A 72089-nucleotide genomic window follows, 5' to 3' on the forward strand; every position below is an offset into this window, starting at 1 on the left:
TACTTATAAATTAAACATTAATTAAATTTGGCAAATAATTGAAAGGTAAGCTTCGATAATAATAATTGACCTAAGTTTAGATAAAATGAAATGCAAATTAAATACAGAAAACTATGATATGAAATAAGTTCGATTTGTAAGTAAAATTAAGGTAAATATTTTGCTTGTTTAAGGTTTTTTATTGAGTTGTTAAAATTATTTTACAAAAGAATTATTTTACATGATGATTCCAAGTGAGTTGGACATCCTTGGAAACATTTTCTTTACTAGAAAAACTAAAGTGGAGTAAAACAACATTTAGAAATTAATTTCTTAATTACTGTTATTATTATATCGTAGCTATCTGATTAAACTGTTTGAAATCTTTGAAAAAGAGGTGAAACAGATAGATCGTAGTCCCTCTTTGCATTAAATCTAAAGCTGTCAATTCTTAAACTAATTGATATAATCTAAAAGTTCCCTTTCTTCATATCTCGACCTCGATTTTGCTTTTTTCTGTCAAATAACCAGTTTCGGTAGCTCCTTTCGTACTAAAACGTCTTTACAGAAAGGGTCTGGAATCGCCCAAAATGGTTGTTAGTATGTCTGTTCTCTAATGGTTTCGTTAAGGGGTCGTTCCTAAAACTTAAAACGGTAAATCGGGGAGGTTAATAAATTGCTTTTTTTTTCAATATTATTTACTAATTGTGAGGTTTGGTTTTCGCTAGCGTTTCTGACGGTTTGAATTAATAATATATTATTACGCACTCTAGTGGAAACTAAACCTAATGATAATTTTAGTTAGTTTTCATGCAATAAGGATTGAATTTGTATAATTTAATTTATAATTTGGCTTCATAAAATTCAATTTCGAATAAATTCAAAATTGCCATATAAAATATTTGGGTACTAGGGGTCGCTATTTACTTGAACCTTGATTTAATTAATACAGGGACGTTTTTGTGCAGTAAATTTCCCTAGCAAGAGAGCAAATGCTTATTCTCATCCCTCTATCGGGATAAATTTTTATAACAGTGACTGCGCATGTGTCAAGGTATCAAAAGGAGCGGTCATGTTTTAAAATGACGTAAATTACGCCACCTTACAGCTTATTGTATTACTATTTAGAGTTAAAAATACAGAAGATAAAATTAGGTCGTTGCACATCAATGCCCATAGGAGGCGCTAAAAACAATATAATTCCTGGTGGTACCTTTGCACATGCACAAAGATAGCTACGCATTTTTACTCTGATAGAGGGATGGGAATAAACGTTAATACATTTGAAGGGAATAACAATGTCTTACCTACGCGTTTAACCAATAATCTTGGCTCCACCGATACCAAGACCAAGTGGGGCTCCAGCGAGACCAAGACCAAGACCAAGAGGTGCTCCAGCAAGACCAAGACCAAGTGGGGCTCCAGCAATGCCAAGACCAAGTGGGGCTCCGGCAATGCCAAGACCAAGTGGGGCTCCGGCAATGCCAAGACCAAGTTGGGCTCCGGCAATGCCAAGACCAAGGGGGGCTCCGGCGATACCAATTGGAGCACCGATTCCGGCAATTCCCAAACCTCCAATTCCCAATCCTCGAATTCCCAATGGGCCAATTCCGGCGACTCCCAATGGGGCACCGACAATTCCAGCTTGGGCAAGACCCAACATGGCGAGCACAGCTACGGCAAACTAAACAAATACATTTGTTAGCTCGTATCAATCCATTTCTTTAAGTTTCAAAATCCAGCAGAACACTTACGATGGCGTTCATTGTGTGACTGGGCTGTAGTTAAGCTGGTTAGCTAAGTAACTAAGAAGGTAGAATGATTTCCGAGGTACCCAATGCACTCCTTATATACCAAAAAGGTTCGAGATATCCGAAGCTACATAATTGTCAATTTCTTTTTAAATTTTAAGCTGATAGTCGCTTAAAATACTCGACAAACTTGGCTCGGTCTGGATGCGGTCCGCAACCACTTTTTTGTTGTTTTTGTTTGTACTGTTCATACACCCCGTTTTTGATTCATTTTCATTTTATAAACATTTTCAAGTACATAAGGCGTGTCACTTTGGCATATTTAACACCACCCCTGATTGCATTTTGTTTGTTAGTAAGCTTACCCTTTGTATGTTAATGCTAATTTACATTAAATTGAAACTATTGTTATTTTAATTATTATGTACAGATTTGAAACATTGATGATTGAAATTCATCTTTTAAATACCAATTTAGGAAAGAGGTTAGCTTGAACATTAAACTATCCTATTCCCAAATTGTTGTCAAACTGTGCAATTTAATAAAAAATTCCTACCATGTAAAATCGAATTCTAATAATTATTTAAAATAAGTAATAGCTTTGTTACAATTTTTTTAAAGTAAGATGAGATGTATACACAAATCATGAACAGGTGAGTCACATTTTGGCAACCGGTACAAATGCAATAATAAAAATATTATCAAATGAACAATTCGATATACAATCATAATTAATTGAATCTGGTACAGAATATGAAATCTATTAAACAATATCAAGTACGAAAGAACTACATATGTAATATTTAAAGCTACATTAATCTAGATATTATTTTCCTATTAAAAAGATTAACAAAATAGCTGATGTACGTTCAATGAATAGAATTTGGATAAGTCTTCTTACTGTTAGTAAAACTAATTTACCGTTTGCAAAATAAGACAACATCAACGTCGACCAAGACTTTAAGATATTTTGGGTTTGGTTTAAGGTTAAGTTAGGTGATGTTAGGTTGGGTTGGGTTTTGAAAGGTTGGGTAGAGTTAGGTTAGGTTAGGTTGAATAAAATAATATTTAATTGTTGCATATTAAAAGTTCCTCGTAAATTTATTTTAAATCTGCCAACATTTTTAGGATTCGGTCGAATTTAAATTTGGTTGTATGGGAGACAATCATTTCATTGACAGTACTAACAATACAAGTATTGTGTATAATCACTAATGTGGTAAATTTCCAAACGCTAATACAACGATGACTATAATTATTATATTATAATTTCTGGGAATTTTTCATGTTTATGACGTATAATATTGATAATTTACCCCAAAAATATAAATTAAGAAGTGTAAAACATAACATTAAATATATTTTTAATTCTAGTTGCGAAAAATCGTACTTTTAGAAGCGCAAAAATTGATTCTAGACGGCTTTCTGGGTCAGGATTATTAACAATATATATTACTTTTAATTATTACATTACGACAGCCTAATCAGTAATCGGATAATTATATAATATTTTTATTTTCAAAAAATACAAAGTTAACGGGGATATTTCTCCATCGTGGAAAATATCGTTCCCCCAAAGAATTGATAAGCATATCTGATTTATTAAAGAAAAGGCAAAAAAAAGGAATACGGGAAAAGGTGTAGTCCCTGAGGCGGCGATCTTGCTTGGTATGCCAATGATCGACTTCACCTTGTGGAAAATTATTTCGACGGAACCGGTAAAATCCGGTTTTAACTCGCGGTCGGTTCCAGATTTATCTCGAATGAGGGGGAAGGAATAACCGATGAGGGGGCGCAAGTGAAAGCGGTACTGCCGTTTTCATTCCGAAGGCGGTTTGCCATTTTTTTCCTTTATTTTTGATATGAAAATTTGGGTCGGTTAACTCGCCTGCAAAGGGTGGAAGTTACCACGCCCTTTAATCGAAAGATAATTTAGTCGAACGTTTTTTTTTAATCTTGATCGGTTAATTTTTTTATTTTAAATTTAATCGATTTGGTTTCTACGGAAGTTTTTGCCCGTTTTATTGTCAAGGGTAGATTTTTAGATATAATTTTAGGGTTTATTTTAAACTGAATTTTATTTTTAGTAATTTCTTGATAATAATTTAAATATTAAATGATATCAATAATTTTGTAAACATAATGTACTTTAATTATTATATATTAGTGAAATATATATATAAAAAATAAATAATTATTTAAATAATGAAATAATAATCCCAATTTAATTTTTATGTTCTATACAATTTTGTAATTTGTTAATTTTTTGGTGTTAATATTCTTTAATGTTGTTTGGTATTTCTTATTTCTACTGCAAAGGGGCCTATTAATCGCAAGATGACTTGGCCCCTTAAAACAAAAATGTAAAAAATACACCTAGGTTAAAATAAAATAAAATTTAAATTAAATTGAGACCCAGGTGGCTAAGATACTAAATGAGATAATTTAAATATTGACTAATTTAAATTATTTTTATAAACATATGATCAAATTAATGGCGTAATTATTAAATTGCCGAAATAGATTCCATAAAACTATTCCAAATTAAAACATAATAATATTTATTTATTTGGGTTAATTTTTTTTTCTCTTTACCAAGACAAGGAAATTATCAATAAATTGTTTCAGAAAATTGAATCATATTTAACAAAAATCATAAAACTAAAATTGATTAAAAAATTATTTAACTTAAACAAACAAATATAAATGAAGATCGTTAAATTTAAACAAAAATTATAAAATATTAAAACAAACAAGTCAAATGAAAATCGATGAATATTAGAACAAAAAAATCCAATAAAACTAATTAAATATTAAAACAAAGAAATAATTTAAATAAAATTTAAACAAATAAATCAAATGAAAAATTCTTAATTAAACAAACAAATCGAATAAATCATAGAAAATCAAACCAATCATGTCAAATAAAAATTAAAATAAATTTAATAATTATAGTATAAGGCAAAATTTTCATTTTATTGAGCTTCCTTTTGACCCAAATTGTCCATATTGAGTAAATATCTATAGCAACCGACACTTACTTCAATTTTTTTGTAATGATCTGAAAACTAATAAAAACATTTTACGAAATTTCAATATCACCTTTTTAAGCGTTTGTAACTACAGATTAGAGAAATATTTTATTTTAAAATAAGTTTTTATTGGCTTAAATAGATTAAACTCGAAGGTAAAATTCGAATTTGCTTACAATTCTACAATGAAATTGATTTTGGTCAATTTTAAAAATATAATAAAAATTACATAAAATTATAAATTAGATGTAAGGATGACTTTTTACACGAATAATTTCAAACTAAGAAAAAAAATTCATATAAATCGCCGGTTTTAAAATTCCAGTAGGTGTTCCCAACGAGTCGTTCTAGCACGTGCTCCAAACTGTGTTTCACGTGCTCGACTCAGTTACGTAATTTCCAGATTTTTTTTGAACGTGGTTAGGTCGACGTGGCGCACTTACAGAGTGTGAAGCCAATTGGAATTCTGGGTTCGAAGTTCCATGTTACTAAGGCGATATTGAAAGTAAATTTACGGCCAATCAGATCCCAGCTCGTTTGCCCAAAAGTTAAAGAATATATTTAACGGTAAAATTCCGCCTGGGAAATATTGCATCAGCTCTTGGACGAACCATAACGAAGTTATTATTTAAAATTTTATGATTTTAGAGTTAAAAATTTATTTTTTACATTAATAAAAAGGTAGGTATACAACGTTATTTCATTTTACATGTCGTGACGATTTCAGTCATTTTTTTATCAGTTTCTCTGCCGTTTCGTTTTTGGTAGAATATTCAGATTTTATTATATAACTTGTTCGGAACAATTTTATTAATCATCTAGTTATTGATTTAATAAATCTTAAACTTATCGAAACCACTCAAAATCGTACATTGGGAGTTTTGGGGACAATGTTTTAAATCCATTATTTACGAGAATGTTGTTAAATAAATGATTTTGTTAAATTCGTAATTATTAAAAAACTGATATTTTATTCAACAATTATATGAATTTGGCGTTTTAAGTCACACTTTAGCCAGCGTTCATAATAATTATAGATTTTTTTTATAGATTTTCATAACAGTTTCCACACTTCTAACCTCCTAACAACTCTTATTTTTTAAATTGTTTATTTTGTGGCCTAGATATGAATTAATTAAGAGGCGATATTTCTGTTTATCAAATGCTGAGTGAATCCTTACTTCATCTGGTAGAAAACGTTTCTACACGGTCAAAGGATTTTACTTTCAAGTCACTTTATTTTCGAAAATTTCTATAATTAGAACCGTGCAAGCCTGTTTACCTAAGATCCCTACATCAACAGCGACGTCACAGCTAACGGACTTCTCAATCAAACTCCCAAAACAAATCAACACGTTAATTTTCATAATACAGCCAAGCGTTTCCTGTACCTTATGATTTTCTTGGTTGCTTATCTGATATCATTTGTATTATACCGTGGAAGCAGTTATTTCTGTGCTACTTACAAGGAGACATCCCGAAGTGTAAAACACCGATTTTGGTCAAACTCGGGGGATTGGGCAACCGTTTTGCCATGGCAACGAAAAATTAATATTCCCATTGAAAATAACATGGGATTCTGACCATTTCCTAGGACCTCCCTGCGAAAAATTTGAACAAATTTAAAAATTTCGAAAATGCCAAAAATTGACCAAACAAAACATCAAAATTGATCAATTTGAGGTCAAAATCCCATGTTATTTTCAATGGGAAAATTTAATATTTTGTGTTGTCAAAAACATTTCCGTTGCCATGGCAAAACCGTTGCCCATTGAATAAATTCCCTTTAGGATTTTTCAAGTTACATGAAGGTCTACCAATCCCCCGAGTTTGAACGAAATCGGTGGGTTACAATTCGTGATGTCTCCTTTGTTAGTACTTACAATTTTGATTTTAATTTGGAGAATATTCTATAAAAATTATACATTTTGTAACTAGCTTTTAATTTTTTTACTTCCTTATTAGCGTCAGTCAAGATATTTATTCTTATATTTTTTCAAAGCGGTCACATTCTCTAGCGAACTAATTTTTTTGTTTCTGGTCGAAAAGAGGAAAGTAGCCGCCAAATGGTTTTAATTAAAATTTAATTTTAATTTTATGACTCCTGTCAAAGTGACAGTGATAGGCATTTTGTTTGAAAACTGTTCACATCGCACACCGATCAATTTAATAAAACTTTGCTCCTCTTTTCTACCTCTCATATGAGCAGCAAAAAAACGCTTGTCTCATTTCCGTTTCCGCAAATAGACAAACCGTGAATTTTTTACTTAATTAAAATGACATAAATAACTTTTAAAACACCTCATTTGAATAACACCATTGTTCTCTTTTTGTGCTCATTTAAGCAACAAAATAGGCACATTTGAGCATCGAATCTATGGTCATTTGAGCAATTAAATAAGCGTTTCTCCTTTCGCGCTCATTTGAGCATCGGATTTGGTGCATTTTAGCAATGAAGTAAGCTCTTCTCTTGTCGTGCTCAATTGAGCATCGAAATCAGCGCTTTTGAGTAATTAAATAAGCTTCTCTTTTGATGTGCTAATTTGAGCATCGAATTCGGGGCATATGTGCAATTTAATAAGTGCTTATCTTTTTGTGCTTATTTGATCCTCGAATTCGGCACATTTGAGCCATGAAATAAGCGCCTCTCTTTTTATGATTATTTGAGCATCGAATTCTGCGCAATTGAGCGATTAAATAAGTGATTATCTTTTCACGCTCATTTGAGCATCGAATTTGGCACATTTCAGCAACGCAATAGCCGCTTCACTTTTCGTGATCATTTGAGCATCGAATTCGGCGCATTGGAAACATGAAATAAGCGCCTCTCTTTTTATGATCCTTTGAGCATCGAACTCGGCGCATTTGAGGAATGACATTAGATTATCTTTTTATTAGCTCATATGAGCATCGGACTCGGAGCATTTGTGCAAAGAAATAAGTGCTTGTCTTTTCATGCTCATTTGAGCATCAAACTCGGCGCATTTGAGCAATGACATTAGATTATTTTTTATGATCCTTTGAGCATCGAACTCGGCGCATTTGAGCAATGACACAAGATTATCTTTTTATGAGCTCATATGAGCATCGGATTCGGAGCATTTGTGCAAAGAAATAAGTGCTTGTCTTTTCATGCTCATTTGAGCATCAAACTCGGCGCATTTGAGCAATGACATAAGATTCCCTTTTTATGAGCTCATTTGAGTATGTAACACGGCGCATTTGAGCAATGACATAAGATTATCTTTTTATGAGCTCATTTGAGCATCGGATTCGGAGCATTTGTGCAATGAAATAAGTGCTTGTCTTTTCATGTTCCGTTTATTATCGAACTCGGCGCATTTGAGCAATGACATAAGATTATCTTTTTATGAGCTCATTTGAGCATCGGTTTCGGATCATTTGTGCAATTAAATAAGTGCTTGTCTTTTCATGTTCAGTTGATTATCGAACACGGCGCATTTGAGCAATGACATAAGATTCTCTTTTTATGAGATCATTTGAGCATCGGATTCGGCACATTTGAGCAATGGCATAAGATTGTCTTTTTATGAGCTCATTTCAGCATCGAACTCGGCGCATTTGAGCAATGACATAAGATTATCTTTTTATGAGCTCATATGAGCATCGGATTCGGAGCAATTGTGCAAAGAAATAAGTGCTTGTCTTTTCATGCTCATTTGAGCATCAAACTCGGCGCATTTGAGCAATGGCATAAGATTCCCTTTTTATGAGCTCATTTGAGTATGTAACACGGCGCATTTGAGCAATGACATAAGATTCTCTTTTTATGAGCTCATTTGAGCATCGGTTTCGGATCATTTGTGCAATTAAATAAGTGCTTGTCTTTTCATGTTCAGTTGATTATCGAACTCGGTGCATTTGAGCAATGACATTAGATTCTCTTTATGAGCTCATTTGAGCATCGGATTCGGAGCATTTGTGCAATGAAATAAGTGCTTGACTTTTCATGCTCATTTGAGCATCAAACTCGGGGCATTTGAGCAATGACATAAGATTATCTTTTTATGAGCTCATTTGAGCATCGGTTTTGGAAATTCGGATCATTTGTGCAATTAAATAAGTGCTTGTCTTTTCATGTTTAGTTGATTATCGAACTCAGAGCATTTGAGCAATGACATAAGATTCTCTTTTTATGAGCTCATTTTAGCATCGGATTCGGATCATTTGTGGAATTAAATAAGCGCCTCATTTTTGTGCTCATTTGAACGTCGAATTAGGTGCATTTGAGCAATGAAATCAGAACTCTCCTTTCACACTCGTTGAGCGCTGTCATTTCCGTTTCGATCTTTTATTAAATAATTGACTGTTAATCCATCACTGCAAATTAATATATTTTTAAACTAAATTTATATTATATTTTAATTATATAATAATTTACAAAAAATCAAATTTTATAACTATAAATGAATTTGGTGTTTGCTCTTTTTAAAGATTTTAGTGGAGCTACCGCGATCTGGTGGCTTTCATTTCGTTTCGATCTTCTTAAAATAATTGACTTAATCCATCACTGCAAATTTATATATTATTAAACTAAATTTAAATTACTCTTAATTTAATCTCTGTTAATTATTATTTCTATGACTTTACATTAATTCAATTAAAATATTTTACAAAAAAAACAGCAAAAAACGAATTTTGTGGTTGCCCTTTTTAATAATTTTAGTGGAGCTACCGCGATCTGGTGGCAGATTTATGAAACTGGTATCAAGAAGGTTTCCGCTATGGTCGGTCAAACCGGTCCCATGCGAGTAAACTTCTCTGAAGTTTTCAATTTCATTTTATCTTGTCTCGTTTTGCTTGCCATCTTTTGGAATTATTTGAAAACCAAAATATAATGACAATCTGGTGTTAATTAAATTAAATAATAAATTTAAATAATATAATATAAATATATATTTAACAGATACTTTATGCAGTTTAAATACCTTTTTTAAATACCAGTTTACAAATTTAATACAGCTTCTGAAATCTAGGTGTAGCAACATAATGATTTTTTTTTACTTTTGAGATCAAAGTTTATTTACAAAGTAATAATCTGCTAGCTCTTAGTCGGTTGGTTGATCTCGCCGAAGCGGAATAGCGGTCACGGGGCCCGTTGTTATTGTACGGGTACTCACTCTGGGATCTGTGAAATATGCCGATAGTCGCCAGTGGCGGACTGGGTCTATTAATTTGGGCTGCCAGAAGACAAAGGGCCCCAGCTTTAACAACTATAACGCTATCATGTTTGAGGGGCCCAGTTTATGAACGGTCCGTGGGGCCCACCTGCCACCGGGCAGGCTCACTCTATGGCCAGTCCGCCACTGATAGTCGCTATAGCAACAAACAATAATTAATAATCTATAAATACAAGTATGAAACATTATGTTTACTTACAAGATTCCACGGTTATCGCTTCTTTAGTATAAATAATTAAAACATTTTATTTAACTTTAAACGTTGTTTCCAATACCAATTTATTCATGAGAAATTCATAAAAATTTATGGGCAAGTAAATGGGGCTCTTTGTTCTGGCGAAAGAATGTGGTAGCAAACACTTAAATCTTAAAGTGTTTGTACTAATGATTTAAGATTATCATTTGGATAATTGTATTGCGGCAGATTTGTTACAAATTTCGCCTTGCAAATTTGTGGCACCGAATGAAAACTTGGAACCACTCCTTAGGCGTTGAGTTTTTAAGCCATCTCCCAACTGGTTAAAAGAGGTTTTCTCCCGTGTTCTTCGGTTTCCTCTTCCGTAAAAACTTGTAGAGGTTATCGGTAATAGTAAGCGTAGGGAGCTGTTGGCTCGCGTGGCATGAAGGGCTTGCCACCACCCTCCTACGCGTTGTAACCCGGCCACCTGGATTAATGGCAATAAACTTCGCTAGATGACTTTTTGCCTTAGGGTATTAGCCTAGCTGATTATTATGATTAATAAGTTTCCCTATTTTATTGTAATTAGTTTTTTTTTCTATTCAATCATGAATAATATAAATGAAAAATACTATAGGTTTTTTACCAATATCAAGGAACCAATTTTCCTTTATCTAAGTAATAAAATATGTATTTAGAATAGACTGGTATTCAAGACGTGTTTGGCATTTTTTTGTTCAATCAAGTTCGGTGTTGTCTGTGTCAGAACTCAGAAGAACGTGTTTTATTGTTTAATAAGTAGCGAGTGTGATTTCGTATCGCAAAAAGTGGTCACTCTGTTCAAATATTTTAAAAGCTTTTCTCTGACTCTTTGTTGCTAGGTATTAACAAACAGATCACACCAAATCTTCTAAGCTTGGTTTAATCCTAAGCCATCTAAATATGCAAAGTTGATTTATTTCAAAGTAATGTCAATGTGCAACACCATAAAAATCTAATTCGCCTTTAAAAAGAGGATTTATAAACGACTTGTCCTAAAAGTCAATAAAAATATCCTACAATCCCAAAAATTAAGACTGATTTAATGCCTAAGTACCATACGTCTCGAAAAATTAACAGAAATTTATGATCGTTCAGTTGGTCTATTTTTTTTTTTCAAATTCCTAAAAACATGAAATTTTAAAAATTGACTTAACTTATACGGGCATTCGCGAATCGTGATTCCCGAAATATATGCATAAATTTGTGCCATGTGATGCTTAATGCAATGTATTGGAAGTGATATATGGATTTCAAAGTATAACTTGGTTTGTCCGAATTGTTTTAGATTTTACATACACGTTTTATACGCCCAGTGGCGGATTAACTACCACTCGGGCCCCTAAGCTTAGCTTTGTTTAGGGCCCCCTTGACCTTGGGAAACTTGCCGCGGCGGTTTTGATATTATTCGTTTAAGCATTTATGGTTGTACTTTGTACGATACTAAACATTCTTATGAAATATATATAACTAAAAAAAACTGATGATACATTTTTAATTTTATTTTTAAATTATTACTTTTTAAAACACTTTCTAGTTTTTCGGTTTAAAAATATGTTAATGATAGATTTTGAATCAATTATCTGAAGAATATCCGATTCAATATGCATAAGTGCTAAATTTCCAAGTTTTTCATCACACATCGTTGAACGTAAATATGACTTTAACGGCTTTAGAGTCGAAAATGAACGTTCACCTGAACAATAAATTCGAAAGCAAATATATATGTTATAAAACACAGTAAAACACAAGATGAAGAACTGACCATTGACAAAGCACACCTTAACTGAATTCGTCTCAGAAGCAGATAAATTATTTTTCTTGCTATTTGGGTCGAAAAGATAACTCGAGTCAGAAATTAGAATTTGTAATCCAGCCTTGATTGGCACTTTCCTTAAGTTTTATGAACAGCGCACAGTTTATCACAGTCAATCAGTGATTCAATTAATCAAATATTATAATATATCAAAATCAGTGGCGGCTTGAAAAGGCTGGGTCCCCGTGGCGGTAATGTTTTGTGACACCCCCCAGGACCGTGCACAAGTTTTCACGGGTCCTTCGTATTGCACCCCCCCCCCCCAGACTTCGGATACTGGGCTTCGGCTCGGGCTAACGGAGAGGGGCCGGGCAACCTGGCCGCCTCGGCGGATTGGGTAGCCTGCTGTGGGGCGGCCAGCCTCCGTATGAGGGCACGGTGGTCCTGTTTCCCGGCCTTTTGGAGTCCCACCGAGATCTCCGGTGCCAGCTGTGCCGGGTTACTTGGACTGCTGTGTGCCCGTCGTTCCCCTATAGGAGCTCTCCAAAGGGCTTAGCTCTCTACCTCCGTAGGTGGGGCGCCGGCTGGAGTTGCTATAGCATCCGCTCTCTATCCCACAGCTGTGCGCGAAGTGTGGGCTGGTTGTCCCAGTGCTGCGACCATCAGTAGTAGGGTACTACTACCCATGCTGGTTTTGTCACCTGTCCGGGCTTGTGGACGCTGGCGTAGGGCATTCTGATGAGACCACCGGTGTAGTAGGCTTTTTGATTCGTTTGGAGCACCGGTATATAAATTTCTGACCACATGCACACCCCCTCGAGCCCAAAGTCATTCTTAAAGTTTAATAGTTATGATTTGCACCCCCCTTTCGGGCTTCTCCGCCACTGTCAAAATGGACTCTGACTGTCCACGTCCGTTATTATTTCGTGCCTACTCGCAAAGTATTATTTTATTTAATTTTCTCATTTTTGAGGAAAACAGGATACACGCATAAAATAAATGCTTGGATTATACTATATAGATAAAATCAATAAAAAAATAACGTTTTCATGTATCCGGCTTTACTACAAAACGAAGATAATACAGACGATCTTAGCGGCGGTTGTTGAAATGAGATCCGACAATCAGGAGGAAACGCGATTACAAAAATTTGTGTTTTAACAATTTTCCAACAATTTTTTTCCAACTAAAAGCTTAAATATTTTTCTATTTTGCGTTAACTGTGGATTATTTATTCTCGAGGGCCCTTCTAGAAAAATCATACCGGGCCCATTTATCCTCCGGGCCCGAAGGCTTAAGCCTACTCAGCCTATGGTATAATCCGCCACTGTATACGCCATCTAAATGCAATATAATCCAGTTAAAAGTAGTTAAAACGAGGTTTAAAGTAAAATTTTATTAACACGAACTTCATTGAAAAAGTGTGAAAGACTTTAGAAATAATATTTTGTATTAATTTTCTTATACTCGATTATATCATGTACTTACGTCGTTAGTATTGCCCAGGCAAAGATTTCCTCTCCTATGTATTTTCGCGAATACCTTCTTTTAACACTAGGAGCGCTGTCTGAGCCCCCCCCCCCCCCCCCCAGGGTGTAACTACCCCAGGAAAAAGGGAATACTTTCCTTACCTTCCAAGAGAACACTGAAGAGATATGTAGGTGGTATCAATGGAGAAACAGGTGTGACAACAGTCATCAAAGAACGACTCAGACTTGAAGCTAGCAGACTTGATCCTATAAAGATAGATTCGTGTCAGTAATTATTTATGAAATGTCCATCAATCCCCAAGCGATTTATAATAAAAATTTGGACCGGATCTTTGGCTTGAAAGACACTGCACGGAACATCACTGTTGTTGTTGCTAGCACAAGTGATGAACCACAGCCTAAAAAACCAACAGTCGGAGTAATTGCAAATCAGTTGTTGTTTCCTGATAAGTGGGATGTCAATGCCATTTAGCATACCAGCTGCTTATTATTTTTCAAAGCAACTTCCAGGTGTAGAGCTCCACAAGTTAACCATTTTAGTTGTCCAAAAAATAGAAGCTTGTGGTTTCTTTGTCATTAGATTAGTGACAGACAACCACAAAACAAATTGCGCCATGATGCGGTTGCTTGGTAATGGTCCTCGCTCCACCCTTATACCAACAGTTGTAACAAAATGGTTACTTTACCTATTTATGAATGCCCCCTTATTATATTTCTACGACTGGCTCTGGTTTTCCCAAGTTCGCTATTGCTGTCTGGTATTGCCCAACTATCGCAACACCTTCTCGAACTTTCCATACGTGAAAGAACCCTAACGACCCCGTAGCGAACCCTGGTTCTAAAAGGGATAAAAAGACGGGTCACACGTGTCTCCATCTTCTTTTTGGTCCCATGCCATGAAGCTGACTGGACCTCTTCACCAACCTCCGAACTCAAGCCAAGTTTACGGCGTTTAACCCGGTTTAACCGCAATTCCAAGTTCGCGTCCGATATTCTCCGCGAGTATGAACTATGAACCGTGTAGTGCGCTTTGGAAGAGTTTTATTCGGGCTTCAATCAGCAGGATCACATTACCGTCCAGAAACCTCCACGTTGCAACTTACGTAAGAACGATTTAATTCATTGGGTACCAGAGAGCTATGTCGATTATATTTCCCCTAGCGATTAATGATTTCATTTCAATGTTAATGTTTTATGTTACTAATAATTTTGCGTATACGAAAATACAAGTCTACCATTAAATTGATTTTTTGATTACTTAACAATGCTGGCACTTTATCCTAGAAATACTAAAACTTACCCCTAGACAACTTCAACGACCGAATTCACTTACCATTTATTAAATTATTTAAAAAGTGTCACATTTTGGGGGCCCGTTTCCTGTTTTGAATTTCGGATTTTGTATGGACATCGTCCCATTAATTTCAATGGCCTTGTTTTCACTGTAGATTTTTTGTTGCGTTAATTGTCGCTTTTTGCTAGGATTTCGCGTTTATATTTAGGTTTTTTTTCGCGGTAAAATCTTTGCTCATTGTTTTTCACAATTTTCATATGCTAGGAGTTTTTGAGTGTAGGTTTGGCTGCTCAACTCCCTCCCTTAATTTTTTTTGGTACTTGGTTTTGGTGTTTTGGCATGCTCGCATTGTTTTCAACTACTTTGTCCCCTTTTGTTGGTTGATGTCTATTTTAGGGATATTCATACTCGTGGTTGACATTTTTAGTTGCCAAGAGTGTTTTGAAGTTTATTTTCTTACTACCCACCCACCCCTGTTAGACGCCAATATGCCTACTAACGACACTGGCGACCCCACTGCCAACGCGGCGGCGATCGCGGCCCTTCAGGCTCAGTTAGCCCACCTCACTAATACCGTCCAACATAATGTACCTCCCCCCGCCGTTGCGGCCATGCCGGCTGCGTGGGCTCCCCCCGTGACTTTGCCTAGTTTTTCAGGTAGTTTTTCGAACGGCAACGCGAAGGAGTTTCTTACAAAGGCGCGTCAAATTCTCGCGTCTCGCAACTGCCCCGAACCCTTCTTTGTCAAACATTGGGTTCCCGCTATGCTATCGGGCGAGGCCCTTGAGTGGTTTTACGCTCAACCAGAATTTGCTTCCTTCGCCGATTTTTCGACCACTCTTAGCGCGGAATTTCAGGTTCAGAGTACCGACGACCGTTTGTTAGATCAGTTAGATTTTCATTTTCAACAACCGGGAGGGTCAATTGGTAAATATGTAGAAGGTATGATCGTCAGCATTCGCCAATTATCTACCCGAATGTCGGTTGCCACTCAGATTAGAAGTAGTCGTAGGAATTTAAACGACGAACTTCGCGTCGATCTCGCCACGGATCCCTTTGCTTCGGTTCGCGATCTCGTGGCCAAGGCCGATTTAATTGAACAGGCAAAGGTTCCCCGGCGCGGTATAGAACTTACACGGACTCAGCCCGCGAGAATAGTTGACCTATCAGTTTAAGGTAATATAGTTTGCCTTCGTTGTGGGAAACGCGGTCACTATTAGAGCCACTGTCTGACCTTACGCAACCCCCTCCACGTACCGGTGCTTCTAATTCCCAGAATCAGGGTAATTTTCGGTCTCGTGACTTTCAAATTCGCAACGGTCATCATGGCGCCGGCGATAATTCCCAGGGGTGTACCATTTTTCCTTCCGATACGCCCCGTTCTGGCGGTGTAATTTGCCACCGGGTCATATTCGTCCAGCGTGCCAGCTCTATTTAGCGTCTCAGTCTCAGCCGCAGCCCTCCCCACCCCACAGTAACAATTCGGGAAACCAGAACGCGTTAGGCTCCAGTACCACCTCCCGCGCTCAAACCCATCCCGCCAACCCTCCCCGCCGCAATTAAAATTTCCCATTTGCAGCGCAGGGTCCACACGTCGCGTTATTCCAAATTCCGATTTGCCATCTTTGGCCAAAATAAAAATTTATCTTAATGGTTCAACTCCTTGTCTTGCCCTTGCGGATCCTGGGTCTACTTACACGTTAGTCAATGATAAAGTTCGTAGCGTAATTTTAAGTGATGTTCAAAATAAGAGTAAACGCGTTAAGCTGGGGATAAGACTCGCGAACAAAACCCGCGTAACTTCGACTGGCAGCGGTGCTGCCCAAATTAATCTTCCGGGGAAAGCGAACAAAACCCGCGTAACTTCGACTGGCAGCGGTGCTGCCCAAATTAATCTTCCGGGGAAAGCGCACAAAACCCGCGTAACTTCGACTGGCAGCGGTGCTGCCCAAATTAATCTTCCGGAGAAAGCGAACAAAACCCGCGTAACTTCGACTGGCAGCGGTGCTGCCCAAATTAATCTTCCGGAGAAAGCGAACAAAACCCGCGTAACTTCGACTGGCAGCGGTGCTGCCCAAATTAATCTTCCGGAGAAAGCGAACAAAACCCGCGTAACTTCGACTGGCAGCGGTGCTGCCCAAATTAATCTTCCGGGGAAAGCGAACAAAACCCGCGTAACTTCGACTGGCAGCGGTACTGCCCAAATTAATCTTCCGGAGAAAGCGAACAAAACCCGCGTAACTTCGACTGGCAGCGGTGCTGCCCAAATTAATCTTCCGGAGAAAGCGAACAAAACCCGCGTAACTTCGACTGGCAGCGGTGCTGCCCAAATTAATCTTCCGGAGAAAGCGAACAAAACCCGCGTAACTTCGACTGGCAGCGGTGCTGCCCAAATTAATCTTCCGGAGAAAGCGAACAAAACCCGCGTAACTTCGACTGGCAGCGGTGCTGCCCAAATTAATCTTCCGGAGAAAGCGAACAAAACCCGCGTAACTTCGACTGGCAGCGGTGCTGCCCAAATTAATCTTCCGGGGAAAGCGAACAAAACCCGCGTAACTTCGACTGGCAGCGGTACTGCCCAAATTAATCTTCCGGAGAAAGCGAACAAAACCCGCGTAACTTCGACTGGCAGCGGTGCTGCCCAAATTAATCTTCCGGGGAAAGCGAACAAAACCCGCGTAACTTCGACTGGCAGCGGTACTGCCCAAATTAATCTTCCGGAGAAAGCGAACAAAACCCGCGTAACTTCGACTGGCAGCGGTGCTGCCCAAATTAATCTTCCGGGGAAAGCGAACAAAACCCGCGTAACTTCGACTGGCAGCGGTACTGCCCAAATTAATCTTCCGGAGAAAGCGAACAAAACCCGCGTAACTTCGACTGGCAGCGGTGCTGCCCAAATTAATCTTCCGGAGAAAGCGAACAAAACCCGCGTAACTTCGACTGGCAGCGGTGCTGCCCAAATTAATCTTCCGGAGAAAGCGAACAAAACCCGCGTAACTTCGACTGGCAGCGGTGCTGCCCAAATTAATCTTCCGGAGAAAGCGAACAAAACCCGCGTAACTTCGACTGGCAGCGGTGCTGCCCAAATTAATCTTCCGGAGAAAGCGAACAAAACCCGCGTAACTTCGACTGGCAGCGGTGCTGCCCAAATTAATCTTCCGGAGAAAGCGAACAAAACCCGCGTAACTTCGACTGGCAGCGGTGCTGCCCAAATTAATCTTCCGGGGAAAGCGAACAAAACCCGCGTAACTTCGACTGGCAGCGGTACTGCCCAAATTAATCTTCCGGAGAAAGCGAACAAAACCCGCGTAACTTCGACTGGCAGCGGTGCTGCCCAAATTAATCTTCCGGAGAAAGCGAACAAAACCCGCGTAACTTCGACTGGCAGCGGTGCTGCCCAAATTAATCTTCCGGGGAAAGCGAACAAAACCCGCGTAACTTCGACTGGCAGCGGTACTGCCCAAATTAATCTTCCGGAGAAAGCGAACAAAACCCGCGTAACTTCGACTGGCAGCGGTGCTGCCCAAATTAATCTTCCGGGGAAAGCGAACAAAACCCGCGTAACTTCGACTGGCAGCGGTGCTGCCCAAATTAATCTTCCGGAGAAAGCGAACAAAACCCGCGTAACTTCGACTGGCAGCGGTACTGCCCAAATTAATCTTCCGGAGAAAGCGAACAAAACCCGCGTAACTTCGACTGGCAGCGGTGCTACCCAAATTAATCTTCCGGGGAAAGCGAACAAAACCCGCGTAACTTCGACTGGCAGCGGTACTGCCCAAATTAATCTTCCGGAGAAAGCGAACAAAACCCGCGTAACTTCGACTGGCAGCGGTACTGCCCAAATTAATCTTCCGGAGAAAGCGAACAAAACCCGCGTAACTTCGACTGGCAGCGGTACTGCCCAAATTAATCTTCCGGAGAAAGCGAACAAAACCCGCGTAACTTCGACTGGCAGCGGTACTGCCCAAATTAATCTTCCGGAGAAAGCGAACAAAACCCGCGTAACTTCGACTGGCAGCGGTGCTGCCCAAATTAATCTTCCGGAGAAAGCGAACAAAACCCGCGTAACTTCGACTGGCAGCGGTACTGCCCAAATTAATCTTCCGGAGAAAGCGAACAAAACCCGCGTAACTTCGACTGGCAGCGGTGCTGCCCAAATTAATCTTCCGGAGAAAGCGAACAAAACCCGCGTAACTTCGACTGGCAGCGGTGCTGCCCAAATTAATCTTCCGGAGAAAGCGAACAAAACCCGCGTAACTTCGACTGGCAGCGGTGCTGCCCAAATTAATCTTCCGGAGAAAGCGAACAAAACCCGCGTAACTTCGACTGGCAGCGGTACTGCCCAAATTAATCTTCCGGAGAAAGCGAACAAAACCCGCGTAACTTCGACTGGCAGCGGTACTGCCCAAATTAATCTTCCGGAGAAAGCGAACAAAACCCGCGTAACTTCGACTGGCAGCGGTGCTGCCCAAATTAATCTTCCGGAGAAAGCGAACAAAACCCGCGTAACTTCGACTGGCAGCGGTGCTGCCCAAATTAATCTTCCGGAGAAAGCGAACAAAACCCGCGTAACTTCGACTGGCAGCGGTGCTGCCCAAATTAATCTTCCGGAGAAAGCGAACAAAACCCGCGTAACTTCGACTGGCAGCGGTGCTGCCCAAATTAATCTTCCGGAGAAAGCGAACAAAACCCGCGTAACTTCGACTGGCAGCGGTACTGCCCAAATTAATCTTCCGGAGAAAGCGAACAAAACCCGCGTAACTTCGACTGGCAGCGGTGCTGCCCAAATTAATCTTCCGGAGAAAGCGAACAAAACCCGCGTAACTTCGACTGGCAGCGGTACTGCCCAAATTAATCTTCCGGAGAAAGCGAACAAAACCCGCGTAACTTCGACTGGCAGCGGTGCTGCCCAAATTAATCTTCCGGAGAAAGCGAACAAAACCCGCGTAACTTCGACTGGCAGCGGTAGTAGTGTTATAAATGAGAGAACGCTCTATGAGGCACTAATGAGGTATCTGGGCGCCGGGCACCGTACCTCACAGAAATAACATGGGGCACTATTTGACGGTGTCTAGAAAAAAAAGTACCGGTTCAACATCGACGCGTTTGAGACACCTAATGAGGCACCGGGACACCGGCTCCGTGCCTCATAGAAATAACATGAGGCACCATTTGACGGTGACCGGCACCGTGCCTCATAGAAATAACATGGGACACTTTTTGACGGTGTCTAGAAATAACATGGGGCACTATTTGACGGTGTCTAGAAAAAAGGACCGGCTCAACATCGACGCGTTCGCCGACCGTAAATCCTCATAGAATTAACATGAAGTATTATTTAACGGTATCTCAAGACCACCATGCCGCATAGAATTAACATGGGGAATTATATTGACGGTATTTGATGCGTACACCGGTCGTAATTGTACTGCGAGAGAGCTGTGAGTACCGTATCTCATAGAAAATACATGGAGACGAGGATTTGAATATTGACCGTGAATTGTTCAATCGCGTATTGCGTGGATATACCCTTAATTTACAAAGCCTGCTTAATCTGCTGTTTCGAACGTGGTGGTATAATCCTAATTGTTTAAGGCGTGGTACAAAGTGCAACAAAGTTAACTGCAACTTGGAATTCGAATTCTAATACGATGTAAGTATGGATGTAGCTAGTTATATAAACGGTTTCTAAAAATTATGAAACGTTTGAGGGAATCGTTTCTTATATTTTATTATTAATTAATTAAAGGTCGGAAGGAAATTCGTGTATTATTGAAGTCAACTTTATGAGGTCCAACGATGAGTACGTCGTTAAAGAACTAGCGTTTTTGGTTGTGGAAACTGGGGATAATGGGGTTTACTCATTTAAACCACCTTTTCCTTACAACGAGCTAAGCGCGAAAGACAGGAGACTGTGCGGTTGGATCTCTAGACATATTTGTGGGATGCTTTGGGACGAGGGTGAACATGAGCTGGACCAGTTGGATGGGATAGTTACCAACATAAAATCCAAAGCGGCAACCTTTTACACAAAGGGGATGGAAAAAGAATTGTACCTTTCCGAACTTTTTGGAAAAAGACTGGTGAACGTCGAAGATTTAGGGTGCCCTAAGTACCAAGAACTTTCCGATCCCTGTCCAATAGTGTGTAAATATCATTCTAATAATTCAAATTGCGCGTTGTTCAAAGCGCAGAAAATAAAATTATGGAATATGTAATATTGTCATGAAAATAAAATATTTTGATTCAAACCGCTGTAGCGCGAGAGATCAAAGTTGGCTGTGTTCGCCCAGTTTGGTTTTAGTTTTACTTTGTTATTCCAGAAAGTTCGAAAACAGAAAACACGTCAATAATCTAGCCAATTATAGGTGCTAAAATAAGTAGCTTCTGCCTTTCGCCAAGAAGTGTTAATACACAGACTATGGACTTGCAAGTTACTCTTTCTATATGGTCCTTGCCGCTGTGGCCTAAAAAGGTGTCAGAAATAAGGAGTAGTTCGAAATTTTCATTGCGTTCTCCTTTGATAGCCTTGAAACTCAAAAAATTTACAAAAAGACCCGCGGTTATTCGACCAGTTTGCAAATTATTTGAAAATATCAATTACTTTTTCCTTCCCTTTTCGAATATTCGACTATTTGATCAGGAAAAAAGAATATTCGCGAACTTTTCCAAGCGCTATTCGAATCGAAGAATTGAGTATTCCATTTTTTATTCGATCGAATTATTTGGTCTTACCAAATATTTTTCACACCCCTATATTTTTATATTCTGGTCATTTGTTTTGTACATTTTCATTAATTATTATATTTGTATAAATTTTTATTTAAAAAGTTCTATTGTGGAATACAAATACACAAGAATTAAAAATTTAATACTGTAAACTAAAAACTATTTCCTGGCCTTTCGACTGGGGTTGGGTAAGCTAGATATTCCTTTACATTCTGCTTTTGGCACTTCAATTTTACCAGGCAAACTTGCTTTAGACCCTGCTTGGACTTCTGGGGTCACTTTTCTGCAGATTAAAATAAATTGAATTATACAGTGTGTCCACTAAAAAGACTAAAGACATGGTTCAAGGTCATTCAACTTTACATTAGTAAATATCCCCCTGCATGAGGAATGTTCCATAGAAATTGGAAATTTTTCATAATAAAAATTTATCAGCGATCACTTTTCGTTTATTTAATGGAGACCCTGTATGTTTTTTATTAAATATTTGGTTGATTTCGCACAAACCTCTTTCCTGGCGTAAGAGTAGGCAATCCTGACTTCCTGCTGGGAGTAAGGGGAGTCACAGGAATCATAGATCTGCGACTAGGGGTTGAAAAATGGCCACCACTTGTATTTGAAGTGGGCATCGGGGATTTGCGACCAGGTGTAGAAATGGTTCGATCATTCTTCTGCGGGGTAGAGACAACTGGTTTGGGAGTTCGAGGTTTGTCAGCTGCTGTTGATGCTTTAGCTGGCGTTGTTGGAGCATTTTGGCAAGGTTGTGGCTCGCGAATGAGATTCTTTTTTGTCACTGCAGGGGAGTTTGGGCTGACTTTAATTGGTCCTGGTTTTCTTTTAGGAGCCGCAATTGTTGGAAAGTTTTGAATTATGGCCGGGCGAGTGCTATTATGAATTGTTGTTCTTAGAGATTGAAGCGATTGCTTTGATGGAGGGACTAGGCTTGGTTTACAAACTGGAACTGCGTGTGGTTTACTAAATACTTTTGCACCACCAGACTGCAAAAATATTAGAAAAGTCATTAATACTATTTATAAAAACTTAAAGAGCTTACATTTGGAGTTCTTGAATGATCGTTAAAAGATTTGGATTTAGACATCTGTGGCTTGGTGATTTTAGGATCCTTAATTCTAGATGGCGTAGATGGTCCAGACAGATGACGAGTTCTTGCACTGTTGAAAAAAGAAAAACGTGTTAAGCAAATGTTATTTAAAATATTTAAAACAAATTTGGGCTCTACTTGGATTTATCTTCAACAACTCCTACATGTTTATCTTCAACAAGGTACGTATCCTTACGAATAGATGGTACTCTACAAAGCGAATTCTGTTTGGTATCCTCTAATTTTGAAACCTGATCAACTACAATCGGTCTTTCCACATTATCTACAAGTCCATGGGCTTCCACAGTGTAGGTGAATTTACGACCAGAATTCTCCATAACGTTGGTTGTTTCCAATTGTTCTTTAGCCGAGTTATCACTTGACTTTTCTAGTTGGATTTTTAAATTGTGTGTGGTGGGATATGGTGAACTCTGCGAGTCTTGCTCAGACGGACTATAAAACACAGGGCTATCATTATCAGTTGATGTAGACACCAATTTCACAGTTCGTGAGACTTCAGGTTGATGATTGGCTAGGGCCGAATCATTCTCCTTCCCAGAGCTATTCACACCGTCAGATTCCAAACGCCAATGAGGTGAATATTGTGACGATTTATTGGAAGAGAGACTAGAGCTTCTATTAGAAGCACTCGAAGCTATTGAACCCAGAATTGGTGAAAATGCCATTAACTTCGATGTCAGTTGATTGCGTGGCAAGGAAAGGCGGCGTGATATTTTATTTGCCTCCCTGGCAATCTGAGGATTCCACAAGTTGGCAAGATCAATGGATGCCATATTTTCTTCAAGTTCAATTTTAGAACTGAAATAAAACAATCGTTACTAACGTCTCAAAGAGTTTCTCTTGAAATGTAACATAAGTTTCGGAAACCTTTCTTCCAGAATGTCTGGTAATCCAGAAAGTTGAAATTCCAATTTCTCATTTTCTATCTCATCTAAGAATCCAAATTGTGTTCACTCATGCCAAATAAAATACTAGTAATAAATCTAGAAAACTATACTAACCATCCAGTAGCGAGTTCGGATACTCATCAATCTTTAGTTCTCCATCACACTTGGAATTCTCCATCTCTAAACCACTTATAGCACTACAATGCGACACTTCTCCCATATCGCTAAGATGCAGAATATCTGACATGCTGAAACTACCCCGAGTTATCGTTGAAATTAAGATCCACTAGGATAGCGTTAGACACAAATTATGACAAAACAAGTGGGAAAGCCCCTTAACTGTAACCAAGGCTCTTTATTAACAAAATAAACTCACTCGTCTCACTCGCATCTATATTATCTCGCTGTGATATAACCTCACCTATTTATATAAACTTAAATACTACGTGTTTGTTGAGAATTAACTTAAAAAAATCATGAAAAAAAACCTCTTCAAAAATGTGTTTTCTATTTACTAAAATATTAGACAAATCATTTTTGAAATGTGAGGTTAAAAAATTTGATTGGCTAAGATAAGAAAGATAAGAAAATCTCCGTGGAAAACCTATCGCCATCTAGACGGGACATACGGAACTTTTAGTAAACAAGGCAGCCACCAAAATCATAAATTTCACGGGGGGGGGGGGCAGAATAACGTGTAAAAGGTTGGGGTATATGGCTACAATGCACACAGTAGAGGGACTCATTCACTACAATACCGTCAAGTAATACAAAAGGCCAAAACAATCTACGAACGGCCATTAATCGTTGCGTAATCTGAAAAGTTTATAGTAAGATGTCGGCATGGAGACAATGGTGATATCTAGATGCAACAACCTGAGATGAGCAGTTCGTAGTCTGGCTTCAGGTTCCTTTAATAAATACTCAGTTGGAGGGCTTCTATGGAAAGTTGTGGCAGTACCAGCGGTTCCGTACTTAAATGAAGTAATAGTCCTATCTAAAAAAGTGATTGATGCCACATCCCAGAATTGGAGCCCGGAGAGGATCCAGGGTATACTAGTCTTGTGAAATAAACAAAAGAAAAGTGTAAAATAAGGGCTCAATTGCTAATCTAATTTAAAATGCAAAACGACCCCTTAAGCAGTTTCAAAGCAATATGCGTGATGTGTAAATTTCTAGTGAAATAAGGGTCAAATATAAAATAAAAACAAAACGAAAAAATTCAAAATGTTACTTAAATAGTTTAAAAGCAATGTTAGTGATATGTGAAATCTTGGCAAAATATGAGCTTAAAATTTATAAGTAAGGTTTGGTGATATGTAAGCGTAGGGGGTCCGAATGTAAATGAAACTTAAAAAAGGTAAAATACCCTTTTAAGTATTGTAAATAATTATATATAAAGTAAAAATAAAATAAAATGGTTCCTAAATAGTCTAAAGCCATGCTGGTGATATTAAAATAAGGACTCACAATATAAACTATGTAAAATATAAAAGCAAGACTGGTGATGATGTCAGCATAATGGCTCAATGAGCAATTCTTGTGACAGTGTTTTCTCTCAGACTATTTTATATAGAGGAGCCGCCCTGATACCTTTATACTTTACTTTCTGCTGCAACCTAAAGTTTAACCGGTGTCTACTGAGAAACAAATGTTTCCGAAAAACCCGCGATGTTTTTTTAATTTTAAGCCCACAATTCTGAAATACAAAAGTTTTAAGAGAATCAATGAAAAATATCAGAATTTCAGAATTTTTAACAAATATTATAAAATTATATTTTCTTAAGAAATCGGAGGCCCTTGTTCCCAAATTTGGAGGCCCCGAAGTAGGCACAAACGAGGGGTAAGACACTCTGCGAACTCAGTGTAAACTGCCGTAGCTTTGACAGTGCTAAACTCAGTGTAAACTGCCGTAGCTTTGACAGTGCTAAACTCAGTGTACACTGCCGTAGCTTTGACAGTGCTTAACTCAGTGTAAACTGCCGTAGCTTTGACAGTGCTAAACTCAGTAAACACTGCCGTAGCTTTGACAGTGCTAAACTCAGTGTACACTGCCGTAGCTTTGACAGTTCTAAACTCAGTGTACACCGCCGTAGCTTTGACAGGGCTAAACTCAGTGTAAACTGCCGTAGCTTTGACAGTGCTAAACTCAGTGTACACTGCCGTAGCTTTGACAGTGCTAAACTCAGTGTACACTGCCTTAGCTTTGACAGTGCTAAACTCAGTGTACACTGCCGTAGCTTTGACAGTGCTAAACTCAGTGTACACTGCCGTAGCTTTGACAGTGCTAAACTCAGTGTACACTGCCGTAGCTTTGACAGTGCTAAACTCAGTGTACACTGCCGTAGCTTTGACAGTGCTAAACTCAGTGTACACTGCCGTAGCTTTGACAGTGCTAAACTCAGTGTACACTGCCGTAGCTTTGACAGTGCTAAACTCAGTGTACACTGCCGTAGCTTTGACAGTGCTAAACTCAGTGTACACTGCCGTAGCTTTGACAGTGCTAAACTCAGTGTACACTGCCGTAGCTTTGACAGTGCTAAACTCAGTGTAAACTGCCGTAGCTTTGACAGTGCTAAACTCAGTGTACACTGCCGTAGCTTTGACAGTGCTAAACTCAGTGTACACTGCCGTAGCTTTGACAGTGCTAAACTCAGTGTACACTGCCGTAGCTTTGACAGTGCTAAACTCAGTGTACACTGCCGTAGCTTTGACAGTGCTAAACTCAGTGTACACTGCCGTAGCTTTGACAGTGCTAAACTCAGTGTACACTGCCGTAGCTTTGACAGTGCTAAACTCAGTGTACACTGCCGTAGCTTTGACAGTGCTAAACTCAGTGTACACTGCCGTAGCTTTGACAGTGCTAAACTCAGTGTACACTGCCGTAGCTTTGACAGTGCTAAACTCAGTGTAAACTGCCGTAGCTTTGACAGTGCTAAACTCAGTGTACACTGCCGTAGCTTTGACAGTGCTAAACTCAGTGTACACTGCCGTAGCTTTGACAGTGCTAAACTCAGTGTACACTGCCGTATATAGCTTTGACAGTGCTAAATGCATGAACTCGGTGTACAGATTATCTGAGACAGTCTTACCCCTCGGGCACAAATATTTTCAACGTAGGCACGTGCCTACTTGCGCCTATTGCTGGCGACGCTACGTCATGCCGTTGCGGTAAAACGAACACGTGAAGGTTTAATTATACTTCACGAAATTTCGGACACCTAGAATAATGTGGGTTATTTTCGGTGACGATAAATCGATCAAATTAGTCGAAGAAACATAAATTTTATTTGAAAGGGAAAAAGTTAATTTAAATCAATTTTTAGACAAATAGCATTTTTTGAGTTAGCTGGTTTTGGAAATAAAGTAGCGAAACGCGAACGAGTTAGATGGCGCCTTTATAGAGCTCGACAGATAAAATATTATGAATATTATTCGCGGTTATAATTAATTTTCGGCAATGGATAAAAACAAATAAAACGGATATTTCTGATCCAAACGCCGAGCTCTACGCCTGTATCAATTGGCACGAAATTCAAATAAGACAAAAGTGCGTACTCGGGTTGTGGGGACCAAAATTCTCACTTAAAATTAAAAATTCTGAATGCAACCGAAATCGTAGTTCAGAAATGATCAGTACCAACTAAAAATATAATATTCAAACAATTCACTCTTAATTTTAAAAAAGTACGTACATTTTAAGACGAACAATCGCGAAAAATCACTTAAGTGGGCAAATACCCCACTTCCGGGGCCCCGATCCCAAAAATTATGAAAATCCCGTCGAGGCTATAATAGTGCCCAGTGTGGCCCAGTTAGGACGTTTCCTCCTATTTCTAGGAGGAACGTTGGAGAAAAACAGGAGGTAGACTCTCATAGGAGGTTTCGATTGTTGGAAGCAAAAATTAAATAGGAGGTCCTAAAATTTAATAGGAGGTCGCCAAATTTTAACGTCAGATACAGTCAGACTCTTTGACCACCGTACAAAACCTGAAATATAACGGTCAGTTTACATAGATGGCGCCACGTGCTCCATGAGGAATCATAATTTAGTTGTATGTTTCTCAGTGATAGCCAAAAATAAGTTTCTGCGCATGCTCAAATACCAACCAGTCCGGGGTTCCCTCCCTAGCTAGCGTCCGGTTTTTCTAGTAGTTTTTCGTTAAGTATAGCGTAGGAGTTTTTCTCTATCAGTTTAGGAGGAAATAGGAGGATTTTTCTCTCAAGTATGGAGGTTTTTTATTTTATACTTGGCCACACTGATAGTGCCTTTGTACCACTAACGTACCGCGAGCGATCATGTGTACGGCGGAGGCGGCGGCGGCGGCTACACAGTAGGTAATCATAATAATAAGGATTGTGTGTAAAAAAGCGTACCGAAAGTTCTTACCTCCTTAGGTGGTTTGGAAACAGAACAAAGAATTGTCCCACTTATTGTCATACATCTTTACATAAATCACGAAAATATTTTTATCACCCCAGAAAATACCTCTGGTTATAAAAATATACTCTGGTCATTATTACTGGTGAAACCGAAAATATAGGTCCGGCGATAAGTGTCAAACCTTTTTATAACTTCCCGTCATATTTTATAGAAATTTTAAAATGTATCGGTGTCGCACTTATTTATTACTTCTGGCCAGAAAAATACCTATGGTGGCACACTTATTTTTGACATCTGGACATCAAAAATATTTAGGGTCACACTTATTTATTACGCTTCTGGTCATACGTTATAGTTATTTCAGGTGCCAGTTAGAAAAAAGGGTTTCCATGGGTTTTATTAGGGTTTGCTTTGGGTTTAAAAACGGTTTAGGAATAAATTATAAACCCTTAAGGTTTGTTTTGGCAACTTGCATGGTTTGAAAAGGGTTTAAATGTTTAAAGGAAACCCCTATAGGGCAATGGAAAACCCTTAGGATTCCAATTTAAGAACCTATAGAAAAAAAATAATAATTTATCACTTTTTAAAAACCTTTTCAAACCCTGCACGTTTTAAACTATCTCACGCCATCTAAAAAATTGATATCAAGCCGTATAATAATTTCATAAAACGTAAAGGAAGACGGACTTTCCCCAAAATGGTTTCTCTAAACATCGTTGCAATCATACATTTTTGGTGGTTCTGTGGTAAAACGCCCGCCTGTCGTGCTAGAGGGCTTGGGTTCAAAACGCGCCCGTTGCAATTGCCAAAATTTGTTATAATGTCGTAAATTAAATTAATTATTTTTAATATAATCTATAAATACAGAAAGTGCTCATTTTTAAGCCTTGTGGGTTTGAAAATTTCCGTTGGTCATACGTTATTCTTATTTCAGGCAGACTTTCAATGGAATGCTAATATAGCTTAAGCGCGTAAAGAATTTAGGTATGACTCGAAATGGGTAATTAACTCACTTAAAAATTAACTTTTTTCAACGCGACCGCAACCTAAGCTGGAATGGGCCTTGAAGTAACAAAACTTGTGGTTTTTGATAAAATCTTACTTACCTTCTTCCTGTCGAACAACGTGCGTAAAAAGGGTGTAAAACGTGCGTAAAACGTTGAGTGTCACACTTATTGTTACTTCTGGGCATACTTTGAAAGCTCGGCGTGAACGGCCTTAAAAAATGCGAGAGGGAAACTGGCGTTTAGAACTCTAAAGACACGCGGATTTACAATGTCGGAAGTTGCGGGGGTCGCTATACGCTGTCCGAAAAACCTCACTTAGAATTAAAATTAAGCAACGTAATTGCAAATCTACGTTATATGGAAACCACAGCTATTCAAAAATATAACTCTCATGAAATCGGATTAAAATTAAGGAACGTTATGTAGACTTTTAGGCGAAAATTGGGGTCCCGTAAATTACCCTGGAAACTAAACTTAAATTTAATATTTACTGATATACATGTAAATAAAGTTGTTGATCCGCTGAATCCTAACCTAACCAAAAATATTTTTTTTTAAGTTATTGGACTTAATTTTAAATAAAATATCAACCACACAAAGCGAAACCATCAATTCTATTTTTTTAAATATAGTTGTTAATTTCTTATGTTAAATGGTTTATCTTTATTCCAATTTATACCAGTCAACGGAAAATTGTTTAGGGTAGTGATTAAGAGAGCTATCGCCATCAATCTAGAAAGTATGGAGTTAAAAATCTATTTGAAGTTGTAAGTGGCCATCTACTGTGACAAATTTAATTGTAAAGTCAGATAGACCAGGGTCCAAAGCCGTGACTGGGCTTTTGTGTTTGACACTGGTTAAAATATATCCAGTCTCTTCTTTTAGAGAGCTGTTTCCTCAGTTTTTTCATCAAGATCTACTAAACCTATTTAAATTGTAAACGTTACATTTTATGATTTCCATAATTAATTAGTGTTTTTATTATCGCTAAATTACCACAGGGTAATTCCACAGTAAAAGCTCTCAAAGCGGGTCTGTACTGTTTGACCAAAATCAGACAATCGTATTTTAAAGTTCGTCTTAAAACGGGCAAAGTACTGACGCCTAAAAAACCCATATTGAAAATATAATAAAAAACTGTTTTGAAAAATTTAAATCTCACAGTCAACATCTGATCCATCAGACCTATAATTTCTGCCCGCTACTTCCCAAGATCTTAAAAAAAAATACGTTCTTATTTGTGGAATTAATTAATTAATTAATTGGGGTGGCGGAGTGGTTAGCACTTTCGCCTCGCAGCAAGAGGAGCCGGGTTCGATCCCAACTTGTGGCACTGGGTGAAAACTCGGAACAACTCCTTCTGCGTTGAATTTGCAAGTTCTCTCCCCACTGGTTTAAGGGGTTTTCCCCCGAGTTCTTCGGTTTCCCCTTCCATAGAAAACTTGTCGAGGTTAACGGTAATAGTTAGTGTAGGGAGCTGTTGGCTCGATCTCGTGGCATGCAGGGCCTGCCACCACCCTCCTACGCATTGTAACCCGGCTACCTGAATTAATGGCTTCAAAAGTCGCTTGATGACTTAGGCCTAAGGTGGTGCCTTGGGTATTAGCCTAGCTGATTATTATTATTATTATTCCAAAAAAATATGGATTAAATATAAACGAACTTTTTGCCTTGCAAGGAATCTTGATATGTATATTCCGAAAGTGTGACAAACTGTCCACGGGCGATTTCCTGCATTTTTTTATTATTTATAATAAACTTTTATAAAAATTGCCCGCTTAAAAAACAACTATTTTTAAACGGGAAAAACAAAAATCGCGTTAGTTGAAATCGATTCTGACCTTTATGCATATACGCTCAAAGTCGTTTATATCGAAAGTGGGCGCGTCGTTGTTAAAAGAAGTCACAATCGTTGTTGTCCAATGTTCCAAAAATTCTTCACGGGTATAAAAAGAGCGATGTGCTGAAAGGGATTGACAATATGACTGCCAGTTTCGACATGATTATGATCATTTAAGTAGAGCACTTAATAGTGGGGGGTTAAAAAACCTAAATGAAAGGGGTTTTGAAATGTTTAAAACCATAGCAGAAATCTCTAAAAAGTATTACGATTCAAAGTGTTGTGAGCTTATTACAAACAGAAAAATAAAAACGGAAGAAGAAATAAAGAAGAATAAGCAAGTGTTAGAAATATGGGAAATTGTTTGCACTGGCCTATCTAATAATATCAAGAAGAAAGGTTCGGACACTGTCATAGCAAAGCGTTCACAAACTATTTATTAACTGAAAAATATCAACGTGATAGTTTAAAAAGCATGAAATCTGTTCCTAGCTTACGAAAACAATCAAAACTAGTCTTTAAGTCGTAAAAAATCAAACTTGTCTTTTAGCAGTAAATAAATGATTTTATTATATATTTGTAGATGTATTTCCTCCTACTGCGTGAGGGACAATTCCTTTTAACAATCTTAATTTTCCGACGTTTTGCCCATATTGGCTGACAGTGGGTTTGGTATTAGAACCGCAAAGGCTTCTGTGTTTTCCAAACTCCTGTTCTATAGGGTCTTGATTTAATTTTCTTGTTGAAATATATTTTGCTCACTTTGAAAGCATATATCGAATGATTGTTATCGTTGAACAAGCTGTTGAAGAAAATTACTTTTAATTATAAGGCAAACTTATGAGTCAAAGGTTTATGTACTTGTAATTTTGGGTCCCTCGGATGTTTCAGTGCTTAAGAGCATACTCTTTCGCTCAGTGGCGGACTGGGTCTAAATTTTGGGCTGCCAGAAGATAAAGGGCCCCAGCTTTAACAACTATAACACTATCATGTTTGAGGGGCCCACTTCATGAACGGTCCGTGGGGCCCACCTGCCATCGGGCAGGTTCACTCTATGGCCTGTCCGCCACGGCTTTCGCTGTGCATTGGAAAAACCCTCTAAAGATGAAACTTCCTCTTCCCATTCTTTGAAATATCCCAGAAAGTCATTTTCAAGCCACTAATGAAACACAAAACACTTTTAATAAATCATAATAATGTCAATATTCGAATTCCAATTAGGGTATATTACTTGTACAGTTTCATTTTGTGAGCCTGAAGTTGAAATTGAGAAGTATTATCAGAAGTGTAAAATAACTCTCTTAAGAGAGAAGTATCCATAATGGTGTTCGTTTGAAACATATGTACCTTTGCAGGCTCCCGCTGATTTTCCAAAAGAGTGCGAGGCGAAATGCTATAATAATAGACTGATTTTCTAAAGCTATTACGTAGATAAATCGCGATTTATAAACATGGCAGCTTGTAAGCTGCGGATTTTCTACTTCTTAGTAGAGCTTTCTAGTGGATTATTAACTTCTGACATTGACCGTTAAGCTGAAAAGGTCAACGTTATCGTTAGGCGGTAAATATTGAACCGTGTTACAATGTTTACTTTGGAAAACTGCCTCAAGCCTGCGAGGTCCTAAAAGTGTACTTATCTCGTGATGCGTATTATATAGACTTTTGGTATAAGTTTTATTTTATGGTTTTCCCACCCAATCCCTCGTTCCCCGCCCATGGTAACGCTTCAAAGCTCCCTTACAGGGGCGGCGCCAGCTAGGAGATTTTTCTTAAATTCAACAGCTTTCTTTCGGTCCGCGCAAAGCGAACTGAAGTGCAACTGCTTCCCTTCGGTCCGCGCAAAACGAACTGAAATTCAACAGCTTTCTTTCGGTCCGCGCAAAGTGAACTGAAGTGCAACTGCATCTCTTCGGTCCGCGCAAAACGAACTGAAATTCAACAGCTTTCTTTCGGTCCGCGCAAAGCGAACTGAAGTGCAACTGCTTCCCTTTGGTCCGCGCAAAACGAACTGAAATTCAACAGCTTTCTTTCGGTCCGCGCAAAGCGAACTGAAGTGCAACTGCTTCCCTTCGGTCCGCGCAAAACGAACTGAAATTCAACAGCTTTCTTTCGGTCCGCGCAAAGTGAACTGAAGTGCAACTGCTTCCCTTCGGTCCGCGCAAAACGAACTGAAATTCAACAGCTTTCTTTCGGTCCGCGCAAAACGAACTGAAGGGCAACTGCTTCCCTTCGGTCCACGCACAGATAATTTTAGTAGATTTTCGACTTAAAATGTACATAACTTTTTTAAATTAAGACCGACTTGTTTGAAAATATATTTTTAGTTAATATAAATCCTTTCTGAAATACTTATTCCGTTGCATTAAGATTTCTTTGTCAATTCGCGGGACTCATTATTCAACTTACGCACTATTGTGATATTTGAATTTCGTACCAAATGATACAGGCGCCATCTAACTCCACAAACCGTTCGCGTTTCGCTACCTTATTTCCAAAATCCAGTAACTCGAAAAATTCGGTTAATTTTTCTAAAAAGTAATTGAAATAACCTTGTCCGTGTTTCGCTACCTTGTTTTTTACGTAGTCAATTTTTAGGAGCCACGCATTTATTCATTGTTTATAAAATTTGAAATTAGTAAGTTTTGAAAAGCTTAGGTCTTAAGTGACAGACATTTTTTTGTCCAATAGTTTTTTAAGGTCTTGGGGTGCCCGAATTTCCTACCTTCCTTTTGTCTACTTTTTCTAACTTAAGTCATTTAAAAGTTTAGTTTCAACAGTTTTCTACAATATTTGGTTCGTGAAATTATGTCATAGAGTAGATCCTCTACCGCTCTTAAGGAAAAACAGATATATGAAGTTTTTTTATGTTCAGGATTAATAGGTTTTCCTGAAGTTTCTTATGAACTTTATTTAAAGCTTTTTGTATTTTGAAATAAGCTTAATTCTGACCAACTCCTTCCCTCAAATAACATTTTTTTAAATTAACCCTCTAGTTATTGTTTTCATAAATCCTAAACTTGATGAACCAATTTCAAAGCATTCATTTTGACCATTTCAATAAATCATATTTTATGAGAATGGAGCAAAATAATTTAATGAGGTTAGTCTTTTAATTGTGTAATACTTTAAATTCGGTTTCGAATGCATTTCCATATATTATCCTTATACTTTAAATTTTATTATCATTGCCATCTGTATTATGATAATGCCATTGTTATTAAAGATGGCAATGAATCTATCCAATTCTTCGAAAAACCTACTTAACTGGAGATCGTGGTGCAATCTATTAATGGCACAGGAAGCTAAAATTCCAAATAGCGAAACGATAACGTCAGCAGAGAACTATTGTAGAGCTTTAAAATTAGACAACATATACTCTACTTTGACCTAAATTATATATATCCCATATAAAATATATTGTTAAAAATTAATATAATTTAAGTTAGTGTCAAATTTAAAAACTAGCCAATCGACGCTAGGGATACTTTTGTGTCCCGCCTTTTTGGTACAAATGTAGCTTAAGTATCTTGTTTTGGTTTCGACGCTAGCGACATCGTTTGCTTGAAATATTTCATGAGAATTATAACGCGCCGGGAGTAGTGGCTCAATCCTGTAATCCCAGGCGTCCGGGAGGCAGAGTTTGTATATGGCCGTTTGAGGACGACCACCGATCCCAAACGGGTGGTGGAATACTTCCACCACGGGTGTCCCCACCCCTGTCCCCAAGTATCCCCCCGTTGGCGTGGCCTTTACACATGTCCCAACCCTGATTAATCGCATAGCGGTTATGGAACGCCAAAAGTGTCACAAGCAACACTTTTGGACACGTCAAACGTTTTTGACTAGTGCTTTTCCTTCACCATTCATTGGCTTTTAATTCACCGAATCCCATCGAAGTTGCAACGTTTCCACCAAAAAAACCATGATGATTTAAGCTCATTATAAATTCAACCATTAGAAATTGGCTGCTTGATTTGGTATTAGTCACGTTTTTACTTGACTCGACACAATTTATACATGTCAAAATCAATTTTAGACATGTCAAAACTTCATTTCGACTAGTGCTTTTCGTTTCGACTAGACAATTTCTTCACGCATCGTGATTGGACTAGAGGTTTTTAAGGGTAATTGGAGATAAATATTATTAACATAATTATTGAAAAACGCCATTCTATTAGTTTATCAAAATTTATACAAAGCCTTTATTGGCCTTTACGTGTCACGTGAAATAATTTAGTTACCTCCTTAAAAAATATCATGCCTTTATCCCCTCCTCCGACAAATTGATCAGGTCAAAAACTTGCTGACTAGTTAAAAACTGTAGTCGAGTACGCCAAAGGTGTCTCAATTCCCGTTTGGAAATCTAACGCGAGCTGAAAGTGTCACAATACAACAGTTTTCGACTAGTCGAAACTTTTATACACGTCCAAAATACGAGTCACGTCAAGAATTCGGCACTAGTTCAGACTTGGAGAAGGGAAGTATTCTGGAGTGGAAAATGCCATAGCGGTAATAAGAACGTCCTTTCCCGCCTATTGCTGTTAGAATTACCCAGACTACCCCGGTTAAACCGGTTTTTGGTCGGACGTCAGCTTTATCTGCCATCATTCTGGCTTGATGACGTCCGACCAAAAAGAGCATGATGGCAATTTTACAAAGCCGCAGGTGCCGCCCGACTTTTCCACTCAAGAATACTTTTCTCCTCCAAGGTTCGGAAATGTGTCGCTTATAAACGTTTTTGACTAGTCTCGAAATCTCGCGACTAAATCTGCGCTTCCCTTCGACCAATCACAATAGTTGAAATTGAAACTACCCAATCGCGAGTGATGTAAATTTCTGTCGCTTAGCTCGCCAAAAGTGTCTCAATACAACAATTTTCGACTAGTCGAAACTTTTACACACGTCCAAAATACGAGTCACGTCAAGAATTCGGCACTAGTTCGGAAATGTGTCGCTTAAAAACGTTTTTGACTAGTCTCGAAATGTCACGACTACATCTGCGATGACTTTCAACCAATCACAATGGTGGAAATTCCAACTACCCAATCGTGAGTGATGTAAATTTTTCGCGAGTGATGTAAATTTTTTTCGCTTAGCTCGCCAAAAGTTGAAAAGTATCACAATACAACGGAACGAGACATGTCAAAAACGTTTTCACTATAGGTTCGATCTCAACGATTAAATCTGCGATGGATGTATTGTTTCTTTATTATTTCCGTTTATTCTCCGATAAATCTGCGACTATCTCTTCTGCTGCCACGTCAGTATATCGTTTTTGGTAGCAGACGATTCCTTTAATTTATAGAAAGAATAACATAAATAATAGTGACAGGATTGGCAACGTCATAGACAAAATGGATTTAAGACGTAGGCTTCGAATGATATTGCAAAATAAACTTGGCAGTACGAGAAGGCTGCGTCGGAATTGAGATTCATTAATATTTTTATGAGATGGTTTCGAAACTGAAAATAGAAAGGGTGCGTCAAATCTCAATGCGTTGTTATTAATAACTAACGATATTTTAGCAAAGAATCCTTTCAACGTGTTAGATTTTAGAAAGCGAGCTTTATAAAAAACATGTTTAAAAAAAAGTCAACATGCTCTCTAAGGAGGAATGTCAGGCGAAAAAAACTTCCAGTATTTATAGTGGCTGGAGCAGAGATGGAAATAATTATGTATTCTTGCTAAAATGATCATATTTCGGGGAAGTTTAAGTTGTTTGCTAGTATTTCTAGTTCATTTCAACACGAGCGGATAAATCTGCGATGCAACTCCTCTATGTTTGGCACGCAGAGTACAGTTGGGAACGAGACGCGTCGGAAAACTTGTAATGTGTTAGTGGACGAAAAGTGTATTTAGAGTGTTGTTTCAAAGAAGGCAAGGAAGTAACGGAAAACATTTAGCAAATCTAATATAAATATTAACTATAGTTTTATACGCAAAGTGGAATAATAAATAAATATGGATTTAACCTACTAACAAAAGACTACAAGAAATTCAACTCCACCGAAAATTTATTCTTAGTGCTCTTTCCCGTGTGCAGAGTGACTTTTTCCTTATTGCCTTTAGGGGTTTTTGTATGATTGGAATTTCACCATTTTTGGTTATAAAACAGCGCTGTCACCCCAAACTTCCTCAAACGATTAAAATATAAATCAGTGTTCGCAAATTAAAGGTAAAGATTTTTGGAAGTTGGGGGTAGAAAAAGGGGAACATTTTGTGACAGCTATCTTCATCACTTCGCGACTTCTACCGTGTTTCACGTCTATGTTGGTTCATGAAAATGAATAATCTGCCTTTTAATTAAACGAGTTTAAATTTGAAGCTAAATATGTAGTTAAGAAAAGCATTTTGTGAAGCCTTTATTTCCCTAAATATAACGGTCAGTTTACTTACGACGTTAGATTAAGCCACGTACTCAATGAAAGATCCTGATTCACGTCTTGCATAGTTATTTGTTTCTCGGCTGCAGGCAAAAATCGGTTTCTGCGCAGGCACTCATTCAACCAATCAAATTTTCTCCTCCTAGATAGCGTCAAGTTTTGAAGTACACTGTTAGAAAAAACCGACCTGAGGTAAACCAATTTTGCAAGCTTTTGACCAACTATGCAATACTCATAAAACGCCATTCCAAGTTTGCACGCTAGTGAACAAATCTGCATACATCATACAAATACTGGCTAAATTTGTGCACATCCGATCTAAGTTGCACGAAACGTACCAAGGTTGTACTTTTTCGACCAAAATTGCAAACATAATCATGACATGTTTGAACGGTAAAGTTGTAGGAAAATAAATAACTGGCCAAAGTAGCACATATATGACAAAATATACAAACTTATTTCCAAATTTCGATCAAAGGTCGATAAGAATGAGCTATCAAAGTTGGGCGTTAGTGAGCAAAACTGAACAAATATAAATGAGCTATCAAAACTGGCGCTAGTGAGCAAAACTAAACAAATATAACAGAGCTACTAAAGTTGAGCGCTACTGTCCAAATCTGAACAATTATAAATAAGCTACCGAAACGGTGCTCTAGTGAGCAAAACTAAACAAATATAATTGAGCTAAAAAAGTTGGCCGCTACTGTACAAACCTGAACAAATATAAATGAGCTACCAAATCTGTGCTCTAGTGAGCAAAACTAAACAAATATAAATGCGCTACCAAATCTGTGTTCTACTGAGTAAAACTAAACAAATATAATTGAGCTACCAAAGTTGGCCTCTACTGTTCAAAACTAAACAAATAAAAATGAGCTACCAAAGTTGGGTACTAGTGAGCAAAGCTGAACAAATATATATGAGCTACCAAAGTTGGCCGCTACTATCCAAAGCTGAACAAATATAAGTGAGCTACCAAATCTGTTCGCTAGTGAGCAAAACTAAACAAATATAAATGAGCTACCAAAGTTGGGTACTAGTGAGAAAGCTGAACAAATATAAATGAGCTACCAGAACTGTGCGCTAGAGAGCAAAGCTGAACAAATAGAAATGAGCTACCAATGTTGCGCGCGACTGACCAAATCTGAACAATCAGACTCCTACGTTTCATTTTTGCTGTCATAAATTTTGTATTAACCGAATTTATTTTCAAAAGATGTCACGGACAATTCGGTACACAAAATCCCGCTGATGTGTTACGAAAACATCCCCCATGTAGCAAAAAGTGCCCAACATAGTATATAATCACAGTCCGATATAAAACATTCACCCTGTATCCAAATTAGCACCAGTATTTCCAGAAAGTCTCCAGTTGACATAGTAAATAATCACAGTAAAAAACATTCACATTGTCCAAAAATTTGCGCTCGAAAGTTCTCATCATAGAGAAATGCGGGAAATTTGAAATTCAATGATATTTGGATTGCACCCCATTGAAAAGTACAAATGACCAACTTCTTGTACTTCGATTTCAAAATTGTTAGCACTTGCAGCTAGGGTTTAATATTCCCGATCGATTCATTTTATAAAGTAAACGATTCAGGAATAGTAGCGCGAAGTTGGTTTAAATATGAATAGCAAAGAAACGTGGGGTTCCACTAAATTGGGCAAATGATCAACTTCTTTGCGGCCCATTTAAAAATAAATAACAATGGCGACGACGGTATTCTATCTCTAATCGATTGACGTATCGTTTGATTGTGTATCGCAATCCCTATATGCATAAGGACTGCGTGTAAAATAGGTAATAAGTTTAATTATATAAAATATAAAAATAATTTGAAACATAATACCTTGTTTTTACCTCTCCGAGGGAACTTTGTACCCTAGGAGGGGTTATACAACCACCGTGTCTGTCTGTCTGTCTGTGGGTCTGTCTGTGGGTCTGTCTGTCAGGTCTGCGAACACGTTCGCATTTTCGGGGCAAAGGGTAATCACTGCGTACGCAGTTTCTTAGAACCAGGGAAAAGGTTTTTCCAAAAGGGCCCGTTTTTTGTTGTCATTGGGTGTAGTATAAACATTTTTCAATTTGCGTTAGTACCGGGCGGGATTCGAACCCGAGCACTCCTGCACGTCAGGTGAGCATTCTACCATATATATATTTTGGCTTGCCAACTTGTTAATTTGACACTGCTTACGTTGTATTTCATATTTTAATTTCCCGCCAAAATATTTGGGTACTATAATTTGGACCGAAAATTATAATAAATAATCTGTTGCTAGTGTAGAAAAGCTGTTCGGAGGTAATGCCACGTTGAGTAGTTCGTTCCGTGTACGTGTGCCGTCCGTGTTACGAAAAATTCTTAAACCTCTTTCAAATTTGATGTTTTCGTATTGTTATACAGGGTGTCTCAATTTGCTCGATCAGGCCATTTTTCTCAAAATGTATTTATGCTAGGGTTCTGAAATTTTCAGGGTTTATTTGTTAGGCATGGAAGGCTTTGGGTACTAAATTTCAGAAAAATCGAACGATTTTGTGCCGTTTTGGAAAATTTATTTTTTCACCGGTAGGTGTCACGCAAAATGTTTCAATAGAAAAATTGTAGGGCATAGTTGAAAATGTAAAAATAATTTTGGTTCGGTTGAAAAAGACCTATTTTTCACTGAGTTTGGAGGTCGGGGGAAAAACAAGTTGTACTAGCAGGCAATAGCCTTTAACGAATTGTAGGTAACATGCATTTCAGTTATAAGATTTCGAAAAATAAACAAATAATAACTAGCCCAAGTGACAAATGTTTTTTAATGACTTCTACAAAATGTTTTCAAAAATGCCACCTTCTGATGCAATGCACAAATATGCACGATGTTGCATATTGCGAAATGCTCCCCGAACCATTTCTGGATTCAACCGGCGACATGCTTCGATGATTCTTTGTCGTAAATCTTCAACGCTCGTCACAGGTGTTTGGTATACGTAGTCCTTTACGAATCCCCAAAGAAAAAAGTCGAGTGGTGTTAGATCAGGGGATCTTGCAGGCCAACGAACAGGACCAGTTCTTCCGATTCATCTTCCAGGAAACTCGTCGTTTAGATATGCAACCACGTCACGATATTGGTGAGGTGGCGCCCCATCTTGCTGGAACCAGATGCGTCTGTACTCGGCCAGAGGAATGTCGTCCAACACGTTGGATATTTCCTTTTGAAGGAACTCCAAGTAGTTTTGACCGTTCAGACGATTTGGCTGGAAGAACGGGCCAATAATTCTGTCACCTAACAGACCAGCCCACACATTTAAGCGAAACTGCACTTGGTGGCGGTGAGGAAATCCCCAGTGTGGATTTTCGTAGTCCCACATATGTTGGTTTTGACGGTTGAAAGGCCCATCTCTTCCGAATGAACATTCGTCGGACATCAGTAATTGATCGTGAAAATCCAGGTGTGCGTCAGCCATGAGGCAAAACCAATTGCAGAAGTCGAGTCGGCGCTGTCTATCACCATCATGCAGTCCTTGGTGAAGTGTCGCTCGATAAGGATGAAAATGGTGTCTTTTGAGTGTTCTCCAAACGTAGTTTCGATCCAACCCTAAGTCAAAGCTGGCAGTCCTGACGCTCGCTCGAGGATAGGCGACGAAGTAGGCAAGTATGGTGTTTTCCATGTCGATGTCCTGGAGACCACGACCACGAAACCTGGGATTGATATTACCCCAGTTGTCGAAGTCGGGGAAGTCTAAGAACCGTCGTATGACTTGGTCTGCAATTGGGAAATCTTCGTCTAAATAACTGACTTACTAGAGTAGCATTACGACGACCTTCTCCGTAAAATAATTCTAGCATATGAGCGCGCTGATCTCGAGTGCAAAGAGGCATACTGGACACCAATCGGCCAAGCTGAGATAATGTTTTAACTTTGAATTGTAAACGCTTTAAATACTACTCGGACAATTGATATTTCACGTTAAAAAACAACAAAAGAAAAATAAGAGTAATTTTTGGTCTACAAATCTTTGTTTGATGATCTTACTCGAAATGGAAGACGCGTCTTTGTCTACTTTGTCTAATAAGGTGTTGAACGTAATAATTTTCTTAAACAATAACTTTTTGCAGATCTGATTATTAACTACATAGCTGAAAGCATAAGTTCCCTAAAATAAATGTGTGTTGTGATTATGAACGATTGTTTACGTTTAAGGCTATTGCCTGATAGTACAATTTGTTTTTCCCCCGACCTCCAAACTCAGTGAAAAATAGGTCTTTTTCAACCGAACCAAAATTATTTTTACACTTTCGACTATGCCCTACAACTTTTCTATTGAAACATTTTGCGTGACACCTACCGGTGCAAAAATAAATTTTCCAAAACGACACAAAATCGTTAGATTTTTCTTAAATTTAGTAACCAAAGCCTTCCATACCTAACAAATAAACCCTGAAAATTTCAGAACCCTAGCATAAATACATTTTGAGAAAAATGGCCTGATCGAGCAAATTGAGACATCCTGTATAGTTGAAACCATTGGCCCTCGTAAATGTAAATATGTAACTTCTTAGTTTCTTAATAAGTAATAGAAGTATTTTGGAACACAATTAACGTTTTTGTTGTTTATATTTCTAAGCCTTTGCCAATCCTTGGAAAATAGACAAGTGGAATAGCAACTCTAGGTTTGACCAAATTAAGTCATAAAAGCTAGGTAAGAGAGAGGTTAAGCAGAGCGCTCTAGAAGTTTCAACGACCACGTCGGAGGTAACCAGACGTCCAAGAAGAAAGATTCTTTAAAATCGTTTAAGCTCGCTTTCATTTCGAGGGCCAACGACAAAGAACACATTTCCGATAGAATTTTAACATATGTTTCTAAAGCAGGGTACACGTTTAAACAGGACTAAAACATAGACGAGAAGTGACTAGAGTAAATGTAGATCGAGTAGCCAACGAAAGCTGCCATGCTTTTTAAAATTAATATTACACGATTTTGCGCCCTTTTTCCCAGTTTTGGCTCCATAGTTTACAACAACTTTGCTGCCCTAAAATATATTCCAGGTCGAGCCTTAGCCCACCTAGCCCTACCCGTGCACACGCTTAGGACTAACATGTGGCTTTTAGTATTGTCTAAACACAAATTGTTGTTCTTCGTCGTTTCGTGTATTTGATATATCCGCAAATGTACACACGTAACGATTTCTACTTAAACTATTCAAGGCTTAGTCGCATTTCAATTTAAAACCGTATTTACGCTTTTTAAAAATCATTCCGCTAGAAAAATAACAAATTGCCATAACTCCCTATCGATTTGTTGTGCTGAATAAATATGATATACCATATTTTCATTGCAATATTACAAGGATTACACAACGTGCCAGGTATGCTCGTCAAAAATATGGCGTCGTTTTCAAGTTTTAAATTATTGGGCCCGGCTAAATTTAAACGTGGAATAAAACCGTCGAATATGATCACGTGACTCCCGACGTTGTCGTTGACACTTCTAGAGCGATCTGCTGCCTTAACCTCTCTATTAAGGCGGATGCACACATAGTCTTCGCAAGCAAAATTTAACTCGCAAATCGCGTCGCTTAAGCCACGGTCACACTAGAGCCTAAAACCCAGTTTAGGTCGGTTTGTATGCCAGTTTTGACCGCCTACGATAATTCTTGGTTCACACGTGCGAAATCGCTTCACCCCGGTTCGCTTATAGCCAAGGCTTAACGCCATTTCAAATTATGACAATAATTTTGAAAATACTAAAATGTATCCCAAAACAATTAGTTAATCATGTTTACTATACATATAGTAATATTATTTGACATTATTTAGAATTTTATCCCCATTATTTTTGAAAATACGAGCAATTTTACTTGTCGTTTTGAAAGCGATTCTAAGCGAACCGACTTGGACGAATTGCTTCCCGAACCAACACGAAGCGATTTCTCACGTTGGTTTTAAAAACCAGTTAACTAAACGAAGCGAATTTAGGGGTAAGTGTGAACCTAGCTTAAGTGTGATTTAAATGGAAAGGAAGCCATGCCGCATGGGCGCGTCGCGAGAAAATTTGCGGGCGAAATCGCTCGCAAACCTTATGCGTGTTTCCGTCTTTAGTCTTTACATTGTCCGAAGTTAATAGGCCTAAAGAACCACGAGACGAGAAATGGGTCGTAATCTTTACTGTTTGGCACCTTTGCCCTAATTCATTACGTCGTCACACGACGATGTAGTAGTAGTAGTAAAATTCTTTAATAATTTAGCTTTAAAACACAGGTTAATATCGTATGTTTATATATTTTAAAGAAAGAAATTTCCGCACTACGTTATCTATATTTCCCCGTATTTATGACGGATCCACAAATTTACCACCAGGTTTAAAAAAGCTAGGGTTATTGGCGTAAATTCGAGCGTAAATTACGTTAAAACCGATACTCCCTAAAATGAATAGGTGGCATAGCTCCGGCATAGGTCGATTTCCTACCGTAATCATTGCTACTAAAGCAAGTAAACCAAGGAGCGGAATCACTATTTATAAGGCATTGTTGTTTTGTATCAGGCAAAACTCTTTTTGCAGCTCTCTGGCATAGCTCCATAAAATCGACCGACGCGACATCGGCCACGAGAAACGTGGTGGTTGGGATTCGCCGGACTTAGCGCGCGATTCCGAGGGGGGATCGAAGTCTTCGGCGAGTAATGTCTCCTGATGGCGACACGCACTCGCTTCGCTTGAGCACCGGGGGCGCACGGCGCCCCCAACCCCATACTAAAAAATGCTTTGGGTCATCTATAACGCAACCTAGAGGACAGCACCAAGCCTTACACACCAGGTAAAGTCGGGCGTGGAATGTATTCTATCCCTACGAATCTCGACAAAAAGAGCTATGCCGGATCAAAACAACAATGCCTTATAAATAGTGATTCAGCTCCTTGGTTTACTTGCTATAGTAGCCACGTTTACGGTAGGAAATCGACCTATGCCGGAACTATGACAACTATGCCACCCATGCAATTTAGGGAGTAGCGTTAAAACCTTTTCGTGACGCGTTTTAGCAGACGATTTTTTAATTCGTTTCAGTCAAATTTCAATTTGAAACAATCGTTACTTAGATAATTTCAGGTATGGCGGAGGATGACGAATCGATAAAAGCACATACAGAGAAGATGAATGCCGAAATTGACAAAGCCCACCCTAATGAAGCAATTGTCGAAGAGAAGATGAGAAGAACCGCTTTATATCGACAAAAAATGTCGTTTTCCGGGAAAAGAGTAGAGGAAATTGTAATTAAGTTTCCCATTCTAGTGAAAACAAACAAAGTAATTATTTATCTTGTTAATAATATCTTATGACGGTTATTTTATTGTATGTTTTAGCTCGTCAAAGAATTTAATATACTTCCAAACATCGGCAGAAAAGGTGTTGGTTCATCATATGGAACCAATAGCATCGCGCGTTATTGAGCTTTTCAAAAGAAAAAAAACACGCAAAACATATTTTAGACCTTCTGAGGCAAAAGGAGGAAGTTTCATCAAAAGAAACCTTGAACGGTATTATAAAATAAATTAGAATCTCTCCCTTAAATTATGACAAATATTTTCTTGGTCTTAAGTTTTCCAGTTGAATGCTAGCTTACTTTTATTGCCTTTTTGGGGAGTCTCTAGACCTTTACTTCACAACATCAGTATGAACAACGTCTTGCTGTTAACATAGCGCTATTTGTTAACCTAGTTTTTATTTTAAGAAACAAAAAAGGACAACGCCGATGATGGTCTTTTCAAACACTGATGTTTTAAGCGCCAAGGTGACTGTTGAAATTGAAGATGTATCGTTCGATGTCAAAACTGTTCCTGATGTGGTAACTTCATTTATTTCCGGATAATACACTTTCCAAATTGAATATCATACAAATCTACAGAAAACAATGGAATATATTCAAAACGTTATCTTTAATATTAGCGCGGAAAAAATGTCTGTTATTGTAACCAATGTCGTAAATAAATTGAGCTAAATAAAAAGCATCTAGTCATTAGCTAATGTGGTTATTTATAATAAGGGACTTATGGTTACGTTGGTCGGAATCCTTTTCTAATATGGTTGGAATCCTTTTCTACAATGATGGGTTTCGTGCAACTATGGTCGAAATCCATTCCGAATATGGAGAGTTTCCGTTTAAGTATGGTCGGGATCCATTACTAATATGGTTGGTCTCCGTTCAACTATAGTCGGAATCCTTTCCTACACTGGTGGGTTTCCGTGCAACCATGGTCGGGATCCATTCCTAATATGGTTGGTTTCCGATGAACTATGGTCGGAATCCTTTCCTACACTGGTGGGTTTCCGTGCAACCATGGTCGGGATCCATTCCTAATATGGTTGGTTTCCGATCAACTATGGTCGGAATCCTTTCCTACAATGGTGGGTTTCCGTGCAACCATGGTTGGGACCCATTCCTAATATGGTTGGTTTCCGTTCAACTATGGTCGGAATCCTTTCCTACAATGGTGGGTTTCCGTGCAACCATGGTCGGGATCCATTCCTAATATGGTTGGTTTCCGTTCAACTATAGTCGGAATCCTTTCCTACAATGGTGGGTTTCCGTGCAACCATGGTTGGGATCCATTCCTAATATGGTTGGTTTCCGATCAACTATGGTCGGAATCCTTTCCTACAATGGTGGGTTTCCGTGCAACCATGGTTGGGACCCATTCCTAATATGGTTGGTTTCCGTTCAACTATGGTCGGAATCCTTTCCTACAATGGTGGGTTTCCGTGCAACCATGGTCGGGATCCATTCCTAATATGGTTGGTTTCCGATCAACTATGGTCGGAATCCTTTCCTACAATGGTGGGTTTCCGTGCAACCATGGTTGGGACCCATTCCTAATATGGTTGGTTTCCGATCAACTATGGTCGGAATCCTTTCCTACACTGGTGGGTTTCCGTGCAACCATGGTCGGGATCCATTCCTAATATGGTTGGTTTCCGTTCAACTATAGTCGGAATCCTTTCCTACAATGGTGGGTTTCCGTGCAACCATGGTCGGGATCCATTCCTAATATGGTTGGTTTCCGATCAACTATGGTCGGAATCCTTTCCTACAATGGTGGGTTTCCGTGCAACCATGGTTGGGACCCATTCCTAATATGGTTGGTTTCCGTTCAACTATGGTCGGAATCCTTTCCTACAATGGTGGGTTTCCGTGCAACCATGGTTGGGACCCATTCCTAATATGGTTGGTTTCCGTTCAACTATGGTCGGAATCCTTTCCTACAATGGTGGGTTTCCGTGCAACCATGGTTGGGACCCATTCCTAATATGGTTGGTTTCCGTTCAACTATAGTCGGAATCCTTTCCTACAATGGTGGGTTTCCGTGCAACCATGGTTGGGACCCATTCCTAATATGGTTGGTTTCCGATCAACTATGGTCGGAATCCTTTCCTACAATGGTGGGTTTCCGTGCAACCATGGTCGGGATCCATTCCTAATATGGTTGGTTTCCGTTCAACTATAGTCGGAATCCTTTCCTACAATGGTGGGTTTCCGTGCAACCATGGTCGGGATCCATTCCTAATATGGTTGGTTTCCGATCAACTATGGTCGGAATCCTTTCCTACAATGGTGGGTTTCCGTGCAACCATGGTCGGGATCCATTCCTAATATGGTTGGTTTCCGTTCAACTATAGTCGGAATCCTTTCCTACAATGGTGGGTTTCCGTGCAACCATGGTCGGGATCCATTCCTAATATGGTTGGTTTCCGATCAACTAGGGTCGGAATCCTTTCCTACAATGGTGGGTTTCCGTGCAACCATGATTGGGACCCATTCCTAATATGGTTGGTTTCCGTTCAACTATGGTCGGAATCCTTTCCTACAATGGTGGGTTTCCGTGCAACCATGGTCGGGATCCATTCCTAATATGGTTGGTTTCCGTTCAACTATAGTCGGAATCCTTTCCTACAATGGTGGGTTTCCGTGCAACCATGGTCGGGATCCATTCCTAATATGGTTGGTTTCCGATCAACTATGGTCGGAATCCTTTCCTACACTGGTGGGTTTCCGTGCAACCATGGTCGGGATCCATTCCTAATATGGTTGGTTTCCGATCAACTATGGTCGGAATCCTTTCCTACAATGGTGGGTTTCCGTGCAACCATGGTCGGGATCCATTCCTAATATGGTTGGTTTCCGTTCAACTATAGTCGGAATCCTTTCCTACAATGGTGGGTTTCCGTGCAACCATGGTCGGGATCCATTCCTAATATGGTTGGTTTCCGATCAACTATGGTCGGAATCCTTTCCTACAATGGTGGGTTTCCGTGCAACCATGGTCGGGATCCATTCCTAATATGGTTGGTTTCCGTTCAACTATAGTCGGAATCCTTTCCTACAATGGTGGGTTTCCGTGCAACCATGGTCGGGATCCATTCCTAATATGGTTGGTTTCCGATCAACTATGGTCGGAATCCTTTTTTACAATGGTGGGTTTCCGTGCAACCATGGTCGGGATCCATTCCTAATATGGTTGGTTTCCGTTCAACTATAGTCGGAATCCTTTCCTACAATGGTGGGTTTCCGTGCAACCATGGTCGGGATCCATTCCTAATATGGTTGGTTTCCGATCAACTATGGTCGGAATCCTTTCCTACACTGGTGGGTTTCCGTGCAACCATGGTCGGGATCCATTCCTAATATGGTTGGTTTCCGTTCAACTATAGTCGGAATCCTTTCCTACAATGGTGGGTTTCCGTGCAACCATGGTCGGGATCCATTCCTAATATGGTTGGTTTCCGATCAACTAGGGTCGGAATCCTTTCCTACAATGGTGGGTTTCCGTGCAACCATGATTGGGACCCATTCCTAATATGGTTGGTTTCCGTTCAACTATGGTCGGAATCCTTTCCTACAATGGTGGGTTTCCGTGCAACCATGGTCGGGATCCATTCCTAATATGGTTGGTTTCCGTTCAACTATAGTCGGAATCCTTTCCTACAATGGTGGGTTTCCGTGCAACCATGGTCGGGATCCATTCCTAATATGGTTGGTTTCCGATCAACTATGGTCGGAATCCTTTCCTACACTGGTGGGTTTCCGTGCAACCATGGTCGGGATCCATTCCTAATATGGTTGGTTTCCGATCAACTATGGTCGGAATCCTTTCCTACAATGGTGGGTTTCCGTGCAACCATGGTCGGGATCCATTCCTAATATGGTTGGTTTCCGTTCAACTATAGTCGGAATCCTTTCCTACAATGGTGGGTTTCCGTGCAACCATGGTCGGGATCCATTCCTAATATGGTTGGTTTCCGATCAACTATGGTCGGAATCCTTTCCTACAATGGTGGGTTTCCGTGCAACCATGGTCGGGATCCATTCCTAATATGGTTGGTTTCCGTTCAACTATAGTCGGAATCCTTTCCTACAATGGTGGGTTTCCGTGCAACCATGGTCGGGATCCATTCCTAATATGGTTGGTTTCCGATCAACTATGGTCGGAATCCTTTTTTACAATGGTGGGTTTCCGTGCAACCATGGTCGGGATCCATTCCTAATATGGTTGGTTTCCGTTCAACTATAGTCGGAATCCTTTCCTACAATGGTGGGTTTCCGTGCAACCATGGTCGGGATCCATTCCTAATATGGTTGGTTTCCGATCAACTATGGTCGGAATCCTTTCCTACACTGGTGGGTTTCCGTGCAACCATGGTCGGGATCCATTCCTAATATGGTTGGTTTCCGTTCAACTATAGTCGGAATCCTTTCCTACAATGGTGGGATTCCGTGCAACCATGGTCGGGATCCATTCCTAATATGGTTGGTTTCCGATCAACTATGGTCGGAATCCTTTCCTACAATGGTGGGTTTCCGTGCAACCATGGTTGGGACCCATTCCTAATATGGTTGGTTTCCGTTCAACTATGGTCGGAATCCTTTCCTACAATGGTGGGTTTCCGTGCAACCATGGTCGGGATCCATTCCTAATATGGTTGGTTTCCGTTCAACTATAGTCGGAATCCTTTCCTACAATGGTGGGTTTCCGTGCAACCATGGTCGGGATCCATTCCTAATATGGTTGGTTTCCGATCAACTATGGTCGGAATCCTTTCCTACAATGGTGGGTTTCCGTGCAACCATGGTTGGGACCCATTCCTAATATGGTTGGTTTCCGTTCAACTATGGTCGGAATCCTTTCCTACAATGGTGGGTTTCCGTGCAACCATGGTCAGGATCCATTCCTAATATGGTTGGTTTCCGATCAACTATGGTCGGAATCCTTTCCTACAATGGTGGGTTTCCGTGCAACCATGGTCGGGATCCATTCCTAATATGGTTGGTTTCCGATCAACTATGGTCGGAATCCTTTCCTACAATGGTGGGTTTCCGTGCAACCATGGTTGGGACCCATTCCTAATATGGTTGGTTTCCGTTCAACTATGGTCGGAATCCTTTCCTACAATGGTGGGTTTCCGTGCAACCATGGTTGGGACCCATTCCTAATATGGTTGGTTTCCGATCAACTATGGTCGGAATCCTTTCCTACAATGGTGGGTTTCTGTGCAACCATGGTCGGGATCCATTCCTAATATGGTTGGTTTCCGATCAACTATGGTCGGAATCCTTTCCTACAATGGTGGGTTTCCGTGCAACCATGGTTGGGACCCATTCCTAATATGGTTGGTTTCCGTTCAACTATGGTCGGAATCCTTTCCTACAATGGTGGGTTTCCGTGCAACTATGTCCTAAATCCTTTCCTAATCTGGTTGTTTTCCGTTCAACTATAGTCGGAATCCTTTCCTACACTGGTGGGTTTCCGTGCAACCATGGTTGGGACCCATTACTTATATGGTTGGTTTCCATTCAACTGAGGTCGGAATCCTTCCCTACAGTGGTGGGTTTCCGTGCAACTATGGTCGGACTCCTTTCCTACCATGGCGGGTTTCCGAGCCACAATGGTCGGGATCCATTCCTAATATGGTTGGTTTCCGAGCCACAATGGTCGGAATCCTTTCCAAATACGGTGGTTTTTCCGAGCAACAATGGTCAGAATCCATTCTTACAATGGTTGGTTTCCGTGCAACTATGGTTACACCAATTTCAGCACTTTGAACACTGAAATCTTTGTGCAAATTTGCCCAAGGTTAAAAGTGCGTAGAATAGGTCGAACATCCATGCTATCTCAGAGTCAGCACTGTGAAGCCTACAATTGTCGGCTTATATTTACCCCATGTACGAGAGACCAATATAAAATATAAAACAAAAACTTTATTTACCAGTTAGGCATAGTTGAACAGAGGGAAAATGATAAAAGAAATAAACGAAAACCTCTTTAGGAGAGGAAGAAAAATCGCGAGTCCTTCGTCGTTGGCTCCAGGAAAAAAAAATGTCACATGCGGCATTCTGAAGTATTCTGACCTTATTGACATTTCTCTATTATTAATGTTGATGCGTATAAAGTATAAATGATAAAGGAGATAGTAACAATTTTTACCTCTCCGAGGGAACAAAGTCCCCTAGGAGGGGTTATACAATCACCGTGTCTGTGGGTGGGTGTGTGTGTCCTGCGAACGCGTTCGCATTTTCCGTGCAAAGGTTAATCAATGTACGCAATGTCTCGAAATCTCTGCGTTCGCAGTTTTTCGTAGTGTTGGCAAAACCACCGCGTGACGGTGAGCGTTAACAGATGGATTTAGTTTGGGTGGTGTTTTTTCGTTAACGTTCACCCTCGTGACGGTTGTGTTCAATCGTCGAAATCCCGCGAGCAAGGATTTTCCCTCTATAAACTGTACTATAACGTGTCGGAGTTCAGCGCCTCGCTCGGTTTATATATTGGCTTCAATGTAAACACTATTCTAAAAAAATAATCCGCTAGAGGCGCTCACGTCATACACATCTTTTGCTCATAAGTTAACACAGAAACGTCAACGAATAAGATGGCCGCTGTAGCGCGAGAGATCAAAGTTGGCCGTGTTCGCCCAGTTTCGTTTTAGTATTACTTTGTTATTCTAGAAAATTCGAAAACAGAAAATACGTCAATAATCTAGCCAATTATAGGTGCTGAAATAAATAACACTTCTTGGCGAAAGGCAGAAGCTAATACACAGACTATGGACTTGCAAGGTACTCTTTATATATGGTACTTGCCACTGTGGCCTAAAGAGGTGTCCGAAATAAGGAGTAGTTCGAAATTTTCATTGCGTTCTCCTTTGATGGCCTTGAAACTCAACAAAGTAGAAAAATAGCCGCGGTTTTTTGACCAGTTTGCAAACTATTTTAAATATCAAATACTTTTTCCTTCCCTTTTCGAATATTCGCCTATTCCATTTGGTGTTCGATTATTTGGTCTTACCAAATATTTTGCACACCCCTATATTTTTATATTCTGGTCATTTGTTATTAATGATTATATTTGTATATACAATATATCAAAATAAATTTTTATTAAAAAAAGTTCTATTGTGGAATACAAATACACAAGGAATTAAAAATGGAATACTGTAAATTAAAAACTATTTCCTGGCCTTTCGACTGGGGTTGGGTAGCCTACATTCTTCTTTTGGCACTTCAATTTTACCAAGCAACCTTGCTTTAGACCCTGCTTGGACTTCTGGGGTCAATTTTCTGCAGATTAAAATAAATTTAATTATACAGGGTGTCCACTAAAAGACTAAAGACATGGTTCAATGTCATTCAACTTTACACTAGCAAATGTGCCCCTGCATGAGCAATGTTCCATAGAAATTGGAAATGTTTCATAATAAAAATTTATCAGTGATCATTTTTGGTTTTTTAATGGCGACCCTGTATGTTTCTTATTAAATATTTGGTTGATTTTGCACAAACCTCTTTCCTGGCGTAAGAGTAGGCAATCCTGACTTCCTGCTGGGAGTAAGGGGAGTCACTGGAATCATAGATCTGCGACTAGGGGTAGAAAAAAGCGGGCATCAGGGATTTGCGACCAGGTGTAGAAATGGTTCGATCATTCTTCTGCGGGGTAGAGACAACTGGTTTGGGAGTTCGAGGTTTGTCAGCTGCTGTTGATGCTTTAGCTGGCGTTGTTGGAGCATTTTGGCAAGGTTGTGGATCGCGATTGGGATTCTTTTTCGTCACTGCAGGGGAGTTTTGGCTAACTTTAATTGGTCCTGGTTTTCTTTTAGGAGCCGCAATTGTTGGAAAGTTTTGTATAATGGCCGGGCGAGTGCTACAAACTGGAACTGCGTGTGGTTTACTACATACTTTTGCACCACCAGACTGCACAAATATTAGAAATTAAGTCATTAAGACTATTTATAAAAACTTAAAGAGCTTACATTTGGAGTTCTTGAATGATCGTTAAAAGATTTGGATTTAATCATCTGTGGCTTGGTGATTTTAGGATCCTTAATTCTAGATGGCGTAGATGGTCCAGACAGATGACGAGTTCTTGCACTGTTGAAAAAAGAAAAACATGTTAAGCAAATGTTATTTAAAATATTTAAAACAATTTGGGCTCTACTTGGATTTATCTTCAACAACTCCTACATGTTTATCTTCAACAAGGTACGTATCCTTACGAATAGATGGTACTCTACAAAGCGAATTCTGTTTGGTATCCTCTAATTTTGAAACCTGATCAACTACAATCGGTCTTTCCACATTATCTACAAGTCCATGGGCTTCCACAGTGTAGGTGAATTTACGACCAGAATTCTCCATAACGTTGGTTGTTTCCAATTGTTCTTTAGCCGAGTTATCACTTGACTTTTCTAGTTGGATTTTTAAATTGTGTGTGGTGGGATATGGTGAACTCTGCGAGTCTTGCTCAGACGGACTATAAAACACAGGGCTATCATTATCAGTTGATGTAGACACCAATTTCACAGTTCGTGAGACTTCAGGTTTATGATTGGCTAGGGCCGAATCATTCTCCTTCCCAGAGCTAATCACACTGTCAGATTCCAAACGCCAATGAGGTGAATATTGTGACGATTTATTGGAAGAGAGACTAGAGCTTCTATTAGAAGCACTCGAAGCTATTGAACCCAGAATTGGTGAAAATGCCATTAACTTCGATGTTAGTTGATTGCGTGGCAAGGAAAGGCGGCGTGATATTTTATTTGCCTCCCTGGCAATCTCAGGATTCCACAAGTTGCCAAGATCAATGGATGCCATATTTTCTTCAAGTTCAATTTTAGAACTGAAATAAAACAATCGTTACTAACGTCTCAAAGCGTTTCTCTTGAAATGTAACATAAGTTTCGGAAACCTTTCTTCCAGAATGTCTGGTAATCCAGAAAGTTGAAATTCAAATTTCTCATTTTCTATCTCATCTAAGAATCCAAATTGTGTTCACTCATGCCAAATAAAATACTAGTAATAAATCTAGAAAACTATACTAACCATCCAGTAGCGAGTTCGGATACTGATCAATCTTTAGTTCTCCATCACACTTGGAATTCTCCATCTCTAAACCACTTATAGCACTGCAATGCGACACTTCTCCCATATCGCTAAGATGCAGAATATCTGACATGCTGAAACTACCCCGAGTTATCGTTGAAATTAAGATCCACTAGGATAGCGTTAGACACAAATTATGACAAAACAAGTGGGAAAGCCCCTTAACTGTAACCAAGGCTCTTTATTAACAAAATAATCTCACTCGTCTCACTAGCATCTATATTATCTCGCTGTGATATAACCTCACCTATTTATATAAACTTAAATACTACGTGTTTGTTGAGAATTAACTTAAAAAAATCATGAAAAAAAACCTCTTCAAAAATGTTTTTTCCATTTACTAAAATATTAGACAAATCATTTTTGAAATGTGAGGTTAAAAAATTTGATTGGCTAAGATAAGAAAGATAAGAAAATCTCCGTGGAAAACCTATCGCCATCTAGACGGGACATACGGAACTTGTAGTAAACAAGGCAGCCACCAAAATCATAAATTTCACGGGGGGGGGGGGGCAGAATAACGTGTAAAAGGTTGGGGTATATGGCTGGAAGCCTACACCATGCCCACAGGAGAGCAGTGGCGGTGTCAAATCAAAGTTATTTGAACTAATAATATGGCGAGCAACAACTTTCTAATTGGAACCAAATCCGTAAACCCAACGGTTGCCTGGGTAAAATTGAAGTGCCAAAAGAAGAATGCAAAGGAATATCTAGGCTGCCCAGTCCCAGTCGAAAGGCCAGGAAATAGTTTTTAGTTTACAGTATTCAATTTTTAATTCTTTGTTTTGTTTGTATTCCGCAATAGAACTTTTTTTAATAAAAATTTATTTTAATATACTGTGTATACAAATATAATAATTAATGAAAATTCCCAAAACAAATGACCAGAATATAAAAATATGCTCAAAATATTTGTAAAATTGTTAAAAGAGGGTGTTAGGCTCTGACACTGGTCTACTTCTTATTCTTTGGACTGTCAAAAATAATATTGTATTGTAAAAAAAATTAATTAATAGAATTACGCAGGGTAGGTCTCCGGTCGAATAGCGCGACAGTTCGAAGATAAATATGCTATGGGAGCTTGGTATAGAATTTCGAGTTCTGTAGTAGTTTGCCCGTGAACTGATGAACGAGTTGGGTAAAATGACCGAGATTGCGATCGAGGTCTCCATTTGGGGAAGGCTAATTATAGTTTCTTTGATGGTGGGGCCACATAAGCACGTGTTTCTGGGAAGCGGGAAAATCAGTCACGCGATGTAAGGGGAGGATCTACCTCAAGCTCATCCCGAATTTGGAAAACAATTACGTGGCCCTTCAACGTTTTGAACCGAAAACGATTTATTTGTTTAGTTAGTTAAATATAGTGATTTTTACCTCTCCGAGGGGACAAAGTCCCCTAGGAGGGGTTATACAACGACCGTGTCTGTCTGTGGGTCTGTGGGTGGGTCTGTGGGTGGGTCTGTCTGTCTGTCAGGCCTGCGAACGCGTTCGCATTTTCGGTGCAAAGTGTAATCACTGCGTACGCAGTTTCTCAAAGGGTTGGCAAAACCACCGTGTGACGGTGAGCGTTAACGGATGCATTTGCGGTTTGGTTTGGATGGTGTTTTTTCGCTCACCGTCGTGACGGTTTGGTGTATTACGTTTTTGTAATGTTTATGCGTAGGTTGTGAGTGTTGAATTTGTTGTGTTTCTGTTCTGATGGTTGTGCATGTTGAGTTTGCTGTGTTTATATGGGCGTTTTCTCTCCAACTTCTTCTTAATGACACGGTATTCGTCTTAGCATCAATTTGCGATCGCATCGGTCGGGATTTGAACCCGAGACCTCCTGATTGACAGGCGGACGTTCTACCACAGAACCACCGACACTTGTTACGCCTTATTGAAAATTAGACCTTCAGCTTTATCGGAAGCGTATTTAATAGAGTACGAAATTTTGGTTTAATTGAAATAGAATTGAAATTGAAATTATTGCATCGAAGAAATTCTAATTTAGCGTTTCTCTATTGATTATAAACAAATGCGCCACCCAGGTTTCGAACCCAGACCATTTGGCTTGGCAGTCGAGCGCTCTACCACAGAACCACCGATAGCTACTTAGATTCACTGAAATTAAGACAGGCATCGTAAGCATAATAGGTAATAAAGACTTTTTTTATTAATGAATTTATGAAGGCCTAATCTGGTATTTTTTAAAGGTTAAATCTTGTTTTAGCGCAGTCAGCCGAGATTAGAGGGTTAAAGGGTAGACCCTGTGGGTGGTCCACTTTCTTAACGACCTATATATAGTTCTGTTAATTCAAAGGAGATAATTTAACGTTAATTGCTTTAAGAGCTGGCGGTTAGTCAAGTGGCTCTCTGTGCTTTAATTGTTGATGGTAAGGTTTTTGCTTCTTGTAAATACATTTGGTGTGGATATTTGGATATCTACGATTTCTAACGCAGTCAATGATTTCTTGGGTGTGCGAGTCATTATATGATATTGGAAATTGGACGGCATTGGTCTTTTTCATGTGGTATGCGTCACAACGTCAACAGGAAGTGAACGAGTCGTCCACTACCAGATATCTACGGTATCTTAATCAAGGGTGAGTGTTGAAATAAAATGAGCGTTAAAGATGCGGCAAGTATTTCGTATGCGAGTAATTCCAAAAAGCCTCTGTAGATATTTCTTTCATTAAAATTTGCTTCGTATTATATTTAACTGATAAACTTGTTCTGTAAAAGGGTTTAATTCAATTGTGCATTGTTATAGTACGTCTAACTTACTGTTGTAACTACTTAACTTATGATATTCTGAATAAATTAAAATTGGTCGTTTCGTCTCAATTATTTTAATTATAATAAAAATTTTATACCGGGCGGGATAGAAATGGGTTAATATTTTTAACAAATAACTCTAAATTGCGGAGATATATCTTTAAGGGTTATCTCGAGAACTTAATACCACTAGGGACAATTCTTCCGAGGAGAGGTATATTTTGGCTTGCCAACTTGTTTCTTACGAGCTTGAATGAAAAGAATATCAATTGAGAGGCGACGACCCCTAGCTACGTCATTGGAGTTTACTTAAAGGTCAATACTGTCTAACGCCAACGCGGAATAAACAATGCTTACAAGGTACTGTGACAGACGAGGACTGCCACGAAAAGAAGTATGATCAGAAGTGTAAAATACCTCTCTTAAGAGAGAAGTATCCATAATGGTGTTCTTTTGAAACATAGGAAAAAGAGTGCGAGGTGAAATGCTATAATAATAGACTGATTTTCTAAAGCTATTACAAGAAAAATCTCGATTTATAAACATGGCAGCTTGTAAGTTGTAAGCTGCGAATTTTCTATTCCTAAGTAGAGCTTTCTAGTGGCTTATTAACTTCTGACATTGACCGTTAAGCTGAAAAGGTCAACGTTATCGTTAGGCGGTAAATATTGAACCGTGTTACAATGTGTACTTTGGAAAACTGCCTCAAGCCTGCGAGGTCCTAAAAGTTTACTTATCTCGTGATGCTTATTTTATAGACTTTTGGTATTAGTTTTATTTTATAGTCTTCCCACCCAATCCCTCGATCCCCGCCCCTGGTAACACTTCAAAGCTCCCTTACAGGGGCTGCGCCAGCTAGGAGATTTTCTCAATTTGGGGTCCCCTGAAGTCAATTTATAGGCCTCTAAATTAAAACAAGATGTCCTGGACATTTAAGTACACACAATCCCCCCGAGGTATTAACTATATTTTAAAATATAAGTCTCGAAAACGACTTAAATTTTCGCATTGCTGGACTTTTTACATTGTGTTTTGGTACTTATCACCGTATGGATTTCAATACATTTGAAGAAGCGAGCGAAATAGTGGAAGAGTATAATGTAACGTGGCTAGAAATAAGAAAGCATTTGGAAGAAATGGAAAAACATTTAGAAGAGTGGAAATTAAAGTTGGAAGAAACTAGTCAAAGATAAATTGTTCTGAGAAATAAAGTTAAAGATATAATTGGATTGAAAATATTGTAAGATAGTTGGAAGAGTGCAGAGAACTAGAAAGATAAAGTGAAACACGCGTACTAGTTTAAACAGTCTCTCAGTTCGAAAAAAAATCTAGAATAATTGTCATCGTGAATCAGTATTATTAGAACTTTTTGTAATGTTGTATACCATTGACCGGCTTAAGTCCTGTCAAAATTGTGTGATTTAATATATGTAAGTATCAATATGGAAATATTTATAGAAATTAAAGGTGACTATTGTAGAAAATAGAATACATCTTATTTTAAATATTTCTTAATTTCTTTATTGACTTAAAATATTTACAATATTTGACAATTGTTTAACGTTTTCATTTGTCTATGAGTTAGTGCACAGTTCGTCGGCGGATAAAATATACTGACTATAACCATTTGGAGATTAAGAAAACTTACATATAATAAAAGTATATAGTTGAAGTTTGAAACTAGTTGCTCTATATAATGGGACGTTGGTTTCTTTCGTTGCAGCCTCTTTACTAAAATGAACATACTAAAATTGATTTTTTTACGGGTTATCTATTGGGATTTTCATTTCGCATTTTAATTTGTAATCGGAAGATATCACTTTTGGAATAGAAAATTATTTATCGTAGAGATCAAATCGGTACTTAGACGCAATACCTTAGATTTCATTTGAGTTTCATATCAGTATTTGTTGTTTGCTATCGAATAATTATGAAGAAAAGATTAAAGAAAATAATTTGGGGAAGTTTTCTTTATATCGGGAAATTGCCAATTTTATTTAGTTACAAATACTGTTTTGAAGTACAAACAATTATAGTAACCATATCTATTATAAGTTCAAAGTAGACGAAGCGTAATCATAGTTAAAAGAGCTTTTTATTGTATATCTCTGTCTAATGGCTAGGTTTATATACAGCATTTATCCCGGGCAAGAAAGGTCAAAAGATAAAGCGCTATCTATTACTACAGAGGCGCCATCTATTATTACAACTTTTTTTTTAATTGTTAGTGTTATATATCAAATATCACTGGTTTCTTTACTGCACGGCCAGAACGAGTTGTAGTAGTCTTGGGTTCCTGTGTCGGTGGTTCTGGAAACGGTGGACGAGTTGATGGAAAAGGAGAGGAAGATATTAAATATTGTTGAAATTGTCCTTGATATGATATTGGGTTCGAAGTTTGAGACATTCTTGATGGGAGTTGTGGTTGTTGAATTGTAAGGCAGCGCCAATGCCAGTAGAGCAGGAGTCAAGAGTAATACGGCATGGCCTAGAAGGATCGAAAGCCGCTAAGATAGGAGCTGTTGTAATTAATTTCTGTATTTTGTCATATACAAGTTGAATAGTTGGGGTCCATGCATAGACAGCGTCTTTTTTAATAATGCACGTAATGGGCTTGCTAATTCTGAATATAAGGGCAAAAAGCGTGTAATGTAGGTCACCATACCCAAGTAACGTTGTAATGCCTGTTTGTCTGTTGGTGGAGGAAACTCAGTAATCGCCTTGATTCTTTCTGGGTCTATTTGAATTTTTTCAGGACTAATGATGTGACCAAGATACTTGATGCGGTCTACAGCCAGTTGTAATTTTTTCTTGCTAAAAGTTAAATTGGTCACCCGTGCCTTTCCTAAGACTCGAGTCAATAATGCATCATGATCCGCAGTATCACGTGCCATGAGAAGGAAATCGTCTGGAAATACTGGTATTAGGAAATTGTGCTGGTGGAAAAATTTTGTACATTAACTGTTGGAAAACCTCTGAAGCTGGTTGTATACCATAAGGCATGCGTAGATAACGATAAGTTCCAAAAGGCGTAATAAACGTGCATAAATACGAACTTTGTTCAGTCAATTCTACCTCCCAGAAGGCATTCTTGGCATCAAGGACAGTAAACACAGTATGGCCATGGAGTTTTGCAAAGATTTCTTGTGGAGTTGGCATATGGACATGCTGTTTAGCAATTGCCGGATTCAATGTTCGAGGATCAAGGCAAATTCGTACTGAACCATCGGGTTTCCGTTGAACGACCATGGGATGGACCCAGTCCGTAGGTTCCTCCACTGGAACTATAATGCCTTCTTTAAGCATTCGTTGGAGTTCAGCAAAGACTGGCTGCTGTAATGCTTGAGGTAATTTATGAGCAGCTGACACTGTTGGTATAGCGTTAGGTTGAAGCTGAATGTTATATTTAAATGGTAATTTACCAACTCTATCGAAAACATCTGAAAACCTGTTGAGTATGATTGTTGATGTACTGGACGTTGCCAAGGTTTGAAGATGAGAAGGAGTAACTGTTGAGGGCTGATGACGAGTAATACGTCCGAGGATAACCGTCGCCTGTGCTCCCAGAATCGGTGTGGTTTGTTGTTGCGTGATATAAAAAGTGAGAGTTGTCTTTTTAGCAAATGAGGCACAAGGCAGGTGTACCATACCAGAGATCTCAACCTGATGACCAGTGTAGGCTGCAATTACGCGATCAGGTATACTGAGTGAAGGCTTGATTGGAAGTTGATTGTAGAGACAGTGTGGAAGAATGTTTACTTGGGAACCAGTATCTAATTTAAATTTAACGATATTGTTAGTAACATATATTGGCTCATACCACGCATCCAAGGTATCCACGCCTTGTGCCTTTAACTCGCATGTTGTTTTGTTGAGTATCGTAATGGAGTGTAACATTAGAGGAGCTTCTTCCAGAGAAATATCAGGATATGACTGCTGCAAATAGAACTCATCTTGATTTTGTGGAGCCTTAGATTGTTGGAAAGGCATGTAGTAGGGTTGGTTGTCATATGGCTGAAACTCATGGGCACAATCATGTGAAGGCACAGTAAAGGTGTCTTCACAAAAAAGATCTGGTTAAAGATCAGTGAGCTCGTGTGTGTAGACTGCTAATGAGCCTGATTCATATAATTTGCACACCTCGGATGGAAAATTCCTACGTCGTACCCGGATTCATCTTCGCCCATACATCGGAACCAATGTCAAACCTCAGAATATGCCTCAACCAGTGTCTCCACCGGATCTACGAGCTACAAATATCTCCGGTACAGTTACATCATATAGTAATTCCAGATGGAACAAACCTGTTTCTAGACTCAATCCTGTTATTCCTCGAACTCCTGCTACAACTGTTGACTCGGGAAGTGTTCGACGAAGCTCATTCCTTAACTCCACCAGACAACCACCTTCTACTCAGCAGTCAGCACCGTTACAGTTACCAATACAGTCTGAACTGAATTTAGTGTCAAATTGCCTTCCAAATCTGGCACCTAGTCAAACTCCGGTACAAGCTCTTACAATTCAACAACCACAACTCCCATCAAGAATGTCTCAAACTTCGAACCCAATATCATATCAAGGACAATTTCAACAATATTTAATATCTTCCTCTCCTTTTCCATCAACTCGTCCACCGTTTCCAGAACCACCGACACAGGAACCCAAGACTACTACAACTCGTTCTGGCCGTGCAGTAAAGAAACCAGTGATATTTGATATATAACACTAACAATTAAAAAAAAAGTTGTAATAATAGATGGCGCCTCTGTAGTAATAGATAGCGCTTTATCTTTTGACCTTTCTTGCCCGGGATAAATGCTGTATATAAACCTAGCCATTAGACAGAGAGATACAATAAAAAGCTCTTTTAACTATGATTACGCTTCGTCTACTTTGAACTTATAATAGATATGGTTACTATAATTGTTTGTACTTCAAAACAGTATTTGTAACTAAATAAAATTGGCAATTTCCCGATATAAAGAAAACTTCCCCAAATTATTTTCTTTAATCTTTTCTTCATAATTATTCGATAGCAAACAACAAATACTGATATGAAACTCAAATGAAATCTAAGGTATTGCGTCTAAGTACCGATTTGATCTCTACGATAAATAATTTTCTATTCCAAAAGTGATATCTTCCGATTACAAATTAAAATGCGAAATGAAAATCCCAATAGATAACCCGTAAAAAAATCAATTTTAGTATGTTCATTTTAGTAAAGAGGCTGCAACGAAAGAAACCAACGTCCCATTATATAGAGCAACTAGTTTCAAACTTCAACTATATACTTTTATTATATGTAAGTTTTCTTAATCTCCAAATGGTTATAGTCAGTATATTTTATCCGCCGACGAACTGTGCACTAACTCATAGACAAATGAAAACGTTAAACAATTGTCAAATATTGTAAATATTTTAAGTCAATAAAGAAATTAAGAAATATTTAAAATAAGATGTATTCTATTTTCTACAATAGTCACCTTTAATTTCTATAAATATTTCCATATTGATACTTACATATATTAAATCACACAATTTTGACAGGACTTAAGCCGGTCAATGGTATACAACATTACAAAAAGTTCTAATAATACTGATTCACGATGACAATTATTCTAGATTTTTTTTCGAACTGAGAGACTGTTTAAACTAGTTCGCGTGTTTCACTTTATCTTTCTAGTTCTCTGCACTCTTCCAACTATCTTACAATATTTTCAATCCAATTATATCTTTAACTTTATTTCTCAGAACAATTTATCTTTGACTAGTTTCTTCCAACTTTAATTTCCACTCTTCTAAATGCTTTTCCATTTCTTCCAAATGCTTTCTTATTTCTAGCCACGTTACATTATACTCTTCCACTATTTCGCTCGCTTCTTCAAATGTATTGAAATCCATACGGTGATAAGTACCAAAACACAATGTAAAAAGTCCAGCAATGCGAAAATTTAAGTCGTTTTCGAGACTTATATTTTAAAATATAGTTAATACCTCGGGGGGATTGTGTGTACTTAAATGTCCAGGACATCTTGTTTTAATTTAGAGGCCTGTAAATCGACTTCAGGGGACCCCAAATTGAGAAAATCTCCTAGCTGGCGCAGCCCCTGTAAGGGAGCTTTGAAGTGTTACCAGGGGCGGGGATCGAGGGATTGGGTGGGAAGACTATAAAATAAAACTAATACCAAAAGTCTATAAAATAAGCATCACGAGATAAGTAAACTTTTAGGACCTCGCAGGCTTGAGGCAGTTTTCCAAAGTACACATTGTAACACGGTTCAATATTTACCGCCTAACGATAACGTTGACCTTTTCAGCTTAACGGTCAATGTCAGAAGTTAATAATCCACTAGAAAGCTCTACTTAGGAATAGAAAATTCGCAGCTTACAACTTACAAGCTGCCATGTTTATAAATCGAGATTTTTCTTGTAATAGCTTTAGAAAATCAGTCTATTATTATAGCATTTCACCTCGCACTCTTTTTCCTATGTTTCAAAAGAACACCATTATGGATACTTCTCTCTTAAGAGAGGTATTTTACACTTCTGATCATACTTCTTTTCGTGGCAGTCCTCGTCTGTCACAGTACCTTGTAAGCATTGTTTATTCCGCGTTGGCGTTAGACAGTATTGACCTTTAAGTAAACTCCAATGACGTAGCTAGGGGTCGTCGCCTCTCAATTGATATTCTTTTCATTCAAGCTCGTAAGAAACAAGTTGGCAAGCCAAAATATACCTCTCCTCGGAAGAATTGTCCCTAGTGGTATTAAGTTCTCGAGATAACCCTTAAAGATATATCTCCGCAATTTAGAGTTATTTGTTAAAAATATTAACCCATTTCTATCCCGCCCGGTATAAAATTTTTATTATAATTAAAATAATTGAGACGAAACGACCAATTTTAATTTATTCAGAATATCATAAGTTAAGTAGTTACAACAGTAAGTTAGACGTACTATAACAATGCACAATTGAATTAAACCCTTTTACAGAACAAGTTTATCAGTTAAATATAATACGAAGCAAATTTTAATGAAAGAAATATCTACAGAGGCTTTTTGGAATTACTCGCATACGAAATACTTGCCGCATCTTTAACGCTCATTTTATTTCAACACTCGCCCTTGATTAAGATACCGTAGATATCTGGTAGTGGACGACTCGTTCACTTCCTGTTGACGTTGTGACGCATACCACATGAAAAAGACCAATGCCGTCCAATTTCCAATATCATATAATGACTCGCACACCCAAGAAATCATTGACTGCGTTAGAAATCGTAGATATCCAAATATCCACACCAAATGTATTTACAAGAAGCAAAAACCTTACCATCAACAATTAAAGCACAGAGAGCCACTTGACTAACCGCCAGCTCTTAAAGCAATTAACGTTAAATTATCTCCTTTGAATTAACAGAACTATATATAGGTCGTTAAGAAAGTGGACCACCCACAGGGTCTACCCTTTAACCCTCTAATCTCGGCTGACTGCGCTAAAACAAGATTTAACCTTTAAAAAATACCAGATTAGGCCTTCATAAATTCATTAATAAAAAAAGTCTTTATTACCTATTATGCTTACGATGCCTGTCTTAATTTCAGTGAATCCAAGTAGCTATCGGTGGTTCTGTGGTAGAGCGCTCGACTGCCAAGCCGAATGGTCTGGGTTCGAAACCTGGGTGGCGCATTTGTTTTTAATCAATAGAGAAACGCTAAATTAGAATTTCTTCGATGCAATAATTTCAATTTCAATTCTATTTCAATTAAACCAAAATTTCGTACTCTATTAAATACGCTTCCGATAAAGCTGAAGGTCTAATTTTCAATAAGGCGTAACAAGTGTCGGTGGGTCTGTGGTAGAACGTCAGCCTGTCAATCAGGAGGGCTCGGGTTCAAATCCCGACCGATGCGATCGCAAATTGATGCTAAGACGAATACCGTGTACAACTGGTGGAAACCCTGCCATTGGACGTTGAGAGGTAGCATTACACTCAGCACTCGGTCCGTCCCAAAGTCATTAAGAAGAAGTTGGAGAGAAAACGCCCATATAAACACAACAAACTCAACATGCACAACCATCAGAACAGAAACACAACAAATTCAACACTCACAACCTACGCATAAACATTACAAAAACGTAATACACCAAACCGTCACGACGGTGAGCGAAAAAACACCATCCAAACCAAACCGCAAATGCATCCGTTAACGCTCACCGTCACACGGTGGTTTTGCCAACCCTTTGAGAAACTGCGTACGCAGTGATTACACTTTGCACCGAAAATGCGAACGCGTTCGCAGGCCTGACAGACAGACAGACCCACCCACAGACCCACAGACAGACACGGTCGTTGTATAACCCCTCCTAGGGGACTTTGTCCCCTCGGAGAGGTAAAAATCACTATATTTAACTAACTAAACAAATAAATCGTTTTCGGTTCAAAACGTTGAAGGGCCACGTAATTGTTTTCCAAATTCGGGATGAGCTTGAGGTAGATCCTCCCCTTACATCGCGTGACTGATTTTCCCGCTTCCCAGAAACACGTGCTTATGTGGCCCCACCATCAAAGAAACTATAATTAGCCTTCCCCAAATGGAGACCTCGATCGCAATCTCGGTCATTTTACCCAACTCGTTCATCAGTTCACGGGCAAACTACTACAGAACTCGAAATTCTATACCAAGCTCCCATAGCATATTTATCTTCGAACTGTCGCGCTATTCGACCGGAGACCTACCCTGCGTAATTCTATTAATTAATTTTTTTTACAATACAATATTATTTTTGACAGTCCAAAGAATAAGAAGTAGACCAGTGTCAGAGCCTAACACCCTCTTTTAACAATTTTACAAATATTTTGAGCATATTTTTATATTCTGGTCATTTGTTTTGGGAATTTTCATTAATTATTATATTTGTATACACAGTATATTAAAATAAATTTTTATTAAAAAAAGTTCTATTGCGGAATACAAACAAAACAAAGAATTAAAAATTGAATACTGTAAACTAAAAACTATTTCCTGGCCTTTCGACTGGGACTGGGCAGCCTAGATATTCCTTTGCATTCTTCTTTTGGCACTTCAATTTTACCCAGGCAACCGTTGGGTTTACGGATTTGGTTCCAATTAGAAAGTTGTTGCTCGCCATATTATTAGTTCAAATAACTTTGATTTGACACCGCCACTGCTCTCCTGTGGGCATGGTGTGAAGGCTTCCAGCCATATACCCCAACCTTTTACACGTTATTCTGCCCCCCCCCCCCCGTGAAATTTATGATTTTGGTGGCTGCCTTGTTTACTAAAAGTTCCGTATGTCCCGTCTAGATGGCGATAGGTTTTCCACGGAGATTTTCTTATCTTTCTTATCTTAGCCAATCAAATTTTTTAACCTCACATTTCAAAAATGATTTGTCTAATATTTTAGTAAATGGAAAAAACATTTTTGAAGAGGTTTTTTTTCATGATTTTTTTAAGTTAATTCTCAACAAACACGTAGTATTTAAGTTTATATAAATAGGTGAGGTTATATCACAGCGAGATAATATAGATGCTAGTGAGACGAGTGAGTTTATTTTGTTAATAAAGAGCCTTGGTTACAGTTAAGGGGCTTTCCCACTTGTTTTGTCATAATTTGTGTCTAACGCTATCCTAGTGGATCTTAATTTCAACGATAACTCGGGGTAGTTTCAGCATGTCAGATATTCTGCATCTTAGCGATATGGGAGAAGTGTCGCATTGCAGTGCTGTAAGTGGTTTAGAGATGGAGAATTCCAAGTGTGATGGAGAACTAAAGATTGATGAGTATCCGAACTCGCTACTGGATGGTTAGTATAGTTTTCTAGATTTATTACTAGTATTTTATTTGGCATGAGTGAACACAATTTGGATTCTTAGATGAGATAGAAAATGAGAAATTTGAATTTCAACTTTCTGGATTACCAGACATTCTGGAAGAAAGGTTTCCGAAACTTATGTTACATTTCAAGAGAAACGCTTTGAGACGTTAGTAACGATTGTTTTATTTCAGTTCTAAAATTGAACTTGAAGAAAATATGGCATCCATTGATCTTGGCAACTTGTGGAATCCTGAGATTGCCAGGGAGGCAAATAAAATATCACGCCGCCTTTCCTTGCCACGCAATCAACTAACATCGAAGTTAATGGCATTTTCACCAATTCTGGGTTCAATAGCTTCGAGTGCTTCTAATAGAAGCTCTAGTCTCTCTTCCAATAAATCGTCACAATATTCACCTCATTGGCGTTTGGAATCTGACAGTGTGAATAGCTCTGGGAAGGAGAATGATTCGGCCCTAGCCAATCATCAACCTGAAGTCTCACGAACTGTGAAATTGGTGTCTACATCAACTGATAATGATAGCCCTGTGTTTTATAGTCCGTCTGAGCAAGACTCGCAGAGTTCACCATATCCCACCACACACAATTTAAAAATCCAACTAGAAAAGTCAAGTGATAACTCGGCTAAAGAACAATTGGAAACAACCAACGTTATGGAGAATTCTGGTCGTAAATTCACCTACACTGTGGAAGCCCATGGACTTGTAGATAATGTGGAAAGACCGATTGTAGTTGATCAGGTTTCAAAATTAGAGGATACCAAACAGAATTCGCTTTGTAGAGTACCATCTATTCGTAAGGATACGTACCTTGTTGAAGATAAATCCAAGTAGAGCCCAAATTTGTTTTAAATATTTTAAATAACATTTGCTTAACATGTTTTCTTTTTTCAACAGTGCAAGAACTCGTCATCTGTCTGGACCATCTACGCCATCTAGAATTAAGGATCCTAAAATCACCAAGCTACAGATGATTAAATCCAAATCTTTTAACAATCATTCAAGAACTCCAAATGTAAGCTCTTTAAGTTTTTAAAAATAGTCTTAATGACTTAATTTCTAATATTTGTGCAGTCTGGTGGTGCAAAAGTATGTAGTAAACCACACGCAGTTCCAGTTTGTAGCACTCGCCCGGCCATTATTTAAAACTTTCCAACAATTGCGGCTCCTAAAAGAAAACCAGGACCAATTAAAGTTAGCCAAAACTCCCCTGCAGTGACGAAAAAGAATCCCATTCGCGATCCACAACCTTGCCAAAATGCTCCAACAACGCCAGCTAAAGCATCAACAGCAGCTGACAAACCTCGAACTCCCAAACCAGTTGTCTCTACCCCGCAGAAGAATGATCGAACCATTTCTACACCTGGTCGCAAATCCCTGATGCCCGCTTCAAATACAAGTGGTGGCCATTTTTCAACCCCTAGTCGCAGATCTATGATTCCAGTGACTCCCCTTACTCCCAGCAGGAAGTCAGGATTGCCTACTCTTACGCCAGGAAAGAGGTTTGTGCAAAATCAACCAAATATTTAATAACAAACATACAGGGTCGCCATTAAAAAACCAAAAATGATCACTGATAAATTTTTATTATGAAAAATTTCCAATTTCTATGGAACATTGCTCATGCAGGGGCACATTTGCTAGTGTAAAGTTGAATGACATTGAACCATGTCTTTAGTCTTTTAGTGGACACCCTGTATAATTAAATTTATTTTAATCTGCAGAAAATTGACCCCAGAAGTCCAAGCAGGGTCTAAAGCAAGGTTGCTTGGTAAAATTGAAGTGCCAAAAGAAGAATGTAGGCTACCCAACCCCAGTCGAAAGGCCAGGAAATAGTTTTTAATTTACAGTATTCCATTTTTAATTCCTTGTGTATTTGTATTCCACAATAGAACTTTTTTTAATAAAAATTTATTTTGATATATTGTATATACAAATATAATAATTAATAACAAATGACCAGAATATAAAAATATAGGGGTGTGCAAAATATTTGGTAAGACCAAATAATAGAACACCAAATGGAATAGGCGAATATTCGAAAAGGGAAGGAAAAAGTATTTGATATTTAAAATAGTTTGCAAACTGGTCAAAAAACCGCGGCTATTTTTCTAATTTGTTGAGTTTCAAGGCCATCAAAGGAGAACGCAATGGAAATTTCGAACTACTCCTTATTTCGGACACCTCTTTAGGCCACAGTGGCAAGTACCATATATAAAGAGTACCTTGCAAGTCCATAGTCTGTGTATTAGCTTCTGCCTTTCGCCAAGAAGTGTTATTTATTTCAGCACCTATAATTGGCTAGATTATTGACGTATTTTCTGTTTTCGAATTTTCTAGAATAACAAAGTAATACTAAAACGAAACTGGGCGAACACGGCCAACTTTGATCTCTCGCGCTACAGCGGCCATCTTATTCGTTGACGTTTCTGTGTTAACTTATGAGCAAAAGATGTGTATGACGTGAGCGCCTCTAGCGGATTATTTTTTTAGAATAGTTTTTACATTGAAGCCAATATATAAACCGAGCGAGGCGCTGAACTCCGACACGTTATAGTACAGTTTATAGAGGGAAAATCCTTGCTCGCGGGATTTCGACGATTGAACACAACCGTCACGAGGGTGAACGTTAACGAAAAAACACCACCCAAACTAAATCCATCTGTTAACGCTCACCGTCACGCGGTGGTTTTGCCAACACTACGAAAAACTGCGAACGCAGAGATTTCGAGTAATAGCTTTCGAGTAATAGCGTACGCAATGATTAACCTTTGCACGGAAAATGCGAACGCGTTCGCAGGACACACACACCCACCCACAGACACGGTGATTGTATAACCCCTCCTAGGGGACTTTGTTCCCTCGGAGAGGTAAAAATTGTTACAATCTCCTTTATCATTTATACTTTATACGCATCAACATTAATAATAGAGAAATGTCAATAAGGTCAGAATACTTCAGAATGCCGCATGTGACATTTTTTTTTCCTGGAGCCAACGACGAAGGACTCGCGATTTTTCTTCCTCTCCTAAAGAGGTTTTCGTTTATTTCTTTTATCATTTTTCCTCTGTTCAACTATGCCTAACTGGTTAATAAAGTTTTTGTTTTATATTTTATATTGGTCTCTCGTACATGGGGTAAATATAAGCCGACAATTCTAGGCTTCACAGTGCTGACTCTGAGATAGCATGGATGTTCGACCTATTCTACGCACTTTTAACCTTGGGCAAATTTGCACAAAGATTTCAGTGTGCAAAGTGCTGAAATTGGTGTAACCATAGTTGCACGGAAACCAACCATTGTAAGAATGGATTCTGACCATTGTTGCTCGGAAAAACCACCGTATTTGGAAAGGATTCCGACCATTGTGGCTCGGAAACCAACCATATTAGGAATGGATCCCGAACATAGTTGAACGGAAACCAACCATATTTGGAATGGATTCCGACCATAGTTGCACGGAAACCCGCCATGGTAGGAAAGGAGTCCGACCATGGTTGCACGGAAACCCACCAGTGTAGGAAAGGATTCCGACTATAGTTGAACGGAAAACAACCAGATTAGGAAAGGATTTAGGACATAGTTGCACGGAAACCCACGATTGTAGGAAAGGATTCCGACCATAGTTGAACGGAAACCAACCATATTAGGAATGGGTCCCAACCATGGTTGCACGGAAATCCACCATTGTAGGAAAGGATTCCGACCATAGTTGATCGGAAACCAACCATATTAGGAATGGATCCCGACCATGGTTGCACGGAAACCCACCAGTGTAGGAAAGGATTCCGACTATAGTTGAACGGAGACCAACCATATTAGTAATGGATCCCGACCATACTTAAACGGAAACTCTCCATATTCGGAATGGATTTCGACCATAGTTGCACGGAAACCCATCATTGTAGGAAAGGATTCCAACCATATTAGAAAAGGATTCCAACCAACGTAACCATAAGTCTCTTATTATAAATAACCACATTAGCTAATGACTAGATGCTTTTTATTTAGCTCAATTTATTTACGACATTGGTTACAATAACAGAAATTTTTTCCGCGCTAATATTAAAGATAACGTTTTGAATATATTCCATTGTTTTCTGTAGATTTGTATGATATTCAATTTGGAAAGTGTATTATCCGGAAATTAATGAAGTTACCACATCAGGAACAGTTTTGACATCGAACGATACATCTTCAATTTCAACAGTCACATTGGCGCTTAAAACATCAGTGTTTGAAAAGACCATCATCGGCGTTGTCCTTTTTTGTTTCTTAAAATAAAAACTAGGTTAACAAATAGCGCTATGTTAACAGCAAGACGTTGTTCATACTGATGTTGTGAAGTAAAGGTCTAGAGACTCCTCAAAAAGGCAATAAAAGTAAGCTAGCATTCAACTGGAAAACTTAAGACCAAGAAAATATTTGTCATAATTTAAGGGAGAGATTCTAATTTATTTTATAATACCGTTCAAGGTTTCTTTTGATGAAACTTCCTCCTTTTGCCTCAGAAGGTCTAAAATATGTTTTGCGTGTTTTTTTCTTTTGCAAAGCTCAATAACGCGCGATGCTATTGGTTCCATATGATGAACCAACACCTTTTCTGCCGATGGGCTCATGTTTGGAAGTATATTAAATTCTTTGACGAGCTAAAACATACAATAAAATAACCGTCATAAGATATTATTAACAAGATAAATAATTACTTTGTTTGTTTTCACTAGAATGGGAAACTTAATTACAATTTCCTCTACTCTTTTCCCGGAAAACGACATTTTTTGTCGATATAAAGCGGTTCTTCTCATCTTCTCTTCGACAATTGCTTCATTAGGGTGGGCTTTGTCAATTTCGGCATTCATCTTCTCTGTATGTGCTTTTATCGATTCGTCATCCTCCGCCATACCTGAAATTATCTAAGTAACGATTGTTTCAAATTGAAATTTGACTTAAACGAATTAAAAAATCGTCTGCTAAAACGCGTCACGAAAAGGTTTTAACGCTACTCCCTAAATTGCATGGGTGGCATAGTTGTCATAGTTCCGGCATAGGTCGATTTCCTACCGTAAACGTGGCTACTATAGCAAGTAAACCAAGGAGCTGAATCACTATTTATAAGGCATTGTTGTTTTGAATCAGGCATAGCTCTTTTTGTCGAGATTCGTAGGGATAGAATACATTCCACGCCCGACTTTACCTGGTGTGTAAGGCTTGGTGCTGTCCTCTAGGTTGCGTTATAGATGACCCATAGCATTTTTTAGTATGGGGTTGGGGGCGCCGTGCGCCCCCGGTGCTCAAGCGAAGCGAGTGCGTGTCGCCATCACGAGACATTACTCGCCGAAGACTTCGATCCCCCCTCGGAATCGCGCGCTAAGTCCGGCGAATCCCAACCACCACGTTTCTCGTGGCCGATGTCGCGTCGGTCGATTTTATGGAGCTATGCCAGAGAGCTGCAAAAAGAGTTTTGCCTGATACAAAACAACAATGCCTTATAAATAGTGATTCCGCTCCTTGGTTTACTTGCTATAGTTGTAATGTTTACGGTAGGAAATCGACCTATGCCGGAACCATGCCACCTATGCATTTTAGGGAGTATCGGTTTTAACGTAATTTACGCCAATAACCCTAGCTTTTGTAAAACCTGGTGGTAAATTTGTGGATCCGTCATAAATACGGGGAAATATAGATAACGTAGTGCGGAAATTTCTTTCTTTAAAATATATAAACATACGATATTAACCTGTGTTTTAAAGCTAAATTTTTAAAGAATTTTACCAATGCTTACACTCAAAAGCTTCTATTATAATGTCTATGTAATTTTGAAATGTTAAGGCCCATGAAATAAATTAGGCGTTTTTTAATTTTATTTTCGATTAGGAAGCCCAACGAAAGCCTCTATGCTTTAACCTGCTATCCTCCTTGCTTTAACGTTACCCGTTTTATTAAAAATAAATAAAATCGGAAAGCGTAAGGTCGAAATATGTATGCGCCAG

At 38.7% G+C, this 72089-nt stretch overlaps 4 protein-coding genes and 1 long non-coding RNA gene across 7 annotated transcripts; 2 read left to right on the forward strand and 3 right to left on the reverse strand.

Annotated features, from left to right (window-relative positions):
• Positions 1-249: 249 nt before the first annotated feature.
• Positions 250-1789, reverse strand: LOC149951438 (uncharacterized). 3 transcript variants are annotated; one of them, XM_090168047.1, is made up of 3 exons: positions 1734-1789; positions 1291-1663; positions 250-275 (listed from the first exon to the last, which is right to left on the reverse strand). In XM_090168047.1, exons 1-2 carry the CDS (start codon positions 1743-1745, stop codon positions 1295-1297), a joined length of 381 nt encoding a protein of 126 aa, XP_090024173.1. In that variant the 5' UTR covers positions 1746-1789; the 3' UTR covers positions 250-275; positions 1291-1294. The 3 variants fall into 3 exon arrangements, with proteins under 3 accessions (XP_090024173.1, XP_090024174.1, XP_090024172.1); XM_090168048.1 differs by having other exon boundaries at positions 1287-1663; XM_090168046.1 differs by lacking the exon at positions 250-275 and having other exon boundaries at positions 1276-1663.
• An 18572-nt stretch (positions 1790-20361) lies between these two features.
• Positions 20362-20966, forward strand: LOC149951439 (uncharacterized). Its single transcript, XM_090170025.1, has 2 exons — positions 20362-20373; positions 20470-20966. Coding segments are annotated over exons 1-2 (471 nt in total). The 5' UTR covers positions 20362-20371; the 3' UTR covers positions 20939-20966.
• A 611-nt stretch (positions 20967-21577) lies between these two features.
• LOC149951440 (uncharacterized) lies at positions 21578-23750 on the reverse strand. The gene is made up of 6 exons (XM_090168042.1): positions 23574-23750; positions 23440-23503; positions 22690-23370; positions 22504-22621; positions 21957-22447; positions 21578-21732 (listed from the first exon to the last, which is right to left on the reverse strand). Exons 1-6 carry the CDS (start codon positions 23704-23706, stop codon positions 21609-21611), a joined length of 1611 nt encoding a protein of 536 aa, XP_090024168.1. The 5' UTR covers positions 23707-23750; the 3' UTR covers positions 21578-21608.
• Positions 23751-29735: 5985 nt separating this feature from the next.
• On the reverse strand, positions 29736-30583 carry LOC149951441 (uncharacterized). Its single transcript, XR_016480024.1, has 4 exons — positions 30514-30583; positions 30013-30065; positions 29847-29954; positions 29736-29775 (listed from the first exon to the last, which is right to left on the reverse strand). It is a non-coding gene; the product is annotated as an uncharacterized LOC149951441 (long non-coding RNA).
• Positions 30584-65929: 35346 nt separating this feature from the next.
• On the forward strand, positions 65930-66933 carry LOC149951442 (uncharacterized). Its single transcript, XM_090169088.1, has 3 exons — positions 65930-66069; positions 66140-66203; positions 66273-66933. Exons 1-3 carry the CDS (start codon positions 65937-65939, stop codon positions 66931-66933), a joined length of 858 nt encoding a protein of 285 aa, XP_090025214.1. The 5' UTR covers positions 65930-65936.
• Positions 66934-72089: the final 5156 nt, after the last annotated feature.

The sequence above is a fragment of the Leiobunum rupestre genome, chromosome 3 (assembly GCF_980474605.1).
Source record: "Leiobunum rupestre chromosome 3, qqLeiRupe1.1.hap1, whole genome shotgun sequence".
Taxonomy (NCBI): domain Eukaryota; kingdom Metazoa; phylum Arthropoda; class Arachnida; order Opiliones; family Sclerosomatidae; genus Leiobunum; species Leiobunum rupestre.

What these genes read in the sequence shown, in the direction of transcription:
- LOC149951442 (XM_090169088.1), top strand. Translation starts at nt 65,937, where the DNA reads ATGTCAGATATTCTGCATCTTAGCGATATGGGAGAAGTGTCGCATTGC. An exon ending in TCCGAACTCGCTACTGGATG is followed by an intron (nt 66,070 to 66,139) that starts GTTAGTATAGTT and finishes TTGGATTCTTAG; the next exon opens with ATGAGATAGAAAATGAGAAA. An exon ending in CCAGACATTCTGGAAGAAAG is followed by an intron (nt 66,204 to 66,272) that starts GTTTCCGAAACT and finishes GTTTTATTTCAG; the next exon opens with TTCTAAAATTGAACTTGAAG.
- LOC149951440 (XM_090168042.1), bottom strand. Translation starts at nt 23,706, where the DNA reads ATGTCAGATATTCTGCATCTTAGCGATATGGGAGAAGTGTCGCATTGT. An exon ending in CCAGACATTCTGGAAGAAAG is followed by an intron (nt 23,371 to 23,439) that starts GTTTCCGAAACT and finishes GTTTTATTTCAG; the next exon opens with TTCTAAAATTGAACTTGAAG. An exon ending in ATCATTCAAGAACTCCAAAT is followed by an intron (nt 22,448 to 22,503) that starts GTAAGCTCTTTA and finishes ATATTTTTGCAG; the next exon opens with TCTGGTGGTGCAAAAGTATT.